Genomic DNA, 60,948 nt, shown 5'->3' with positions numbered 1-60,948 from the left:
TACCGGTAGCATTTCATTCGTAATTGCTAAAAATTCCTGACATTTTAAAGAAAATCGATCAACAAAGGAATATCCATGGGCTATTACCCTGAAGTTCATTCTTGTAGTTTTCATGATTTCTACTGGGTGTTCATTTCAAAGTGTGTCATGACGTCACTGTTGTTGGGTCACCGATTTGAAGCGAGTTTCAGCTTATGTCAGAGAAGTTGCCTATTATTTAAGGCGTTCTTCAATCTGAACTTGAGAATGTGTACGGTATAACTTGAACGTCGTAGCAACAGATGGCGGTCTGTACGGTCTGTGTGCTACCATAACCTCTTTCGAACTGTTTTTTGCGCCAGCAAGTCATATTTGTTATCATCGGTTGCATACGGTAACATTCCAAAACACAAATCAAATGCTCCGTGTCCATGTAGACCGTCGAAGTTAATGTCAACAAATACGTAAGTAATCGTCTTAACCCTCTCCCCATATCCCGACAGTACGTATTTCCAAACAGTTCACATTCCTGCCACTACCGGCGTTACCGTACGTAACGGTATGTACTCTTCAGAATGAACGCCATACCTCCTAGGCAACTTCTCTACCTCACAGGTTATACACCTCTGCGGAAGTGTAGGAAGATTGAATTCTCTAGGCTCATCGGCTAGCCACATGACGGCATACAGCGAGCCAAGACACATTTTGAACTGAACACCCAGTATATGCTTATTCTGATTATAGTAATTTAGGAATTAGGTATCAAAACTTGCAGTATATTAAACATTTCAGTTAATTTTGTTTGAAATTAAATTACTTTGCCTCATTGTGTGAACTCCTTTCTGTAAGATATTACCGTATTTACTCGCGTAATAGACGCACTTTTTTTTTTCGATTTTTATAACAAAAAACTAGGGTGCGTCCTTTATGCGAGGAAAAAGTTTAGTGGGGGGGAGGAAATACGTATTAAAGATGTGCCAACTAGAATACTGAAATAATTGATAGAATATGTAACAATATATGGGCCGCAACTGATTTATATATTGATTGCATCGCACTTAAGACAATCTATAGTTAGCAGCAGTTGTATAAACAGATGATAACTTGTAACAATGAATACAGCGACAATAAGACAAGACACTTTATTGTTATTATTAACTCTAGCCTTACCTCATTCACTATCAGGTTCAGCATCACTGCTATCATTTGTCACAGATTCACATTCCTCTATGCGTCTATTATGCAGGGAACTTCTTTTTTTATTTTAACGTGAAAAATTGGGATGCATCCATTACATGGGTTGGAAGGCTCCGATTGGTATGGCATTTTCATTTTTATGTTTAAAGATATGGTAACCCTATAGAAATGTGATGACTTAAGCCACATCAAAGGATTTAGTATTAAACTTAATTTGTCAACTATGTTCATTATCGGCAAGATGATCTGACGAATGTATGTAGTGAACAGGACATTATTTGCAAGAAATTTTCTGCAGTAGCCTATAATTAAAAAAAAAAGCCATATCTAATGAAAAATGAAACAATCACTGTTACGGGGCAGGGAAACTTATTCACTGAATATGAATTCATCCATCAATTTGGGAAAAAATAAATTTGAAGTATATGAATATACGGAAAGATAAATTACATGCCAAAAGACCACTTTCTTTTAGTATCATACGTGCTGAAAATGAAAACTTTTCTTCAAAACTTCATTTTTTTTTTTGAGATAGGATATTTTCTCTATTGTTTATGTAACAAACTTACCTGTCTATATGTATAATGATATTAAATGTGATGCATATTTCAATTGCATTTTAAGTTGAAAGCAAGAATAATGGCTGTAGCATGTCTATTTAATAAATTAAAATTGAATGAGGTAGAATAAATGAATAACTACACAAATATAACTTACATACCTTTTAATAAAATTGGTGTTATGGTCTGGATAATGATGTTTAAAATATAGTAACAAAAAAAAAAAAAATGAAAGGTTGAGGTAGCAGTGTCGAGTTGATCATGTTCTGGAATAAAGTTACTCCTAAAGTTACCTCTCATTTATATTGATACCTCAACTTGTATTGAGGAATTTACAATTGGCATGATCATAACAATGAACATTCTGCCAACTTCTCATTCTTGAGATTTAACAATGGTAGGTAATCAGACTAAATTTACTCACACGTAAGTTACATCATATTTTCATACACTAAAATTAGAATCACCTGAACATAAGCTACAGTCATCTTTATTATTAGGCAATTCGTCACATTCGCTCACAACCTATTTTATATATTGCATAATAGTAATTTATAGTATAAGAGAGTAAAATTAGATTTTATCCACGAGTGAAAGTTTAGTGCCTAAAGCAAGCCAAGGGTGATAATTTCCACAAGTGCATAAAATCTGTTTAATCTCATGTGCTATACAATATTTTATCCATTACTGGCATCTAAATTTAATTATAATTTATACGGCTTTTCTTTATAATGTTTTGTTTGTGAAGAAGTACATGAAGAAAAGAAGGCCATCTATGAGCCTACAATTCAATACTTTAGGTATTATTGTCATATACAAGGACAGATTGAAGTCTTTGGACTATTATTTGGAGCATGGAGAACAATAATTTCCAAAATTCTCACGTGAATGTTTTAAGTCTTTTGAAATTCCTTTAAAAATTTTGAAATTTACTGCTGTGGACATAATGAAATATTCTGTTCAGATTTTATGTAATCACTTGTACACGTATATTGTATCTGATTATTATTATTATTGAATAAACTAACGTTCACAGTGTTAGCTTCCTTTCTAAAAAATAGTATTGATAATTCAATTTTTTTGTTTATTTATTTAGTATGATGTGTCTTTTGGCAACCCTTACTGAAGGACAGCTACCCTTGTGATGTATATCACAAGCAAAAATAGTTGTGTGGAAATGAAATAATTTTATTCCTCTGTACACCTTATTTATGTGTATTTATCTGTACATCTTATACTGTATTCATCTGATGTTGTTTACGTTGTCTACTTACAGTATTCCATTCAGGGGTGGGGACAGGAAACTACACTAAAGCAATGCAGATAGCGTAATGTGTAACGGACATGGTCGGTCCTGATATGCACGTCTGTAGACAGCAGCGTATGTGTACAAGTTGCAGTGTCCAGTCGATCAGTCCTAGTGAAATGGAGGATTACACGAGAGTGGAATATGCAGACATTTTCGAATATGGATGAGCCAATGGGAACAGTAGACAAGCACACAGATTGTATCCGGTCAAGTACCCATGTAGGAGACATCCAACACATACCATTTTTCCACCAGTGTTCCAAAGGTTAAGGGAAGGAGGGTATGTGGTGCCAAATTAGTTCCATTTCCACACAACTATTTTTGCTTATAACTTTCGACTCAGTCATTTCCGGACCATGGTTCCTTATCTCAAATTGATACATGTGCCCTTCCCCATCATCCCTGAAAGTTTGTAACACTAGCCTGGAAACACACACATATTATATATATATATATATATATATATATATATATATATATATATATATATATATATATATGAAGAGTCCACTGCAAGAATGATGGATGTCATTTGGAATACATTTTGCAGGAGAAGCAATTGAAAGTTTGAAATGCTTAGCGCTCAAAGCTTAACTGTGATTTTCCAATCATTACTGGACAATGACTATCAGTATTAATGCCATATAACTCTCTATGTACATTCTATATGTCTTAAGCTATACATTGACGTCTTGGTTCATTTTCGACAAGAAAGTGAAATCCATAATTCTTGCAGTGGACTCTTCATTTATATATATATATATATATATATATATATATATATATATATATATATGTGTGTGGATTTTATTGTTGCTAATGTGTTGTCCTGGAGAGAGTGATTTAAACATTTTTTTTACGATAGTGCATAAAGTTGCATTTTACCCACTGTTATCAGTGCCTATACCTGGATCTTTCATTACTTAAATATTAGACGTAACACAAATAAGTAATAAATTTAAATTCATATCTACATTTTAGTCATTCTGAATTTACATATAGTGCTCATTGTAACAAGATTGATGATTCAATTGTTTCTAATCACTTTGTAGATTATATGGCCAGTTTAGATGGCCATGAAATTATGAACATGAATAAAACAGGCTGCCATTCCATGGACACTTGCTTCTTAACAGTTCTGAGTATAGACGGCCATGACATTGTGATCTTATAACCTCTCCAATTTGAAATATTTACTTAATGTAAATTTGTGCTATCGTGGAAAAAACATTGTATGTCACACATTTGTAAAGTTATATTTTTGGCCCTCATGTGTTTGTGAAACTCGGCTTCGCCTTGTTCACAAACTTTTTACACTTATGCCAAAAAGAAAACCTTTACGAACTTCTCACATAAATATTAATGTACTGCTGGGAATAAAGTAATTGTTCAGGTTGCTAAGGACTGTGAAATGAAGACCAGTTTAGATATCAGTCATAGATAAAACAATTTTTAACACTTTATAGTTCAATTAGTAAATAGTGCTATGTAGTCTGAATATATAATGAGAATGTTTCCCCATAATTCTCGTCTTTAAGTAAGACTAGCTGCCGCTCGAATTTATAACTATCTGTGAGGAAGAAGTCACTTACATGTAAGTAAATACAGTACCAACTTGTGTAAAAGAACAAAAATATGAAATCTGTATGAAATCCACTAGATGTTCTGATAAATGTATAAATGGAATTCGAGACAGAAAATCATAACATTTACACATATTCTTGACGATACGAACAGTAAGTGGGGAATAGAACTGCATTTCGATATCATTTCTGTTTAAGATAGAGCATATGCTATGTTGATACAACAGCATGTGGAATAAACTTGTGCTTTAAGGATAAATATGTTTCAATTTTATACTAAAAACTCGATCATTAATTTACATACAAAAAATTTAAAAATATAATGTTTGGGAGCATATTTGTGGGAACACTGATTATGACCTGTCAAAATAATATTCTAAATCTTTTACACATTATAAGAGTACACAACAGATCATTACAATGTTATATGTATGAAAGGAAATTTCATTTTCTGCATTTCACATTACATAAAGATTTGACATTAAAAGAGGCACAAATTTTCCACAATTTTTAAGCATTCTTACTGAACATAAATAAAAGCAAGGTCTGTTCAAAAAGTTAAGACACCGAGCATTCATCAAAATCATGATTTTTTAAAAATACGTATGTAAATAGTATTATGACTCTTTCAGGTTTGTATCATTGCAAGTTTATATATAATTTCATAATTCTTGCATAGTTTTCTAAGAACTAAAAATAATTAAAACAATATACATTATTTTGGAAGACAAACTTGAGAAAATAATTACATTTAACATTATAATTAAAACTGTATTTAATGTAAATAACGCACTTGCAATTTGTTTCATGAATTAGTTTTACTTATGACAAGTTTCTTCATGATAACCTACTGTATAAGTATGTACATCACATGTTTTTCCTTATTCTCTATAAATTGTAAGAGATTATGAAAAATCTTTATAAAAAGTCTAGGTATGTTACAGATACATTATTATACTTCATGTTGAATTTTGCTAGATAAGATGCGTATATTTTCTTTTAACAACTTTATTACTTTTTCCTCACCTTGGAGCAACAGTAGCAAATATAAATGACACTCGAGAGGAAATTAAATGCAGAATTAATATAGGAAATGTCTGACATTATTCAGTTGAGAAAATTTTGTCATCCAGTCTTCTTAAAAAAAAGAAAAGAAAAAAAAAAACAAAGTTAGAATTTATGAAACAGTTATATTACCGTTTTGTATGGCTGTGAAACTTGGACTCTCACTTTGAGAGAGGAGCAGAGGTTAGGGTGTTCGAGAATAAGATTCTTAGGAAAATATTTTGGAGCTAAGAAGGATGAAGTTACAGGAGAATGGAGAAAGTTACATAAGGCAGAACTGCATGCATTGTATCTTCACTTAACATAATTATGAACATTAAATCCAGACGTTCGAGATGGGCAGGGCATGTAGCACATATAGGTGAATCCAGAAATGCATATAGAGTGTTAGTTGGAAGATCTGATGGGAAAAGACTTTTGGGGAGGTCGAGATATAGATAGGATAATGTTAAAATGGATTTGAGGGAGGTGGAATATGATGCTAGGGGCTGGATTAATGTTGTTCAGGACAGAGACCGATGCCAGACTTATGTTAGGGTGGCATTGGACCTCCAGGTTCTTTAAAAGCCATTTGTAAATAAGTATTACTCTTTCCCCAAGGGTGGCGGACAAGTGGGAGAGAGAATTGGTTATTATACCACAGTCTAGTAAATACAGTCGCGAAGCTTGGAGTGATTTTTTTGCATTTCTCGCAATAGTTGCTAGCCGCTTGGAGCGCTGTGTGTACTAGGAACAATAGACTGTGTCACTAGCATCGTGATCTAATACAGGCCGTAAGGCAGACCATGTGACTCGCTTAACCCAATCACGAAGGGCGGCGTTTCAACCATATAAATTAATTGGAATGCATAAAAAGTAACATATATTTCTCTAAAATGTAGTATAATTGCATTAATAAAATTTAAAACAATGATTAGGAGACACTTCAGACATAATTCCTTGCGAGTTAAGGTGTAATATTATTTTTGGTGTGAAAATTACGTTGTTCGTATGTGTCATAGACCTACCTGCCTTTATTTCAATTAAATATTGCGAAATTCTTGTATATTCATTTATGTACGGTTCAATAATTTTCAGTACGAATATTTAGATATGTTGAAATTATAGGTTATGTTTACTGTCCCAGTTGCCCCTTTCTGTCTAATTTTAGTGGTCTCCAATGCCCTACCATTCATATGGAAATATTATAAGTTATGTTTACTATATCTTATATTCCTAAATTCGCAATTATACATTATAATTAAGCATAATGTCATGTATGATACTCCGCACAATCAATTTGTCTGTATTTTAATACTACAATTGAGTACTGAATTATTGTATTTTTCTACTACCTAAGAGACGAAGTAACAATCGTATGTACACTAATTTCATAAGAGTGGTATGATAAATTTTCTGTCTTTATCAAGGAAGGTAGATGTGCTATATTAAAATCACAATATAAATTCTTTTTTACTAAACCTCAAAATAGCTTCCATTCTAAACGTCTTAAAATGTTGATGCGAAAAGATTATGTTAACATGTAAAATTCTCTTCACATTAAAATAACACAGTTTTGTAATTATTTCTGAAACATATTATGCAACAAGAAGTAAAGGGAACTTAGGGACACATTACACTAAATAAAACTTAGTTATGATACGCAATAAAGTTATAGATCGAAAAGGCATTGACTGTGCCGTATTTCGCATTGTTGTGAAAAGTTGTGTAAACTGTGAAATGTTCGTTATCGGTTGTAATAACTGTAAATGGCTAAAATACAATAATTTGAGTACTGGTAATAATATTATGGGACAAGGAGACGTTTGTTGCACTCTAAATTCTAAGAAAAAGAGGTCAGAGTTATCTTTCCGAAAGATCCTCCAGGAAGGTGAGTTTATAAAATGTAATATATACTTTATGAAAATAATATATAAACCTTATGTATTTCGTATTTCAATAGTGGAAGGAAGGTGTTAATTTTTCAAAAGAACACGATATCAAAAGTACAATACATTTTATCGTCTGCTTGGGAAAGAGTCTGTGATGAGGCGATAGTAGCGATCCTGGTGGCTAGCAACTATCTATGGATGCATATTTCAACTGTCTATGTTTGCATATTTAGTAAGTATTGGCTTCGCAACTGTATATACTAAACTGTGATTATACTTAACTCACATTTATTCAACTTTCCAAAAATTGTCAATTTATATGCGTTAGAAATATTTGAAACATAGCAACCGCAAATACTTCATCAAGCCCAAGATTTTAAACAGTCCTTCTGTAATAACAACACTGTGACAGCATTGCACTTTGATTCTAGAAATGAGTCTTGTAATTATCGTCTGCCCACTTCCATTGTGCAAACAAACAAAAATTTGAATACATACAGATAATGCACGCTTATCTTTATATTAGTTACATAGTTTTGTTAATTACTATGTGACATTTCCTTATCTGTATTTCTCTTCCTACAATGTCTTGGCTTATTCTTTTACAAAAAACGAAAGTTGTAAATAAAAAGAAGTACGTTAAAATAAAAAGTAATAACCTTATTATACAACATTTTAAAAATACAGTCATTACAGAAGCGGCTATAAAAATTACAAGAATATGAATGGGCTACGAGAATTTTTCTCCTTTTACACACCACATTGTGCAATACATTTTGAACAGACCCAAATGTTTAATATTTGCAGCCAATTTATGCATTCTTTAATTTACAGATCACAGTATCTAAACAGTGTTTTCATGCACTTGAACTTATCACAAGATGCAAATTTGTTATTGCATGCTATGAATACGTACAGTATCATACTGTAGAAATTTTAAAGGCTGAATCTAAATCACCCACTCTCTTCAGAATGTTACATAGATGCAAAACAGTACACTATCTCCAATGTAATGTGATGTGTTGGACCCAAAATTTGGCCTGGCACCCTTGAAGTGATTTTCTTATATATATTCTCATGATAAGGAAAAAAAAACACACACACACACACACACACACACACACACACACCCACGCACGCACGCACGCACGCACACACACGCACACACACACACACACACACACACACACACACACACACACCCGCGCGCGCGCGCGCACGCACTCATTCATTTTTCTCACTCTCTCAGTCATTAAAAATTAACCCCTGGTGGCATTCTAAATCAATGTTTATTTCTAACTGTAACCGAGAATCCCTTTCTAAAATGAATAAACATATTTATAATTTTCGTCCTTAGTTTTTAAGAAGTACTTACACATTTCACAGGTTTCTATAATAATGAAAACACCAACGCACTTCTTTTAAGGGCATTTAATATATAACTACAACATTCCCTGGGGTATTAACCTTTCACTTCTGATACCATGCTCTACTTTACAAAAGCATTTTACATGTTCACAGTGAAAAGGTTAAGAAATGAAAATACCTCAGAATTCACTTCACCAGTGCTTCTTAAAATATATATTGTGCACCCTATTGACATACGAGACTGCGAGAAGTTGTAGCCCATGCTGCATATTATCCTGATAAAAGTCATTGACTAAATAGCAACACAGATGACCTGCATTAACTCAGTGTTTGAGGATTTTAAACTTATGAAAATAAACTTGTCTGCTCCTTCCACTGAAGAGAATCTTGCCACTCATTCACATGCAAACAAGGATCATATCAAAATCACTTGCCAAACCTCTGTACACATTTGCCGTATTTACTTAATACTTTAGTGAAGTCCGTTACTTTAAGGTTGTGGTGAGTATTCAGCTGCCTGCAACAAAGAGATTATTTCTTTTTATTATACAGATTATAATTATGAGTCATTTAAAGTGTTGTCTTTCATGAGTCACAAGTTTGGATCCTATTAAATATCGACCCTCACAAGTACTAACATTTAACTCAATTTCTTACATTTTTCAGGAGATGAAAATGAAGTTTTAAAATGGTCGTGTAAATTAGTGTATACAGATATGTAGAGTAACAATAAGATTTTACATACAATTGGGGAGGTTTAGAGTTACAATGGTAGTACTGGAAGAAAAAGAAACAATTTAAGACCATATTAACTAGGACAACTCAAACCATAAAAAATTGAGTTACAATGTTAGTACTTGGGAGGGTCGATATGTTAATTCTGATCTGAGGAAAACAGTTTGAAACATCACAAATATAGACTTAAGAGCAGAGGAACTCTTTTCTTTATTCATTATTACCAGAGCGCGGATTTTGATGACATGTCAACTTTTTTTTTCTTTACATCCTTTACAACACCTGTAAATATATAAATCCTGAGTACAAGCTGATGGTTTCAGAAATGTAGAGTTTTTACGTCATTGTTTGCTGTTTTAATCTTTTTGATATATCTATTTTTTAATGAATTTAAATACTATTATAGTCACAATCATGCCATGGTATGAAAGAAAAATTTCACAACCTCGAGCGAGATTCGAACCTGCGACTTCCTGTACTCCGGTCAGGCGCTATACCACTGAGCTATCGAGTTTGTCTCACGCAATCCCGCTCGAGGTTGTGAAATTTTTCTTTCATACCATGGCATGATTGTGACTATAATAGTATTTAAATTCATTAATATGTCACATCAATGGACGTATATATGTCACCAACATCGTAAGATGAAGATTATATTTTTTAATTTTGAGGTCATTTTTAGTCATTTTTAAAATCTTAAGGTGATTCTTTTAGCCATTTAAGCTAAAGACTTCAATGACGAACTAAAATTTTCAATATAGGAAAACTCGAAAAAATTAGTACTGACATTACCCCAATCAAATGCGGAATCTGAAAGGATTTTCTCGATACTAAGTGATATCAAAAGGAACAAGAGAAATAAAATAGGAGATGAAGCTCTCGGCTGAGTTGTTGTTGTACTCTATGCCTTCCAAAAAAAGGAACTGTGTTAGAAAAAAAAATCCAGGATAACTTATAAAACTGTGCACAAATTGTTAAAGCACTCACAGGAGAAAGCTTTAAAATAACGCAGACACAAGAAGAATTAACACCCAGTGTTCTGTCACTCTTCAAGTAGCCTATGCTCCTGAGGTCAGTGCGGATGTGAAAAGAAGCTTCAATGTATAAAAATGTCCTCACCGACAATTGTCAGTCGTTCACATTTCAAATCTACAAATGTACACTATCATCTATTGCAAAGGACACAAGAGTTGTTAATTTGACATAGGATTATTACTACTGTCTTCGCACTACGAGTTGGCGCAGGGAGTAGATATGTGGGACGGGGGAACTTTACGCTACACTCTGACCTGAAAACTTCAGTCCACTTACTTGGCTACAAGGGAACGGAGTCAGACATAAAAGATTCCGCATCTTCGGTGTTGTCGCTATGACTATCATTATCACATTTTTCAAAATTTCTGGAGTATCATCTGTTTATATTCCAGCCGTGTATATCATTTCGAATCTCTCAACAAAGCCATTAGCCCCAACGCCCCCAGCCTGATGAACAATGAGTGTTCTGGACACATTTACGGTAGTCAAAACTCCCGTAACATTTTTATCGTGCCAGACCTTGGGAAACGTTAAATTGGTAGGCCTATCTATCCGCATTTCGTCCAGATACAAAATCGGTTTTTCCACTTTCCTAAGCTTTCTTATTTGCTGTTGATATCTTCACGTATTCTAATTTACAGTGTTTTCCTCAATTTTTTTTGCTGCACACTTCTTCTACCTGAAATCCTTTTTCTTCAGTATTCGTCTTAATGTTGTCTTTGATTTCAAATCAATTTTCTCTTGTAAAAGGGTAGACGTTTATTGCAGCTTTTTTTTTACTTGTTATTTAACGACACTGTAATAACTACTAGCTTCTTCAGTGTCGATTGAATTGATGATGGCGAGATGGTATTTGGCGAAATGAAACCAAGGATTCGCCATAGATTACCTGACATTCGCCTTCCGCTTGGGAAAACCTCGGAAAAAACCCAACCAGGTAGTCAGCGCAAACGGGAATCGAACTCACTCCCGAGCACAACTGCAGATCAGCAGGCAAACGCGCTACCTCCTGAGCTACGCCGGTGGCTCTCTTTCTTTTTGAAATAAAAATTCTCAATTACATCTTTTTTTGTCAATCTCCCGTCGAAGTCCTCTGCATTTGCGTTTCGGTAGTCTGGACGTTTACATTTTTTTTCTCCCTCAGGTGTCGACAAAGCACTTTCTTCTGTGCAGTCTTTCATTTCATTCCTTATACGCTGTATTGTTCTTGTGGATAGACTTTTCTACCTTTGCTGTAGGTTTCGTAAGAGGAATGCAAAGGCACTGTTGTTCTTTTTCTTCATCACAGAATTATTTTGCACTTCTAATAATATTCCTTTCTTCGCTATAGATTGTCAATCCTTGATTCCTCTTTGTCGACATATTTACAATAAACAAAAAACTGCTATAAACCTAAATAACAGTATACAATAACATAAATTCTATTAACTATATTATTATCAACACTATTAACACGAAAAGCAAAGGATAACTAAAGCAATACATGATTTGTGGTATACTGAAAACAATTGTCCTATTGAAACTAATAAAACACTACAGTAAAAACCCCACTATTATTTTCACAAAGTCGCAAAGACTCATAGACACGTGCAGTAGATGTTTGTGAAACAGGAATATTGCAGTGAACAGCGCGGTGCGCATGCGCGACTGTGTCCCCTCCACCCCGTCCAAGTACTTCAAGTATTTCTCGTTCTTTGCTTGGTGAAATTGTGTCGCAACATCTTGGCTACCACAAAATCTGTGCCCGCCCGCACACTGCTGCTTCAACTCGAGAATTGCTGGATCAATTCGGTTGGGAAATCTTTGATCATCCGCCCTATAGTCCAGACCTTGCTCCTAGCGATTTTCACCTTTTCACTAAGCTGAAAGACTTTCTGGGTGGTACGCGTTTTGGAAGTGATGAAGAGTTGAAGAAGACAGTGAACACCTGGCTTAATGAACTGGCGGCAGAGGAGTATAACACGGGAATTCTAAAGCTAGTGAACAGATACGACAAATGTTTAAATGTAGGTGGTGATTATGTAGAGAAGTAAAGGAAGCTTCAGTTATGTAACAGACTTTGCTTTTTTGAAATAAATATATTTTTTTAAATTATTACAACAAAACGGTCGTTATTTCCTGGATCTCCCTCGTAACACCCAGTGTTCTGTCACTCTTCAAGTATGCTCCTGCAGTCAGTGCGGATGTGAAAAGAAGCTTCAATGTATAAAAATGTCCTCACCGACAATTGTCAGTCGTTCACATTTCAAATCTACAGATGTACACTATCATCTATTGCAAAGGACAGAAGAGTTGTTAATTTGACATAGGATTATTACTACATATGTATACAATTTACTTACAAATGACTTTTAAGGAACCTGGAGGTTCATTGCCGCCCTAATATAAGCCCACAATCGGTCCCTATCCTGAGCAAGATTAATCCAGTCCCTACCACCGGGTATATACCCATTGCAATGTGAATAAATACATACACATATCCCACCATCCTCAAATCCATTTTTATATTATCCTCCCATCTACATCTCAGTCTCCCCAAAGGCCTTTTTCCCTCCAGCCTCCCAACTAATGATCTATATGTATTCCTGGATTCACCCATACGTGCTACATGCCCTGCCCATCTACTTATGTATAAGATTGTTTATTTTTAGGTCATTTTCTAACATTTTTGGGTCATTTTATAGGTCACTATTAGGGTTTTTTTAGGTCATCAAAATCTGCGTACTGATCATTACAGATTCTCCTTTAGGTTCGAAGCCTTAGGCAATGTGGAAAAAGTGTCTTGTTACATACCGTAATATTCTCTACTCTTTAAGTCTTACACTTGATGTGAAATTTAAACCAAGAAGTACTGTACATAAGCAGACTTACAGAAATTCCGTCACACGTATCTGCCATGGAAGAAAGCCATACATGGAGCATATGTCTCCACAATAAAGTATAAGCTCTGGATCTGGAATTTCCATTTCCTTGTGTAACTTTTCATCAATTACAAATCTATTAACTTCTGATGACTTTGTCTGGCCAGAAAGAACTGACTGACACAGGGTCTTTGTGAGTTCCACCAATGATCCTTTTCCATCGGCCAATGAAAATATATTCAAATGAAGACTGTGTGATGAAGTAACACCTGAAAAATAATTTCTACTTCCAGTACTCGTTACCTCTTTTAATAAATAACACTTGTGTTACAGAGAGGAGCATTTATCGAGACCCGAGGTAGAGGTGTGTTATCTGGCTGAGAGCAGCTGGACACTAGTGCGAGGTGAGGCATGCACACATGGGCATATTACGTAACATATTTGCTATCTACGTGTCTGTTAGCAACAATCAACATTTTCAATTATAAACAGCTGTTTCACAACTTCTCAAACTGTAACATAACGGTATTTTTTTTTTTAATAATTGATTAAATGGCGATCTTACTCGTGTTAATTGTGTAAGCATGTGCGGCTTACAGCTGTTTCGGTGCTTCTTCACACCATCCTCAGAGCCTACTAGATCTCGGCGTCATCTCGAACTTCGCTGCCTGTTGTGTGGATGCGTTCGATTGTTGAAAAGTGTTGAAATGTGGTGTCAAATAGTGTGTGTGTTCTGAAATTGATCTGTGTGTTGAGAATTTGATCAGGGTGTGTTTTAGTGTGTCTGTATATTTCATATTGTTCTAGTGTGTTGAGTTTTTGGGTTGTATGTGTAGGATTTCCATGTCTGTATTTATGTTATTGTATATGTGGTTAGCATTAGTTATATGTTCAGCATATGTAGATGTTTTGTGTCCTCTGGTTATCGCTTTAATGTTTTCTTTGTATTGAGTTTGGAATGATCTGCCTGTCTGTCCAATGTAGAAACTGTCGCAACTATTGCATGTGAGTTTGTATACGCCTGTGTGATTGTATTTATTTGTTTGCGTTGTTTGTGTGTTGAGAAGTATTTGTAGTGTGTTTTCTGTTCTGTATGCTATGTTGTATTTCTGTTTTCTGAATGAGGATGCGATCTTGTGTGTGTTTTTGTTTTCGTATGTTAGTGTGATGTAATTCTTGTGTTCTTGTGTTTGTGTTGTGTTTTTGTTTTGTCTTCCTTATGATGTTGTCTATTACGTTTGGGTTGTAACCATTTTCTTGTGCTATGTATTTGATTGTGTTCACTTCTTCATTGTAGTGTTGTTGGTTCATGGGTATGTTGAGTAATCTGTGTACCATTGTCCTGAATGCAGCATGTTTGTGTTGTGTGGGGTGATTAGATGTGTTGTGTATGTGTGAGGTTGGTTTTCTGTATATTCAAAGATTCAACATGGAGTATTTTTTTTACTGTTGGTTAGGCCTATGTTTTTTATTATTATGCCAAGCATTAGACAACAACAAGTTTATACACGACTCAGTGGGCTAGTGTGTTGAAAAAAAAATCCAGATTTTTCAGTGCTGTGGCATCGAACCAAGTCATGGTTGGAAAAGCGAGGATCTTTGTGAAAGTGAATAGCAATTTCATAAAAAGATGTTCAAGCGAAGGGGGGACATTTTGAGCAATGAATGTGAGCTAGGTGATTACAAATTCCTATTTAGATAGAGTATCAATGCTGAGGATACAGATGCACATCTTGTTAGGCTATAGTTTAACAGGGCCTGGCACCACCTATCTCCGATCATGATAAATGCTCCTCACTATATATAACATCATCCTCTCATCATGTTCTCTCGATGACAAATTTGCCTCCTTATGTCTCTATCATTCCATGTTTCGTTACTGAATTGTAGTATAGCTTATTATAAATTAACACACACAGATTGTCTCAGTACATGCACGCACACACTCGAACACACACACATTAATTTAAGCACTGTAGGAAAAAATATGATTTTGAAGTTATGCTATAATGACGCATTTTAAAAATACTCTTGAATATACGCCTAGATTGTTATTAAAAAAACAACCTATGGTAGCCTACTTAGGCCTAAACAAAGTGTTGTATGAAAATGAAATTATGAAAAATTAATGTAAAATGATTAACATGTGAGTACGTAAGAATATATTGTGGAAGGTAGGCCTGACAAAACTTTTATGGAAAGCATTTATAGAAACATAAGTGCATTCCATAACTCTCCTACTCAAATCACATCTTCGCCTTCCCGTGGTGCAACCTGTTTTAACAAACAAGGCTCTAATTCTTCCAGCTAAGTCATATGGACGCACTAACCAATGGCAGGTGTGGTCTTCCAAACAGTTTGGGGGTTGCTTGCAGATGATATAAACACCATAACACAAAAATATGGTATACCAACATTAAAATGGTTAGATATACTTTTGATATCTCTCTGATATTGGAGAGAAAGAGAGTTAATGGCTTTAATGCCAAACAGAGTTTTAGTTAATATTTAAGGCCTACAAACATAGATAAAATGTTATACATGAGAAATTTCACTTATACAGAGTGAATCGTAACTATGTCATTGATTTCAAAGTTATCCTTTGCGATATTTCAAACGAAAAGGTTTAATACAATTTTTCTCGTTTTTGCTTCCTTTTCGAAAAAAAAATATATATTCTATATGAAAAATTTCATGGTGTATTTTGGGAAAGCTACTGAATTAATTCCCAATATGGTCAGTCAGTTTAAGAGAGCAGTGTATTATGTTAATAAATGACTGAAAGAATTTCAGTTTTGTTCTTTAAATGTGCAGAAATTTGATCTGAACAAATGTAACTTTTCGTTCTGCAAAGGAATTTTTAAATGTTACTTTTGTTCAGATCAAATTTTTGCACATTTACAGGACAAAACTGAAATTCTTTCAATCATTTATTAACATAATACCCTGCTCTCTTAAATCGACTGAGATAATGGAAATTAAATCAAGGCTTTCCCAAAATACACTATGAAATGTTTCATATAAAACAACTATTATCTCGAAAAGGAAGTAAAAACGAGCAAAATTGTATTAAACTTTTTTTGTTTGAAATGCCTCAAAGAATAATCCTGTGAAATTAATGACATTACTTACGGTTCACCATTTATAATAGTCATCTAGTCACAATAGAGTAGTGAAGCAAACCTATTTCAGAAATTCTAAGAATTAATGCTCTTTATGAAGGCCTATATTTTTAAGAAGAAAAGGGATAGAATTCATTCAGTATAACCCAAGTTTCGTTAAGCCAAACAATATATAATCTTACCCTTATTCACCTGAACCATCTCCTCTATGGCAAGATAATATGATTTTCAAATTCTGTAATAGGCTATGCCATCTACGGCTTTAAACATGCAGGGAGTACTTGAAGGATAATGAACATAAAAAGTTATGTCAATAGGCCTACATGAGCTTGATCATTACCAGAGGTCTAATTGCATGTGAAGGAGCTGTCATCATAAGATGGGTAGGCCTACAACCTAAACTAATAAAATATTTATATTTTTTCACTCATGCATGTTATCAATAGCCTGCACGTTTACAGAGTGAATAAAGTGTTTTATGCACTTTATGCACGTATAAATAGTAGTCTGTTAACTAATTCATGCCTGACAATAATTCACACAACGATAAAAGCATGAACTACAAATTGATAGGATACTTGTTCATTCACTTAGGTCTATGTCTGCTTTTGTTTTAAGTAATTTAATACATAAAATTCTGTTATTATTATTTATTTATTTTGTATTTTTTTTTTGTTTTTTTTTTTTGGTTCAGATGCAACGAAGGTAAGTTTTTTCTTAAATTTTTAACCCAAATTGTCAACTAATCAGTAATCTTAAAAAAAAAGTAAATAAAATAAATAAATAAATAAAAAGGCTAAAATAAGAAACGGAATGCACGAGTCCTGGACCAAATAACTTAAAACCCAAGATGCTTTTAAAGTCTTTGGTCCAATGCAATTTATTTCAATGCAATGAAAATATGTCAATTCTTGAATTTGTGCCCTGGGACAAAAGAACAAAATCAACAGAATTTTCTGTAGGTCTACTTACTACTTATTGTTAAAGCAAAACCAGCATACGTACATGGATACGTTTCCCATCAATTAACCATTTTATAGGCTTATTCAAGTCTTAATATAATATGGCTAAACAATATCCACTAATGAACAATAACTTCTTTACTGTGTTAATATTATAAAAATGCTTAGCTGATTAGTTTCGAGGTGGTGTCCCTCACATCTTCTGGTTTCCTGTTGCAGTGGGGAGTCTTCACGATTGTGTCGAAAAGGATATGTTTCTTTGAAATTGAGTTGAGCGTTCAGGATGTGTTTTTGTATTTTGTAGATTTCATATTGTTCTAATGTGTCAAATTTCTGGGTTTTTGGCTGAATGTGTAGTATTTTCATGTCAGTGTCTATGTTGCTGCAGCTGTGATTGGAGTTTGTGGTGTGTTCTGGGTAGGTTGAATTGTTGTGTGATTTGGTCATGGCTGTGATGTGTTCCTTGTAACGTGTTTGAAATTATCTTCCAGTCTGTCCAATGTAGAAGTCGTTGCAACTATTGCATGATAGTTTGTACACACCTTGTTAAGTTGTATTTTTTGTGTGTCTTGTCTGTGTGTTAAGATTTTTGTAGTATGTTTTGTGTTCTGTATGCAATGTTATATTTCAGTTTCTTGAGCGATGAATGCAATCTTGTATGTGTTCTTGTTTTCATATGTTAGTATGATGTATTTGTTTTATTCTTGCATTTGTGTTGCATTTTGTCTTTCTTATACGATGTCTATTATGTTGGGGTTGTAACAATTTTCCTGTGTTATGTATTTGATAGTGTGTATTTCTTCCTTATAGCCTTGTTGGCTCATAGGAATGTTGATGAGTCTATGTATCAACACCACCTGTGAGGGAACCACCTCGAAACTAGTGAGCCAGGTATTTTTATAATATTAACACAGTAAAGAAGTTATTGTTAATCAGTTATTACCATTTTATGTTTGTCTTAATGTAGTGTGGCTAAATAATATTATTCAGATATAGACCTACCATTTTTTGTTCCATTTTTAGTGTTCAATTCACGAGTTTTTGTTTTCTTCCCCCATATTATATTATCGACATTTCCTTTTCTTATTTCTGTAAGTGCTTTGAATAATTCTGCTTCATTCTTCTTCAAAAATCCTGAAACAGTAATATTCATAACATTCATTACACAGAGAAAGAAGCCAATTGTAGGCTACAGGTGTCTGATGAAAAACAATTAGGAAGTGATTGAAAAAGTGGGCCTATTTGACTAAACTCTGCTACAGCATAAGAGCAAAATCATAAAAAATGTTGGACAATATATCATACCTTGGTGGTCATAGAAGCTTATGAAAGAAATTCCTGCTGCTATGCACCAAACAGCTATATTTGCTAGATCCTTGAAGGATATTGTTTCATTACCTACAATTACCACCAAATGAGAAGGAATTTTTTCGAATAACTTCACTTGTTTTGAAATATATCCAAGTTCATCTGCAATATATCCCTTATGAAAAAGGTCTTCTATCTTCCTACGTAAATAAATCCACAGAGATTTTATAAACTGTACAGCCGATAGCAACATATGAAAGAGCGCCCATGTTACATGAAACAAACTGAACGTCATGTTGTCTAATGAATGAAAGTAAATCTACCATAATCGCCAAACATATATACACTTCACCGGTCGAGGTACCACAGTCCAACTCGTCGAACTACAACTTACACAAGCAACGTCCTCGTCCAGTTACATCACTACACATGCTACACGTCCCCCGACCCCCACACTCCTTTCAACTCTTGACACCTTTCGAGCCAACCTGTGAGAGGTTATGGAAACCTTGACAGCGATGTAAGATCAGACGCATATATAATAGAGCAGTTAACTATTATAGGCGATTAATTTATTATTACTCTATCGTCATTTATAATATTTAAATATGTAGCTAGTAATTTTAAAATAATTTAATTAAAAAGTATACATATTTCATTTTTATTTAGTTGACCAGACTGTAACTGTACTCCTGCTGATTACATAAAAAGTCAAAAGAGTTATATCAATTCGAGCAAGAAAACAATATTATGTAAAGATATGTAAGAAAATATTACGTAAAATAGAGCGTGAATAGATGTTTATGTTTTCATTAATGATATGTTTAGGAAGTATTATTTATTAGGAACTTAAAAAAATATACATTCTGACTCATTACGGAGACTTCCTTTCGCATCGTTGTACTGGAAAGTAGAAGGTGAGGTTGTAATTCAAGATCGAAAAGCAGCCTTTATTGTTATTAAAAATTCTGTGGGAGCTCTTTAGTCTCGAAATGTATGTATTATTAATTGATACCAAGTGTATATTGTAATTGTTGCAGTTGTGATTGTTTTGCAACAGGGAGTATTTCGTGACCACGTGTATTGTCACACTCTTGGACGTAGAGCAACATGTTTATAGGTTTTAAGTGAACTAATAGTGTAAAATATGCAAATGCACAATGTTAAAAAAAATTCAAGGCAATAAAGTACTCTAGATTGCTTAGTGATTAGAAATTCTGTAAGTAATAGATGGATAATGGCGACAAAATTATGTATAGACGTAAGTTTGAAACTATTACGGGGGTGAGAGCATATACTAAATCACATTATGCAAATTTTTGGTAGAGAATGAAAGAATCGAGATATGACTAGTTCAGTTTCATTTGTATTTTTGTCTTTTTTTAAATTTGTATTAATATTTTGGCTAGTAACTTGGTGGTACAACATTACAAGACTTTAGAAATTGGTCGGCAGGAAGAGAATGTTATCTTTTCATGTCAAAGCACATCGAATAGCTTTGATACGTAATTTTAGATATGATCAATTCGCTTAAATTAAATATGGAATTGTTACTTGCACCGAACGGATAACTGCTTCGTCTGCTTCCAAGTGCCCAACCTTCTATTAAAATCAGATTAGCCATGAAACAGTTCTAGAATACGGTACCAACATAGCCTACTTGAATTACACGTCCCCGAAAGAGCATGCAGTTTTGTAAATCACGAAAAGCCTTCATTTCTGCGATAAAAACGAGAAAAGGGTATTTGTTTTTAAATTATGTAGAATATAATAGCCTCAAAGGTTGTGTAGACCTAATCAAGGTGTATGAAAGAAATGCAATACCGGTACCTAAAGTAATTTTGAAGATATCAGCGTGAGATTATTATTATTATTATTATTATTATTATTTATATATTTTTTATTTCGCCAGGTATGTTTGAAATACAATGTCATGTACCTATAAGATTAGTTATATTTCTAATTTTATGATGTGTAAAATTATTATTGTGTAGGTTGAGATTGTGTATGAGTGTATGATGGGTTTCACAACTTATAGCAACATAGCTAGCTGAGATCTATGAAACAAATAAAGTACGGTATTATTATTATTATTATTATTATTATTATTATTATTACTGTAATTGGCCTCTGGCTGTTGTACAGCACATTAAATATAAGTAAATAAATAAATAAATTATGAATGGCGGATAAACTCCAGAACACGGACTGCACCCTTTCCCTCTTATTTTAAAATTCCAACCTTGTGCACACAAAATAAATTATTGGCACTGAAAAGTGCCTTTTCGTAAATATAATGATGCGCATTCGACAAACTCAGACAAATCTGCTCTTTTTAGTATTTTAAGACATAATTTGGTAGGTGCAGTATGTCTAGTGTCAACTGCCATTATACTAGGAGCACACTCAGTTGAGTGACTTATTTGGCCAGGATTCCACAGTTATGATGTACTGCTAGCTATGAGAATATTATGGATTTATTAATTTGTCCTACAGAATAATCTCTCTAGTGTTGACAATTAATATTTGAGGAGAAAAATTCGCTCCGGCGCCGGTCAGAGCGCTTGGTACGTAGAACCAGGGACCCGGGTTCGATCCCTGGCGCCGGAGCGAATTTTTCTCCTCAAATATTCTAATCTATATCCTTAGTGTGACTTTGTATTAAAGCATGTTTGTTCAATTGACCTAGTTGTATTCACTGTTGTTTGTACTCTTTCTCTTACAGATTCCAATACAATGCAGTTACACATTAGAGGACAGAAGAGCCATGTTATTGACTGCGAAGGCAGTGAATCCATTGCTGAGATCAGAGTGAGTTGATAATATTAGCTATTAGTTAATAATATTAAGTATGCTGGTGAATGTAGGTCAAAATCTTAGACCTATAATAAACTAATCAATTTTGGAAGAAGTTTTTAACAATATAGCACGATTTTTGTGACGTGCATCTCAAAAAATGTTTGAATTAAAATCTATTTAGAATTTAATTTTTGCAACTGTGTGTTAAGTTACGATTTCTCGGACATTTCAGGATTGCTTACAAATTTCATACCTAAGTTCAATTCGCTCAAGGTCTGAAATGGTCGTTGACACACACTTAAGTAATCAATGGACTAGATAAGCTAGTTGGACCCAACAGCAGGCGACTTTTCCAGATTTTGGGCAATGTAATAGGCATACTGAGGGTTCACAACCCATTCATGGTAAACCTGAAATATCGAACTAAAAACTTTGACAGGTAGGCCCTGTGTATAGAGAATGTTACAAGATGAAAGATATAAATTGTGTGCTCCTATAATTTATAGGTAATTATTACAAACACTTCATGCAATTGGACAGGTCTTGGGAAAACTCCAGAACACGGTACCCCCCTTGACACCCCCACCCCAAGTCACTAGGGGACGGTGGGAACTATGGGTAATATTGGGTGGGGGGGAACGGCGATGTGAGGGAAAAAAATTACCTGCTTGGGAATAAATTCCCTATTCCTTTCCCTCCTTCTCTCTCTCTCTTCCCTCTTTTCTCTCTCTTCATGTGGTGTTATTCTGTTCTTCTATGTCCTTGTTGTAATGTTGTTATTCTTCTTCAGGTTGTTCATCTTCTTTGTTGAATCTTGAATCCTCAGCAGCCGGAATCCTCAGCAGTCTCTCTGGAGAACACATGTTCTTGGTTGAAAAATTTCGGAACTCGTATATATATATGGACCAAGGAGAAAAAATGGCAACATGCGGGATGCAAGTATCAATGATGAAGAATAAATTACTGCGTAGACATGACGGTATTTGATATAAATTATCGTGAAAGTAATATTTCTCCCCTTGTAATAATGTTGAGGGATATATATGTTATCATAAAGCGATTTTATGTTGTATTTCAAGTGCATAAATTAATGTAAATTCATGTGACTACATGGTGGGCGGGGGATTGAAGTAGCGTGGAGTTAACGGTACCTAAGCCACGACTGTCCAATCAGAGAAGGAAGGGGTGGCGAAATTAACAGGTGACGCTGGACATCTTGGCGTGCCTACAGTTTTGTGCCGACGTGCGAAAGGGTTGGATGTGCGACTGTGTTCCTCTATCAGCAACATGGAATCGTTCGTCGATATTTTCGCCGTGCACAGCTTCAGCAGCGTGGTTAATTCATCCCCCGAGCAGGCAGGACCAAGCGAGGAGACTTGCTAATAATTCCCCTGCAAGCAACAATCGTGGTCAAACCGAAAGGTACTTTTCAGTGCCTACAAATAATCAGAAAAGAGCAGAGTCAGCATTTGTCAAATGCGCATCATCATGTTTTCGAAAAGGCACTTTTCAGTGCCCGAAACCCTGCTTTATTTCATCATGTGCAACACGTCGGGTCATCTTCGGGGCTTGCAGCCCCAAAACCCCGCTTTTTTTCATCAGGTCCGCGATGTTCACGGAGATCGTCAGTGGCCGCCATGATGTTTCGAGGTGGCGCGCGTCTCGAATGGAGCGAGATGCAGCGTGAGAACGCGAGAGAGGGAGGAGTCAGCAAGGAAAGTAGCAAGTTGTACGGTAGGTGCGGTGGGGGTAGAGGGGAAGGTAGGGTACCGTGTTCTGGAGTTTATCCCAGGTCTTTCACTGCAAATCCAGCATTCTCTGATTTTACCTATTTTCTGCATTTCTCTTAGACTCCACATACAATCCACGTATCTTAATGTTGTCTATTGTTGGATATCTTCTGCCACAAACTTTCATCTGTTAAGCATTCCTTCCAGTGCATCCTTCAGTAGACAGTTTCTTCTTAGCCAGTGACCCACCCAATTTTTTTCTCTTCCTGATCAGTTTCAGCATTATTCCTTCTTCACCCATTCTTTATAGCACAGTTTCATTTTTTATTTTGTCTCTATTTATTGTTTAGTCAATTGTCTGAAGATAGGTTTGAATCTCATAAGCGATACCAATAAGGTATCACTCATGAGGCAACTAAGCTAGGAGTTAACAAGGTAGGGTAACCAGTTTCTTTCTCCTTCCATTGCATACATTGCTGGCATTACGCATTACACTAGTCAGACTTCATATGTATACAAACAATTATTCTTCCTCTGACACATATTGTCAAGTGAGATGTACTGCCTCATATAGATGTACATATCAGCTAGAAATTCAATAAAGTTATCTCCTCATTTCTAGCTGTAAATTTAAAATTCAGGATACTTAGTTCTTTTCTGGCCATATCATACCAAAGATGTCATAGTCGTAACAGAATTCATGCATGAAACTTAAACATTTTTAAGAGGAGATAGAATTTTTTTGTGAAAATTTGAATAACTAAAAAACCATTTATCTGATCATAATGAAACTTTTATGCAAGATTATTGATAGGAAGGGGCGAAATGTACAAAATATAAAGTCTCTACCTTAAAAACTGTGGAAAATAGAAATTTCACCCATTATATCTCTTACGGGTTTAACTTCATTAAATTCATACTTTAACCCTTAAATTGGCAAAACTTCATTTCTCACACTAGTTTATTAAGCCTTGTCGGACTGTAAAGAAAACAACTATCGTAATGTCCATATTTTATGTTATACAATATTATAGTAGCCTGTTGTGAAATTTTAATTTTCCTACCATTTTTTTTTTCTATTCTATTAAAATTATAGCATATAGCCTATTAACCTGTTGCGCTTTTAAGGATTAAAGCTGGTTAAGAACGTTTTTTGCAGTGCACCATCTCAAACAAGAATTAAAGAGATACGTGAGTGGCATAAGCATTAGGGCCTATACTATTAATTCGTCTGTTTAAAGAAGTTAACTGCCACTATCTATGTACCTTTAGTGAGGCAAGGTGGTAGCACAGTCTAGTATATACAGTCACGAAGCTCAATACGTAGTAAATATGCATCTATAGATAGTTGCCAACCACTAGGATCGCTAATGTCGCCTCATTACAGACAATACAAAATAGTACCGGGACAGTCTATTGTTCCTAGCACCGTCACAACTGTATATACTAGACTGTGGTGGTAGGTAGACATTCATATAACAATAATTGTGAAGGCGATTTCTTGTACTTAATTTACTTGAATCAATTATCCTAATGTCACAAAGCCATTGATATTAACAAGTGACATCTAGAAAATTTGGCAGACGCATTCAGGTTGCCGCTTTGTATCGTGTAGACAAATGTTAATTTTATTTCTATTTCTCTTGTTTTATTTCTATTTCTCTTGTTTGTTTGTAATTATGTTCTTCTGTATATTTAAATGTAAATAAATAAAATAAAATAAATAAACAGTACAAAAAAGATAAATAAATTAAAAAAAATTGAATTTAAAAAAAAAAGTTTAAATTCTTGGGTCCCTCCTGACAAAAGCTCCCCTTTCAACATTAAATAAGAATTGGGAAGATAGCACACACACTATTCCACATCAGTTCCCATATATTGGAGAATTTAAAGCTTCAGCTAGTCGTGACTTCATATCTTTGTTATGGTGCATTAAATTTCACACAACTCCATTTAAACTTCACAGTTGTTCTAGAGGGTTATTTTATATGCTCTATATTTCTATGATAAGAGACTCTTCCACCTTCCCAGCTTTACTTCCTTTTCAAAGGAGACAATATTGAGAGTTATATCATCTTTAAAAAAAAAATCAGTTATTTTGGTCGCAACATGAATTTCCATGAATGTGAAAGGTTGTGATCATTAACGTCGCCAATATCCATTTTTATTTAGATACATTGGTCAGCAAAGACATCTGTTATTTTTCATTTGTCAAAGACTTGCTTATAATACATAACACATTTATTTACGAAAACTTATAGCTGAAACTCGTTAGTTAGCATGACATAAGAGTTATTTAAGTTTATTTACTGCTGGGTAATTTCGAATAGCCAGTAATTTATTGCTCATATACAAGTACATGTAATTAGTAAAAATAGACTTAAAGTAAAATTAGCATTGTCTAGATATTGTTTATTTAATGATCACATTTTTACTATCTGGTAATTCACTTACGTTGAAGTGCAACCTTCAGAATATTCAAATTACGTTTATTACGTATTTTAATAGCAGTCGGTATTATGCAAAAAAAAAAAAAAAAAAAACTGTTACTGCCCACAAATGTTATAACAGAAAACTTTATAGTCAAGATATTGTAGCTTTCTTATGTATTAAATATTGTATTTCGGCGATTAACATGAAAATGATCATATTCTCTGATACTATGAGTATAGTTACCGGTATGTCTTTTAATAAAGGTATGTTTGTGATCTTTTCATGATTGATGGCGCTAGCATATTCTTCATACAAGTTTGTGTAGTTAGAATATTAGAAGTGAGTGCAATATATGAATAGCTGTTTATGTGAATTTTTGCAGAATTCATTCACTAGTACAAAAAGTCAATCGAGAAGCATGTGTCTTCCACCCCCCAAAAAATGTATCGAACAAATTCTTATACTTTTTATTCTTTTTTCCTCTTTCATGGTATTAACACAAACTTGAAGTAAATACATAAGTATATCGCTGTAATTCTAAATTTATTGTACTTATATATGTCAAGATGCGTAATGGAACAGATTCGTAAAATGACTTCTTTTTTTTGCAGGAGCAAGTAGCACAGTTGGAGAGCATTCCTGTGGAAGAAGTTTGTCTCTATTGCAGTGGAACTCCTCTGAGTGAAGATGCTCTTGTTGCTAGCCTTCAATCCTTCAGCATTGATGTCAGCGTTTCGTTGAAGGGAGGCAAGGTTCATGGGTCCTTGGCTCGTGCTGGTAAAGTTAAAGGGCAAACACCCAAGGTAAGAAAAAGTATTCATCATGTAGGCCAAGTCAAAAAAAGATATTTCAGATTTCAGTGATTTGTTATGTGAGTGTTTGCTGTGAGATTGTTCCTTGAAAGGCAATCTCCCAAAAATTTAAATTTCCTGTTTTAATTCCGCACTGGTTCTGCTGGTGTCCATTAGAAGGCTACTCAGATAAGGTTGGCAAGTTTTCAAAACCTAATGTCGGGAAAACTTATATAAACGACATTTTCGACGTTGAAAATGAAAAGATAACCTGAAGTGTGTACTATGTACATTGCACAATATAGGTATATCCTCTTCTGGCTTATGTTATATTAACTTATGTTGCAAATACATAATAAAATAAGCAAACTGGAGTAGAATCTGAGTACCAGTCCTTTATTAATCCAACTTACAGTTATAAAATTATGAATTTAACTTACATTACTACTGCAAATCTAGTCTTTCAGGTAAAGCTCCCTGTAAAGCAGATTTGAATAATTTCAAGGGAAAAATTGTTCCGGGGCCAGGTATCGATCCCGGGACCTCTGGTTGAACGTACCAACGCTCTTACCAACTGAGCTACCCAGGAAGTCCACCTGACACCATCTCAACTTTTCCCTTTATATCCACACAACTCGCGTGGGCTGACGAAATGCCAGAGCCCCACATCGAGTGCACACAATCTCTGTGTGACTTGGAATTGTGGTTTTCTGTTAACGTACACACTGACGTATATATTACGCAAATCTAGTCTTTCAGGTAAAGCTCCCTGTAAAGCAGATTTGAATATTTATATTACTACTATTATTAATTATTTGCCTAATTACTAACATTACACTATAGTAGTAACATGTCACAAAATATTTAATGTTTATCAACAGATTTTGCCTCTTTCAGAAATTTGTTACTTTTTATATGTGTAAAAAATATCCTTGCAATTCGTATTGAAATTAAGTGACCTGAAGCTCTGATTTTATTAATTCTGTTGTACATCTTTTGTACACTCTGGCCATTTAGCTTTAATTAAAGAAAAGACTCTTTCTACGTGAGTGTTAGACCTAGGAATATTAAAAACAAAAGATATTACCCTTGAAATGTTTTTAATGCCCTGAGGCTTGACAGGTTTAAGTACTCCCCCCCCCCCCCATCTGTCAGTCTTGGGCACTGATAGCCAAGCATTTTATAGTTCGCTTACCACGATTTTATTTTGCTCTGTTTGTTTATCTTCAGGCTTTTTTTTTTATTATATTAGCCACAAGACATGAGATGATTAGGTTCTTTTGGATGAATATCGGGAAAACGACCTTCCTGCTGAAACGGCCTGGGTCTGGTTGCTCACATAGTTTGTTAAAAATACTGAATAAACAATATTTTAAAGTATCGAGTTACCCTGCCATAGAACATTACGATCGGGATGGTAATCTGCTTGTCAAGGTAATTGAGGAAAAACACATAATATAAAGTCAAATTCTCACAAAGAAACATTTATTAATAAAGTAACAGTAAAAATGACGGTACTGCGTCATCACACTGAAACTCTAGTCACTGATAATTTACGTTTTAAGTAAATTAGTTGTTACTTTTCATTCATTGACCTGGCGTTCGTCAAAACTAGGGCTAGCAATGCCATCGGTTTTCTCCAACACAAATGAGTAATAGATATTGAAAATCTAACTTGTCTCCCACAGCATAACTTTAAATTACGAATCGCCCTACAATTAATATAGCCCCGTTTGAGGAAGACCACGTACAAACACTCCATGTTGTTGATATCTTACTGTTATGATAATTCACACATAACCAACTCTGTAAACATACACCAAATCTGTTACAATCTGGAAGTGACGCCATCACAGTCAACGCAAAAATGGTTTCTCACTTTCGCTTTCAAATATGGTCTCACACTCCATGTATTACTTCGCAAACAGAGAAGACCGTTATAAACACAAAATAAATGGCCTCGTTCGATTCTCGGTTGGTCTGGTGTCACGTCACAGCTAGAAGCTTAAGACGCACATATCTAATGCCCGCCGGTATTTAGTCAACCGCTTTCCCTACCTTCTCACTTCACTATAACTCCAAGTCGGCTGCACTCCTGCCTGTAAAGATTATCGAACCCAGTTCGATTCCCGTTCAACTTCAATGCTCGTACTTCCCGAACTTTCCACCTTCGCGATCCAATCGCGAATTCCCACAACCAACAACCACAGTTACCACATCGTAACTGCTCGTAGCTCTGCCCGCTACTCTCCAGCTAATTACGTCGTGAACACACCCTGCCTCAACGAGCCATCCCAATAGACTGCACACAACATCGACCCTGCAGCTGACCCTGCTGCGATACGTCCTTCCTCAACGAGTCATACTACCAGACTGACGCTACTACTAAACATTTATGCTCCCCAAAATCAAAAGTGTTATGCTCCCTCGCCAAAATATCCACTCATAAATCCAAGCCAAATCACGTGATACACTACTCGCTCCTTCTACGTGAGGAAAAGTAGAGCTATAATGGAAGGAGAGAAACAAGTTATCTAAAGTAGAAAGTAAGACTGAAAATGGAGAGGAAGTAAGCCATCTATGAAGAGTGTGATGAACTAATACAAAAAGGAAAAGATAATAAGGATATAAAGAAAAGAAAGAAATGGAAAAGAAAAAATAAAAGTAATGTGCCGAAAATAAAATGGCACACTGCTAATGTTTGAGGCATGAAAAGGGAAATACATGATGCTGAAGGAAAGGAGCTAAGCAAAGGCCAGATCAAGAAATTACAGAAAGTTGGAACACCTCAATTCCTGCAGCTTGGAAAAAAGCAATCGTACCAATTCACAAAAAAAGGGAAACCTGCTCATGATGTTAATAGTTATCGACCAATAGCACTATTAAGCATGATAGCAAAAACCATGGAGTCCATGATCTCCAACAGATTAACTTGGTATTTAGAATCCCAAAATCTTTTATCACCAAGACAAGCCGGTTTTCGACAACTACACTCTACCAATGAACAAGTCATACGCCTCGGCCAAGAAATAAAAGACAGTTTTAACAAGAAAGAAGATACCTTAGCAATATTTATTGACTTTCAGTTAGCATATGACTCTGTTTGGAGAAATAAATTATTACTAAAACTCCAGAAATTATTTCACCTTTCATAAACGACATAGAATATGTTCAAAACCAAGCTCTCAGACTCATTACTGGTGGAATCAAAACAACGCCAATAGATTCTATGAGATTCCTCACTAATATTAACAGCATCAAAATGACAATAGAAGAAAAAGCACTGATTCAATATGAAAAACTTATCAGATTACCAGGTAACAATTGGCATTCATACAGTCCTCTTTGTAGATTGAAAACTCAAAAAAGTTTCATATCCATTGTTCAAGAATTAAAACAGAAATTCAATATCCCGAATTTAAAAGAAAACTTACAAATTAAACCAAACCCTTTAACTCTATTAAATATAGAATATAATCAAAATTTAACAGAAGAAATACTGAAATCAGAAGTAAACACTGAAATACTGAAACAATTGTCTTTAGAGACAATTAATATTGGGTACCCTCCACAAAGCTGGCTTCATTTATACATCGACGGATCCTTGATCTCCAGAGAACAAGGTGCCGGTGCAGGTGTTATGTGCTGTCTCTTCTCACTTTATAGATCTCTTGGATATGGAACAACAAGTTTCGATGGAGAAATCATTGCAATAAGTGAAAGTCTCAGGAATCTTCTATGCCACATCAATAAATTTAGGAACGCAGTTATATTGTCAGGCTCCAAAGCAGCTATTCTATCAATTGTCTCTAAACACACACCTTCATCTCAAATAGCAGAAATAACTAAAATGCTGTCTCAATTACTATCACTCAATAAAAGAATTGTATTCCAATGGATACCATCCCATTGTGGAATCCTGGGAAACGAGAATGCCGATGCTTTAGCAAAGAAGGGTAGCACTGCTACTTACAGACCTGTTACTAAATCTACGTATTACTCTGTGAAGAGATTTATTAAATATACATACTTAGACTTCAACAAACAAAATTTGATAACTCAATCCCAAGGGAAAAAATGGAACTCTCTGCATCAAAATCCACAGTTAATTCCCGATTTACCACGAAAATCGTCTGTAGCTGCATTTAGATTGGCAACAGGCCATGATTGTTTGGCCAAACACCTGCATAAAATTGGAATATATCAGTCCCCTAACTGCCCATTGTGCAACTCAAACCAAGAAATGGATTCGGAACACCTCAAAATCTGTGCTTCATTGGCTGGTCATGATAATATCTTTGAAAAATATTGGAATGCAAGAGGTCAAATGACTTTATTGTCAAACGCCTGGCATTAGACAACAACAACAACAGAAATTACAGAAACTTCAATAAAACCAAGAAAAAAAGTATATTAAATATCTCCATTGCAGTGAATGGCATAGGAGATTCCTGATTGAAAAGTATTATTGAAGTAAAATTATGAAAATGGAAAAACAAAACTCCTGTGAGAAGTAAAACCATACGTCTATATATTGTGTACAAATATGAAATGAATTTGATACATAATTTTATAATGTATTATATTATTTTATGATATAATTTATTATATATAAAACATAAAAATTATTATTACAGCTAGTTTATCACTGAGAAATAAGGAAAAGCTGTTAACTTAAATTTATTGGAAGCAAAGCGTTACTGGATTATGCAGCAAGGTAGGCATTGTTTGGGAACTCAAGCACGTGCTCGATTACACTAACCTCTAGTGCTTGAAAGTGGAACTAAGCACCTATGGAGCACATGCGCACAGAAAAACAGAACAGGAAAATTCACTCAGTGTCCATTCTATATAATCCCTATTTGCTGAGGAGACCATATTATAAATACAGCAATACCCCTTTTTTTAATGAATCTCTGAAGCAGCAGTTTCCAACCTTTTTTGTCTTTCGTATCCTTTAACCTTTACTAAAGCTTCCCGTAACTATTCCTACACCATTTTTTTACAACACTACTTATACAAAATGTAATAAAATGATTTTGTATATCTAAAGTCCATCCACTTTTAAAGTGATCCTAACATAAACAAACCCCAATTGTATCCTTCTGCCATTCGCGCCGCAATTACTGTCACATTGATAGGGAGCACGTGTGAAGTGCATAATTATGGCATGTGATATAAGTACGGTACGCAGTATATTAGTGCAATGAACGAAGTAAAATACAAATACATACTCTACATAGAATTAGTTACTATTAATAGTATTAATTAAGTTAGTAAGTTTTAGCAGAACAATCAGTAGCTTAAGCATCAATTATACAGTATATTATATACACGATGAGAGGGCATAACATTGAAAAAAGTGCTATGATTGCATTATGACACTGTTATTGGAAAACTTTCCTTTTTTCCGTTGGCAGACCGTTGATTAAATTTGAAGTGATTGTTGCCATTGTTATTCATATCCCTTTCATTGTGCGTTTAAGTTCATGTACTCTTTTAAAGAGTTATGAATAAAATTTACCGGGAGTTACAACCTTACCAGTTTTTGTTTTTTCTTTCCGAGCACTATTAATGCTTGTACACGACACACCGGTGAACTCAGATGTTAAATTCACTATCTCTCTTATCAGAAGTTCTGGATATTTTTCACTGAACTTGTGAAATACATTTAAAATGACTCTTTTTTGGCCACTAGTCAAAGGTTTGCTGACTTGTGTTTTACAAATTTAATTGGCGACACAGCAACAGAAGACTCAGCACCTTCAGCCATTTTGTTGCATCAGAAGCGACTTAAGTGCTGCCGCCCTCAAATGCGCATGCGTATGTAATAAACTATTTTAAATTGTAATTATTGATCTCAGAGTGATTAGGTACATTTTGTAATCATTTCTATGTCTTGGATATTATTATTTCAATTACGGAAGAATAACAAGTATATTCAGCAGACATATTTTGGATCTACTGGACTCTCACTCTGAGAGAGGAACATAGGTTCAGGGTGTTTGAGAATAAGGTGCTTAGGAAAATATTTGGGGCTAAGCGGGATGAAGTTACAGGAGAATGGAGAAAGTTACACAACACAGAACTGCACGCATTGTATTCTTCACCTGACATAATTAGGAACATTAAATCCAGACGTTTGAGATGGGCAGGGCATGTAGCACGTATGGGCGAATCCAGAAATGCATATAGAGTGTTAGTTGGGAGACCGGAGGGAAAAAGACCTTTAGGGAGGCCGAGACGTAGATGGGAGGATAATATTAAAATGGATTTGAGGGAGGTGGGATATGATGATAGAGACTGGATTAATCTTGCACAGGATAGGGACCGCTGGCGGGCTTATGTGAGGGCGGCAATGAACCTTCGGGTTCCTTAAAAGCCATTTGTAAGTAAGTAAGAAGGGATCTACTTTTTTCGCGTGCTTATTGCTTACACATTGTGCTTCGGTGTCATAACCACTGAAACGCGAGCTGGTCACATGGGTTTGTTTTGACGCGGATCATTTTAAGAGTTTATATGGTATAGGTTAGTTCTTTTGAGTTCAAAATAATAGCGGCAACAAGATGTAATGTCCGCCATTACCAATTATCTTTGTTATACCCCAATAATTTCAGATTTATCTTTACTTGTAACATCAGGTATTGCATGGCACGAGGCAACGAGATGTAATGTCTGCCATTGCCAAGTTACCTTTGGCATACCCCCAAGGGGTACACATATCCCAGGTTGGGAATCACTGATTTGGAGGATTAATTATTTTTTTATGAAGTGGAAACACCTCATTAACAGCTATTTTTCTTATTGCTCATCAGGTTGACAAACAAGAAAAGAAGAAGAAGAAGACTGGCCGTGCCAAGCGACGCATCCAATACAATCGCCGTTTTGTCAACGTTGTACAAGGTTTTGGCCGCAGGAGGGGACCTAATGCAAACTCATAAGTGACGATCTACATGTGAATTGTTTGTCATAATTAATTGAATGTCAAAATTTTGTAAGCTTATGTACATTGATTATATTAAACGATTGGATTTGGTGAATTTTTTGCATGGCATTTCATAATGTTCAGATTTCAAGGAATGCAATTGCAAATATTCTCAGTTAATTTTGGTACAACAATTTATTAATGAAACATGAGACTTGTATATTGGTATTAAAAAAATAAAACATAAAGAATAAGAGAGCATCCATTGTTCAGTTAATTAAAGTCCTGTCTATTCACCACAGTCGTGTTTGTTGTAATGAAAATTTGGTATACAATTTCCTGAACAGATAATAAATAGGACATATAATTTAATCAGTTGTCAAGGTGATGTGTACTTTAATACTGTATATGCATACAATATATCAACATCTCTTCACACATATGGAAAGTAAAGAGGTTTAAGTAGGTTATTTTACGACGCTGTATCAACATCTTAGGTTATTTAGCTTAAAAGGTTTATTTGAGGCAGATACACACATGCTTGAATTAAGATGAACTCTATATTAATTGTGGAGAAAAGTTCATTGTACAGGCAGAGCGGATGGTGACATTTGTAAAGAACTGTTGGAGAAATATAAATTACTAAGCATAGTTTTTGTATATTTTTTTGTGTGGATGAGCTGGCTAAACAGCCGTCTGAGCAAGCTTGACAGAATTTGAGTACAAATGCCACAAATATCAGTAGTATTCTATGAGTTGAGAACCTGAAATTTTCTGTGGTCATTCACTCTCGCTATCCATTCAAAGTATGGTATGTTCTTTTCTGTGGGCCCAGAATTTAACTAAGAATATTAGACAGCACTGTATTTTGTGCTAAACAGTAAAACTTAATATCACAGTGCAGAGAAATGTATTAATATACCGTAAAATGGGGTAACTTTGCACCATTTTCTAGTTAAAAATTTGTTTTCAGTCTGTATGTAGTCTTTAAGGGCCATATTCATAGACATTTTTAGCGCGGGCTTTTGGTGGATGATCAGCGTTTTTCGTATTCATAAACCAGTGTTAGCGATAGGATATGATTTGAATTCTGTACTAGTAACCAGTGGATAGCCGGGGCTAGCTTAGTACGCTTGTAGCGCTTGCTGCGAAATGTCCATGAATAGCACCCCTAAATGTCTAATTTTGAGATGGACATTTATTTTATACGTTCTAGGGGCATGAGGGAATGTATTTAGCTAGTCATATCTTCGAAAATAAATGTCTTTTGAAATTTATAATGTGCCAAAAATTGGTGCAAAGTTACCCATAGTTGGGGGTTACTTTGCACCGGCAGAGTTTTAAAAGGGGTGGTGCAAAGTTTGCCACTGCTGGTGTTACACTGCACCATACACGTGTTAAACAATGAAATATACTGCATCAGGAACAAAAAATGAAAACACAGATTCAAAAAGTGCTATAAAAAGTAACACAAAGAAAACTTTTTTGAAAAAAACTACACACAAGTGGTCACATTCTACTAAAATGTTGTTTCAAAAATATTTTCAGTTCTTTCGAATGACAAATCGAGGCAACAGCATGTGAATAACTGTAAAAAATTATACGTATTATTTTGTGTCAAGTTCTAGAATGGAATATAAGCAAACCTTTTCTTGATACTTTCTTGGATGAATTTAGTCTCCAGTTACATCCTTCCATTCATATTCCATAATATCCTCTCTTTCAGGTCGTTTGCATTTGTATCCTTCTCAGCATTTTCCTTTGGCATATTTGGAGATTGTTACCAAGTTTGGTAGTGAGAGACCATGTATGACTTTAATAGCTATGTAATAAAAAAAAACAAATTCAAGTAACTTAGCTGTAATACAAAGTGTGAATTATAGTAAGCGTTTTTAAACTTCATGGGAGGTCCTCAAAGCAAAATAATCCAATTAAAATTTAAAAAAATCTTTGTGTTATTGTGCAAAGTAACCCCAATTTAGCCTCAAATTCACCTTGATTAGAAAATTATTCTGTAACACCGTTTGCCAACAAAACAGCTGCACACACGAAACTATTGTCGCACCATCGGATCTGTGCCCCTTCAGCGCTGCCGTTGTTCTTGGAAAAGTTAACGCCTCTACTCACCCCATTCCACCCGTTTCTTTCCCACTACGTCAAATAGCAGGCCACGAACCTTGCCGAATAGGGATGTTGCCAAACTTCCGCCAAACAGTGTCATGTCTCTTGAATATTGCTTATAATAATGTAAGGTTAATTATTACTTATTCATAATTTAATTTAAGTAGGTCTAATGACGCTGATTGACTTACGATTGTTTGCAGATAATTATATTATTACAGTGGATATTTCTTGGTTAAATTGAAATTACACCAGAAACGTAATCGCTTTGCGCCAGCATTTTTTAACAGTATAATGTGGATGTATCCATGTTTCGTCTAAATACACAATATACTTTCCTTCTCTGCGAAATTTCGCAATTTTTCTTAAATAACTGACCCTCCATGCTGCAATATCATTTCTTTCAATCAAAATACATCTTGTATTTCTACATTTTTTAAATCTAAATCCCATGTCTCGAATCACTTTCCGTAGCGTTTTTCTCCCTCCTTGGAAATTTATTGCTTCTCTTGCAACCTTCAATAATTTCTCCAATGTTGGAACTTCTTCCTGCATCGTATAAAATTCTTGTATCTTTCTTCTTAAAATACATCTGTCCGTATCATCTACAAGAATTAAAGGTTCCCTTGGTCTGTTCTTCCCTGGTGATTCTAGCTTTTCATCTCCTGCACAGACTCCCTCTCTCCTGATTTTCTTTATTAGGCGCTCTGACCTGCCTATATAAATTACATAAAAAAGTTGTATTATATTAGTATTAGTTAAGTAAGTAATTTTAATACGTAATCAATTGAAATAAAATAAGCCTCACATGTGATCACAGCTGCTCTTTTCTTTGCCTTATTTATAGGAAATAAATATTGACCTGTTTGTTTCTTTTTATCACAAAATGCTATTAGTTGCTTAATAATATTTTTTTTCACCACTCCGTGCTACAGTATTCATGTTGAGTTGACAACACTGGACTGCAAGTGCAAATAAACTGTCCCGCAAGAAGGCTCAAAATTGTGAGTAGTGGGAGACAGAAAGGGAGAGAGATAGGAATGCAGGGAGAGAAATGAATTGCCGAGGCTGAAAAGGAATTAAGGTTCAGTTCGCATATCTTATGGGGGCACAGATCCGATGGTCGGACTATACAAAGTGTAAATGGGTGAATAAGGAACAGATACACGTGTAACTTATCTTGAGATTGTGCACACCATCTGTGATGAAAGATAATTAATTTGATCTATATTTCAATCAATTATGCATACGTTCTGTAGTTAAGGTATAAAAATACCATAAACAAATTCTGTGACCACGAACAGTGGATAAATACTGTACACATATACCATCTATTGGTGGAAGTGGTGAACAGATAAATTTGGTTCACGTAAACACCATAGATCTATATAAAATTTTTTCATAGATGGTGCAAAGTTACCCCATTTTACGGTTTTTTTTTTTTTTTTTTTTTTTTTTTTGAGAAGTTGTATGATTATTTGGATTTCTGATTGAGATCAGCATTTAAATAATTAGAACGTTTATTTTCTTATTAGAAAACTTTGCAGGAGATGTCGAAATTGGCTTTATATATTACCGTATATATGCAAATACTCCATACCCTCGAATAATAATCCATGCATCCTAATTTTAGGAGAGAAAAAAAATTGCTGTAATTAGTGTTTTATTTACAAGAAATTCATCGTACATAATGATGTACTCCAAAACTAAATAAAATATCAATTTACACGTCATGATCTTTACATGCTGTTGTGGAAACAACCAAGATTCTACCTAGTGACTTAAGAACCCTCTAAATATTCCATAAATATTTGTGTCAGTTTCAAGGCAACAAATGCATTTTGGTTTTCAGGATTGAGTTCAGTAGGTAGATTGTGTTTCCTAATCCTAATACAGTTTAATTTATATCATTAAGCAGTGAAATAACATGAGTATCGAACTCAGCTACGTTAAGCAGGATTTATTTTTGAAATCTTTGTCTTTAAGCTTTATGGCAGAGTAGCAGGGTTCATATCATGATGAAATGGTGTTTTCTTCAAGTGTTTTCCTATCTTATGCAAAGCATGTTTGAGCTTCAATCCAGAGTTCCCAGGTTCGAGTCACACCTATGGGATTCTTAAGGTAAGTTAGATATTTTATTTATTTATTCTGGTGGAGTGAAGGCCATCAGGCCTTCTCTTCCATACCACCAGGAATATGTAATGTATGTTCTAAAATTACGTACAGTGATTCATTTTAGGCACTGAAATAGGAAAGTATTATTTTACAACAAAAAACACAACTGTGGAGCAAAATAAAAGCATCATTTCTACAGGTAATTGAAATAAAATAATTTAAAATAGCTTTAAAAAAAAAGCCATATTTTTAGTAGAAAGTATCTTTCATATCACGAGATGACTTCCCACAATCCCTGGGACATGAATCAGCATATTTGAAATGACATTTGGCCTTTCTGTCGGCATTGGAAGCATTCTGAATTATTTGCCATAATCCATCAGCAGACACGAGATGTGCATATGGCCCATTCTTCAAAGGGGTTGTGGAGAATGTGTTTTGATATACACAGTAATTTCAAGGAAATTGTCCTGCCTTTGAAAAGACTATCAATGTAGTTTAGTTCTAGAATTATAAAAGAACTTGTGTTCATGATGTACTATACAACAAAAAAATGGTATAAACTTAGAAACAAATCTATGAGAGCAGAGTTATATCTACACCACAGACTGAATTGCTAAGATCATCTGAATGACGAACATTCAATTGGTCGTAGATTATAAATTGGGAGGCCACATACTGACTTCCTATGAAATATAAAGTGAACTGCACATTACAACATTAATTTTGTCCCGAACAAGAATGTGGCCACTTTTTCTTGTGGTTTTTTATGCATTTCCTCTCGCTCCATTCTCTATTTAGGTTTTCCATGCACAACCAGGAATACAACATCGAGAGCAACCTGAGAAGTGGCAACCAACTATTGTTAGTCTCTCTTATTAAGGGTCCATCCTTGGCTTATTTTATGCCAGAATTACTCATCATATCTCAAGATGAACTGCATTTTGGGTTTCTAAATACACACGAAGGACCTTATTCTTCATTTCCACACATTCTCAAATTCTGAGATAGGTTGACAGGGTTGGACTCGATTTCCAGGCTAGCCCGGCATCTATAGGCCTATTACTGACAAAACTCTGTTGTAGGAGGTTACTAAACTTTACCGCTGTGCTGGAGGCGGAGTCAATTGTCACTACAGATTGAAAAGTCATCTGATGCATTGCTGCTATCAGTACACGTTACTATTGGCTGACAATTAGGAAGGAGGAGGTGAATAGTATATTGTGTCACTCTTTAAGATTGACGCATGCGGAGACCAACGGAGTTTTGTAAGTTGTTCCCCTATAATATGACGGATGACCTATCCCCAACCATTCTCTAAGATAGAAATATGCCTTCAGGATCATATGGCTATATTTTATTAGAGGCACCATAGCCAAGGCAAATGTAGGAATAAACCCTAAAAGATATGGGCTATGGACCTACATACAATTTCGGGATTTCCAAATTATAGCCTTAAAAAATGTGAGCCTTGATTTTTGAGTGTGACCTTGGGTACCGGTACTTCAATCGTGACTTGCCCAATGTAAAAGCTTAGATTCCTTTGTCTAGAGAGGATAGCGACGGCCCTCTTTTACCTTTGCTTTACACAGGCTTTTAACATTTTCGGTGACTGCCCAGCTGCTTAGACGTGCCACGTACCACTGTTGGTGCTTGCGACATTCCTCCACATCACATGATAGCTATTAGGTTACGTACATTTACGGTTTTTCCCATTCAAAATTCTCTTACATTCCTTCACACGAAATGATTAAAAATGGAGTGACTGTGAGCTCCAAGCCAGCCATTAGGATTGGAACTCGCATAGATATTCCTCATAGCTCCAAAAATTTCCTTCCACAAGGACGCGCGATTGCGTATCTTTTAATTGTTTCTCCTCTCATTTCCCTCTTCATTCATTCATTTTCCATAAAATAATAATTATATAGGGGCCTATGGGTTATGTATGATAGTATACTGTATATTACTACAAGAATATCAAATAAATTACACTAAGTCTACAGTGTTAAAGAACATATTGCATTTTATTACTCTAATTTCGATTATAGACGTTTTACGCAATCATTGGGATTTCTTAAATCCTATGTCTATTTTTTATTATATTATTCATCTAAACAACGGAAATCATAGTTCAGTTGTTTTGGTTTCCATTTTCAATGAAAGGAATGGTGATCGACTTTTGCAGTAGGCCACAGTCTAGTGTATAAAGTCACGAAGCTTGAGTTGTTGAGAGTACTAGGAACAAAAAACTGTGCCGGTACTATTTCGCGTTGTCTGTATTGAGGCGATAGTAGCGATCCTAGTGATTAGGAAACTATCTATGGATGCATATTCCCTACGAATTGAGCTTCGTGACTATATACTAGACTGTGAGTAAATCATGGTGGAAGAAGTAGCGCGAATTCCATTAAGGTTGATTTGATCGTTCCAAGTGTGAATAAGTGAAGTTCTTTCTTTTAATGTTCATATCTAAGGAATGCTAATTGACCAAGGTACGATATTTTCCATATTACTTTACCATTTTCATAAAGATGTGCATGATGAACATAAAACTGCTATAACTTGTGTCTGAATCGTTGTTGAGTCCTTGAACTTGAAGGGCACACTACATTTCGTACTTCTTCTCGCAAGTTCTTTTATTTGCGATAGTTTTAACTTTGTGCTTGCTTGAGAGTGATTTGAGGCTAGTGTTACAGAAATGTGTAGCCTCGTATTCTAATCCAGTGGGGTTATTATTATTATTATTATTATTATTATTATTATTATTATTATTATTATTATTATTACAGCATTACTAAGGTACCTTACTGAAATTTCGTTTACTATATCTTTTGTTTGCTTTAACCGACGAGTTAGAATTTCACCTAACTCGTTGGCTTTAACATATGTTTACAGAGCCTCTTCGATAGGAACTAGGAACGGAGTTCAACACGTGAAGGCGAGGATAACATTTGCATATGAGAGGTTATGGGTTTCACTTCTCTACCGCTTAAATTCCTTAAACACTTAAAAAAAACTTAAAAATCGAGAGGAAATAGAAAAATACCAATAAAAATCGAAGAATGGTTACAACACATCGAAAAGATGGACAAAAACAGACTTCTTAAACTTGCATTGTCTTATACAGATAAAGGAAAACGAGACTTCGGGAATCCAAAGTCCAAAGTCAAGATACTGTAAGCTCAGGAACACTTGCATTTGCTGAGTTTGCGGAGACAGGTTGTTAAGACTCCTAAGCCTGATGTGTTCATGTTGATGATGATGATGATGATGATGGTGGTGGTAGGTGGTAACATATATCTAACTTACTCAATAAAATTATTAGTCAGCTCATTTCAACACGTGACGTTAATTGAAGGCAGTGGCGTACGGAAAATTTTGTCGAAGGAGGGGTCATTATTAAAATTGTTTACAATTTACATTATGAGTATTTTAAATGTTGTGTATTATTATTATTATTATTATTATTATTATTATTATTATTATTATTATGTTACTGTATATTTATTAATATTATACTGTACTATGTTCTAGTAGAACATATTCATAAATATTGTTATAAAATCTTTGAAACGTAATTTTCTCACAGCCATTCAATTTTTAACAAACCTGAACTTCTGTTTAATTTTGTATACCGGTAATTAAAAATGCTTGTCATTATTGCACTTATACAATAATCATATACTCGTATATATTTAGTCAACAGTTATTTGTATAATATGATAGATAAGGCAGTTCAATTTATATAGGCTAACAGGAAAATACATAGAAACAATAAAATACCTTGAAATATACGTATTTTTTTAAGTTCAAGGGGAAGATTCAAACCCGGTAACTTCGCTCCTTGCGTACGCCTCTGATTGAAGGACATATTCATTCCCTTCGCTTCCCTCCCATCGTTTCCTATCCACTCTTTTACTCTTAACAGTTTACTCTACACAGGTCAATTTTCCATGTGCCTACGCATGCAATCTGGGGAAAAAATAATGAAAGAATAAATTTTAAAACGCGCTTTCAATTAAGATGCATGAAGATTTTGTGTCTGCATGGTATCATGCCGTTTTGAACGTTAACTTCACTAGGTACAGCATATAAATATGAATTAATATTAAATATCAATCTTGCATGCATTGCTGAATGTGTAAAGTTGAAAGAAAAGTTGAACCATGTAGATGCACCTTAATTCTTTCTTTCTTTTATTCTCTTCTCCTTTCCTTCCTATTTCACACTACTATATTATGTATTCTCTTCATGCTCTAGATCCTAGATTATTTTCATTCTCTTCCATACTTTCTTTCTCGTCTTTCTTTTCTTCCTACATCCATACTTTTCTGTCTCCTTGTACTTCTCTTTCTTTCCAATTATCTCATTTCTTCCCTCCTGCCCTTTGTCCTCAACATCATCATCATTGGCACTACAGCCCGTTATGAGCTCTGGCCTCCCTCAGTAGGCGTTGCCATCTGTCTCTGTCCTGTGCAACATTCCTCCAATTCCTGTATCCCAATCTTACAAGATCCTCCTCCACTCCATCAATCCATCCCAGATGTGGTCGTCCTCGTCTCCTTTGACCTCCGGGGTTAGTGAGAATAATTCTTTTACAAGGTTCTGATGCATCCATTCTCATTACATGTCCCACCCACCTCAATCTATTGGTTTTAATTATATTTATTATATTGGGCTCTTTAGACATGCTATATAATTCCCCATTATATCTTTTTCTCCATAATCCATTTTCAAAAACTGGACCATATATTCTTCGAAGAATCTTCCTTTCAAAAATTTCAAGTCTTCTCTCGTCATTCTTAGAAATGGTCCATGTTTCTGAAGCATATATCAGGATTGATCTCATAAGTGTTTTGTATAAGGTGGTTTTTGTTTCCTGTGTAAGGGCATGTGATTTGAAATATTTCTTTAGTCCGAAATAAGCTCTATTCCCACATACCAACCTGTTCGAGATTTCCTTAGACATGTTATTGTCATTTGTAACCAAGGATCCGAGGTATTTAAATTTGTCGACCCTTTAAAATTTATACTTCTCTATCTGTGTACTGTCTGCTTTACCACCTGAATTTCCACCAGTTGCCACCATGTCCCTTTGTACCTATTCCCCTCATTTTCTTCCTCGTTCCATCTATTCTTCCTACTCTTGTTCAGCCTCTCTCTCTCTCTCTCTCTCTCTCTCTCTGTGCATACCTTTCTTTAACCATTGTTGATTAGTCAACAGTCCGAAGAGAGGTTTCAACCTTATAAGTGACACCAATAAGGCATCACTCATGGGGCCACTAATTGAGGAAATAATGGGATAGGGTAGCTAGTTCCTTTTCCCCTTCTTTAACCACACTATATATGAATCCTGACATACGTCTCAGTTCTAACCAATGCTTCTGTAGTAGCTTTGGAATTGATCTTACATTCATATTTTGAAATTGATCTTCAACTACGCCGTGATTTAGAATAAGAAGGCATATGGGCTCAACCAATTGAATACACAGTCACAGTCCAGCGTTGCCGGAACGCGTGGCAACAGTGAAAGAGTGGGGAGGGGAATCTGTCACATTACATAGGTGGGTGAGTCATCCAGGGTGACACAGCGAGAGAATACCGTACTACTTAACACAGATAACTGTTGCTCGATGTTTTACGTGAATTAAATTAATTAAGCAGGAATTATTCGAACCAGCAATCCTAGTGCCTACATGGAAAATTTGCTCTATGTAGTTAGTTCTAAAGCCTCGTTCACAATTTTCAAGTAACTTGAATTCAAGTCACTTGAAAGACGAACTTGAAAAGTGTGAACTATGTTTCAAGTTGACTTGAAATCAATTAACGGCTTGAATTCAAGTTTCAAGTGAAGTTGGATCCCTTTCTACTTTTTACTTTACTTGAAAAGTGTGAACGTCACTTGATAACTTGAATTCAAGGAGAAAAGAGCGGGAATTTAAATTAACAGCTGTTTTAAGAGCATTAAATTAACAGCTGATTGTTTTTCAGTTCTACTGGGAACGTAAAAATAATAGGAAACAGCAGTAAGTGAAATAATGACCAAATATTTGAGTTTCTGAAGTTGTATAAAATTCACGAAGGCCTGCGGATTATAGAAACTCCAAAGTTTCGTAATAGAAATACAAAGGAAGCTGCAAAGAAAGGAAGAGATCATTGAAGAATTGAACAGCAGAGATTTTAACGTGGACACAGATGAGATAGCCTATGAAAAATAATAAAAAAAAAACCATTAAACTGTAGATAGAAAAGAAGTGAGGAAGATAAGAGGGATTGAGGAGAGAAGAGCGGTGCTTGAAGGGATGATATTTATCGCCGAAACTGGCATGGTTCAATGTGGTTGATAGATTTTTGTTGGGGAACTGTAACAGCTTCAAGATAATCATTTTCATTTATGGTAAATTAGACTCGCTTATATTTTATTACATTTGCGATAAGAATGATTAAATTTGCTTGAAGATTTCACTTATTCTATTTGTAATAGTCAGTGGTCGTGTATTTCTCTTACTAATCTAATTCCTAACCCATACTGAACAACGCGTTTTCCATTTCTTCAATATATTTATCATTTCCCTGGCACGAAGACTTGCTACTACAGAAATTGCTAATTGCACAACATCCATGGACGCCATTTTATCCTACTTGAAAACAAAATAACTTGAATATGTCTGAACGGCGACTTGAATTCAGGTACTTGAAATCACGTGACTTGAATTCAAGTTACTTGAAAAATGTGAACGAGGCTTAAGGCACAGAAACTGCCAGCACCTCGTCTTCCTCCTCGCCTACGTAGTCACTCTCTATGAGGTTTATCTATAGTAATGTCACAAGAGGCCTTAGATTTGCCGATAAATCCACGAGCGAATCGTCTGGATTTGTCATTTGTGCTTTCATTTCGCATTATTTCCTGGCAGATTTAAGTGAAAGCAACTCACTGACAAGCAGATTTTCTTCTTTACACCCTAATGCACACTCACGCCACATGTTTTTTTTTTTACAGAAGTAACTAGGTGTTAGAAAATTGTGTGTTCTTATGCATTTCCCCTATTTTTTTTTATTAAACACTGCTCCTTTACAATCTGTTACCAAAGGAACAACCTTCCCCAGAAGAAAGACACTTCTTGCCTGATTGTGTGTAATTTTACCATTTACAAGCTACACTTGTACTATTATGAAACAATTATAGATTCCTATGAACTCATTAATGAAATACATTAGATTGTTTTGTACATAGTACAATTTAAAATGTATGTCCTTGAACTCAGAGAAGACTGTAAAAACGTCACTTTCGAATATTGATACTGAAAAAGATTGGATTGAATTTCGGAAGAGAAGATCTGTTGCGCTGTCCCCAAGCTAGGCGCATTCCCAACTCACAGCTGTTGACTGTACCCTAGATCATATATCCAGATAGCTCGGCCTTACAGACTTTGGCGGTAACAACTTTTTTCAGGTTTACTCTGCTGCCATCTACTGGGTGTTCATTTCAAAGTGTGTCATGACGTCACTGTTGTTGGGTCACCGATTTGAAGCGAGTTTCAGCTTATATGTTAGAGAAGTTGCCTATTATTTAAGGCGTTCTTCAATCTGAACTTGAGAACGTGTACGGTATAACTTGAACGTCGTAGCAACAGATGGCGGTCTGTACGGTCTGTGTGCTACCATAACCTCTTTCGAACTGTGTTTTGCGCCGGCAAGTCGTACGCAGGGTATTTGTTATCATCGGTTGCGTACGGTAACATTCCACAACACAAATCAAATGCTCCGTGTCCATATTGACCGTCGAAGTTAATGTCAACAAATACGTAAGTAATCGTCTTAACCCTCTCCCCATATCCCGACAGTACGTATTTCCAAACAGTTCACATTCCTGCTACTACCGGCGTTACCGTACGTATCGGTACGTACTCTTCAGAATGAACGCCGTACTTGCTAGGCAACTTCTCCGCCTCTTAGGTTATACACCTCTGCGGAAGTGTATGAAGATTGAATTCTCTAGGCTCATCGGCTAGCCACATGACGGCATACAGCGAGCCATGACACATTTTGAACTGAACACCCAGTAGTTGTTACATAAGGGGTCACGTCATAATTCCCATTATTTTGAATTGCATTAGCGACTGTACTGCCATCTCGTGTTCGTTTACGGTGGACATGTGGCGATCCTGGCGGTTGTTCTCTTCAAAGTGCTGGCGATTTTAACATAGGGATGACCTATCTGTTACATATATGATCTAGGAATATGCTAAAAAGTTCACTACGTACCCAGGTTTCTAGCAGGCAATCTACTGGCCCCTGTATCACTTCCCTCCGTGCGTCGCCAATCGGAGAATGCTATGGATTGGTGACGAAATGATGTATACCTTATTTTATTTCAAGGAGTGCAGTTCGGTGGCTTATTTGAACACCGAACTGCACTCCTTGAAATAAAATAAGGTATACGTACTAAGTGCTTAATACAGGGAAATTGGAGAACCTCGAGAAAAATCCCAACTGCGATCTTGTTCGCCACAAACTCACATAAAAAATCCCAAACCGGAACTAGAACTCGGGCCGCCTGCGTGTCAGGCCGAAGAGAAACTGAGATCCATTGATGTACCCATGAACTGTTTCGTTTGGGCTTCACCTTTACAGTCTGATTCATGATTTTTTGCTGTGTTCAATATCACAACTCCCTTCTCTGTAATGTCTTCAACTAAGTCCGCCTCAGATTCCTTCTTGTTATAATGTTGCAGTAGAACAAAGAATGCACTGCTTCACGATACAGTAAGATTTTCACGCTTTACTGCAAGATCTTATTAATATATCAACACCAATAGGATATAGTTTTGAGAGTTTCAGGAATAAGAATTGGATTCTCACTGTTTGAATATATATATATATATTTTTTTTTTTGTAGACGTTTACGTATAACTTATCTGTATGCTAAATTGTCATATATGAGTCCGCGGGGTCTGTGGCTCGACGCTAGCGTGTTGGTCTTCCATCCAGGTTCGATCCTCTGCCAGGTCGTGATGAAATTTGTGGTGGACAAAGTAAAAGTTCCGTAAAGGGTTTTTCCGTTACCCTCCACCATTCCACCAACACTTCCCACCTTCCCCTTTTTTCATCTTTAATTTGAAATATTATTATTATTATTATTATTATTATTATTATTATTATTATTATTATTATTATTGTATATCCAATGGGGGGTAGCCCTATTTTACATATGTATGCTAGGGCTATAGTTTTACACAAAAAAAATAGGCCTAAGCATAAAACAAATTGAAAAGAAAAATAAATTAGCTTACACAATGGAAATAAAACATAAACAATCCGTAATTTAAACATTGCGATTGCAAAACAAACATCAGGCAGCAATTTGAGACATACAGGAAACTGTTACAACACATAAACATAACATTTCTTACAGCTTTTCTCTATAACACAATTATGGAACTTTCCGTAACAAACATAATAAATTAATACACAATAGTCACACAGACACAATCAAGCATTCCATAACTATGACTCACATACACAACAAATCAAGCGTCCTCTACAACACATACACTTCAACATGATAGCCATACTTTTAAAAGTTACAAATTTGGCTCTAAAAAGAATAAATAGGACACTGTTATTAAATACTGTTATTTTCTACAAGGTCTTAATGACTGTAATAAATCTGTGAAATTCCTTTATGCAACATTGCTTCAGATGAACTTTTGTTATTGGTGGTGAGAAAGCTGTATTGCACATGCTAAGGTGGGTTTCTAGCCGATATCTCTTGCGTTCTTGTAGTGGGCACTCAAATAACAGGTGGTCGACTGTTTGTGTGGGGTGTTCACAGGGACATGAAGAGCCGTTTGAAATAGTAAAAACAGGCTGGAATGAATTCACAATTACGCACATGACAAGAAAACCGATGGGGCTAAGCGATTGGCTGAAACAGCACCGCGTGAGCTCATGTACAAAAACGTTTAAAATGGACCTAATCTCAGCGTAATATATGTTATATAATATAACTCTCATTAAAAATTTATAATCTAGATCCAAATACAAGTGCCGGTACCACGAGATTAAAAACCGTGCATGCAGTTGAAGTCCATATATAGCGAATCTAACTGTTTGAACCCCATATATAGCGAATTCAGCTATATGACTACCTAGGTGTAGTATCATTGCAAGTTTTGCTGTCAGACGCCTTCATGATTCACGGGTGACTGCTGCAGTCGATCCCGAACGTCCACAACAACTTCCGGCAGTGTAGGCGAACGATGCTTATACAGGGACATCATTTTATTTTTACTAACATTTCTAATATTAACCTGGCAATACCTTTGGATTAACTTTTGAGAACCGGAAACACCGTTTGCTACCTCCTTCCACGACTGGAGTTCGATGATACTGGCGTAAAATACAAAGAAATCACTTTACTAGGTATAGGAGGGAAGAAAAGTAGTTCATCCATTTACGTAAACTAGGAAATATCGCGATTTTGAGTTTGATAATTTTCATGAGGTTTTTGTTTAATCAAAATACAGTACTGTATTAACAGTAAGTGTTTTTACTCACGAACTGAGCTATCCATTCATACGTATTCATTATGCAGTGTATATTATACTGTCTACAGCATATTAGCGTACAATTTAGAGAATGAAGTTAAATTGAAAAATAATCATAATGTGGATATTTAAACACATTTTTGAAAATGGTGGCCTTTCATTTCGATACAGGCTTCAGTTCTTTTGTGCATATTATCGCACTGTAGACTAATTCCAATTAGTAGTTTCGTCCTTCGTACTAGTAACTCATGTGAAATAATTCTGTACCTACTCTATAAAAGAGTACCTTATGTACTGTAAATTTAATCTTCACTTCTGCCCGATCCGAAAAGATAAAATTACTCAGAAATGCTATCTACTGTCCGTTCAAGTGGTTTTGTCGCAGGGTCGTAGAAAAGGGGGGAAATCACGTGACAGGTAATTACTTAACGAGGCCCTTTTATTTAAGTTATTTTAAACAGTTGTATAATATTACGTAGACGTCCAATTCCTAACAGAAATTAATGTTTTCAGAAAAGAGCTAAGACAGCCCAGCTACTAGACTTTACAGAGGGGCGAACAGAAGCAGGTGGAGGGAAACCGGGATGCGACGTAGGCAAACGGACGACAGTACCTGTGCGAAAATATGATTCAATATTGAAAGCTCTTTCGTGACTGGAAAATGCGAACATATTTCTGGAACGTACTATACTCACTAACTCAGTATACGCGGCCTTGGTTCTGTGTGGAGGACGATTGGAAGTTTACTAGTAGAAGGGGTGGGAGTGAAGTACATTAAAAAACTCAGGTACAATAAAAATTGAAGTAAAAATAAAATGATGTCCCTGTAGATTTCACTCGCAGAATGTCAACTATTTTCAACTTGAAATTTTGTATGATATGCCCTTCACATCGTTACGTCATCTCATGATACACATTCTTAAAGTTTCCACATTGACACATGGATGAATTTCCCAAGACCTCCCGCGTAATTTTAAAGGAAACATGAAACATTGCCGATGAATGCATGAAGAAAAGTATGAGTTTCTTATGAATCACCACTTTGTATTTTTTTTTGTGGAACTCATGACTTACCACTTCGCGGTGAGAATTCTGCCTCTCGTAGTATTTTCCAGATATTCTCCAATTTAGAATCGATGCTGGAGGCACTGCCTAAAACACACTTTGAAACAAACTCGAAAACGTTGAATATACATAAATCTGAATTCAAAATGTATGCCTATTCTAGCAGTCTGTGGTCACATTACTCTGAAGGAGTTAATTTCATCAGTGAATGAAAACACTGCCTTTTTAGTGCCAATTAACGACTTCACATATGGGGCGCGCAGAATAATGACACATCCCAACCGACATCGAATTTTGAGATAGATGTACGACTGTGTACTCCTGACATTTATCTTTTATATGGTGAACTATCAAATTAATTTGAATATGCCATATTCCACATTAAAAATTAGTTCTTAGTGGAAAAGAAAGCTTTTTCAGTGAATAAATGGCACAGCACAACTGTGTGGGCTATTGTTTGCTTCCAGTATAAGTTCATGGGGTTGTAGTCAATATGAATGCATCCACTATAGTGCGTTTCACGAATAGAGAGGGTTGATCTCAATAGCCTAGCGTATTCCGAATCTCACCGGACCGGTGGACAACAATGACGTCACGCTGCAGCGAAATAGGAACAAAACTGCTGGAAGGATCGATGGCTGTCATGACGACTGTGTAAGTTGTTATCTGTGCTACGCTAGCAAAATTTTGCGAAATTTCCGTACTGCCATCTCGTTCAAGGAAAAGAGAGCATAAACAATTTATTTCTTGAACCGGTAGTAATAACTGGTCCGTTGACATGTTCGCTCATAAGCCATTAACATATTGTTTTTACGTTGTGCTCATTACAAACAATACAGCAGAACACACCGCCATGACACAACAGTGCACGATGTCATTCGTCTGCTAATTCCCGCCCTATACAAGAACCAATCAGATTCACTGATGGCGGCTGATGGAGACTGCCACTACCGCTGCAAGCTGATGGCACCGGTGCGACACCGGTGGAGCATCAGTGACGCCATCGGTGAAATTCGGAACACCGTGATGCCATCAGATTGCTCAGGGCTGAGATTCGGAATACGCTCTTGGAGGCTACTTGACCATTTTCCTGGAAAACCTGAACGTTACTGTTTCTGGTGCAGGTAGAGAGAGGGTTAACCGAGCGAGTTGGCTCATGAGTATCGCATGGGACTCGCATTCGGGAGGTCCGTGGTTCGATTCCTGGTCCGACCAACCTGGCGACTGTGGTTTTTCCGTGGTTTTCCACAGTTACTTAGGAAAATGCCGGTTTGGAATTTTCATTGCTACGGTTCATTTTCCCTCCCTCTCCCGTATAGAAAAAAGAATTTAGATTATCATATCATTCATATTTCTCTCTCTTTTTTTAGTAGGTTATTTTATGACGCTTTATCAATTTCTTAGGTTATTTAGCGTCTGAATGAGATGAAGATGATAATGGCGGTGAAATGAGTCCGGGATCCAGCACCAGCATTTGCTCATATTGGGTTGAGGGAAAACCCCGGAAAAAACTTCAACCAGGTAACTTCCCCCGACCAGGAATCGAACCCAGACCAGCTGGTTTCGCCAGACGCGCTAACCGTTACTCCACAGGTGTGGACTCATCTTTCTCATCTCATTCAATAGCCATATTCAGGTCAATACGCATTCTTCATCCGCTTACGGGAGGGGGCGTCCTCTCTATAACCGTTCCTGAATTCCCAGGCTTTCGCAATATCTCTGCCAGGATTAATTCCTTAAGAGCACTTCCAAGGGCGCTTCGACACCTTGGAAGGGCCGTTGGAATGGGTCTTTTGCTGCTTGCTCACCTTGTCGGTATGAACTTAGAGCGGGGGAGGGTAGAAGGCCTCCATTGGGTGAGCGGATGAGGGGTCACATGCGGCCGCCGGTGGGCTGGTACACTCTCATCCTCATTCATCTATACATTCTTTGCCGAAGTGCAAAGGATCGTCCTAACCCGCCCGTAGCCATCGTGAGCTAACCTAACCCTAACCTAGGGAGGGTTGAAATAAAGTCGCTAATGTTTCTGTAGTTCCTATTGCATACAGATGCTAATCATAACCAGTTTGATATTTCAAGCAGCTTCGTGTGGATCGTGGTCTTGTGAACTTTGAACAATGGCAATCTTAAGTGTATATTTTATCTTATGCTTAATTGTAGTGTCTTACTTGATTGGTGGAAGAGGGAAACATATTCGTTTCGAAAATAAAGAGCTTACATGCCGGGTTCATGAGTATTTTCAGAAAGAATACTACGATGTGACGTGCGGTAAACCTATGATATCCGTCAGTAAGTGTATGAAAGAACTATTAAAACGACTGGAATCAGTGAAAAGTTGAATTCTTAAGGATAAACAGGCGAATTGAAAAGTCAAACGAAAAAAACGGCCGCGAGATTATTCTGAAAATAATATATCTAATTTCGGCAGTGATGCACTAAGAAGGAATATCTTAAGTTTGTGGGGAATAACACATTAGAAAGAGACAAAGAGAAGTTGTGTTTCCCCGCGTCTCTACTATCTCTCTGGCGGATAATGAGAAACATTGGGTTCCGCTATAAGAAGAATAACATAGCGCGGAAATATCTGATGGAACGTGAAGACATAGTTGAGTTGCGTAATCAGTTTCTTTATGCAAATAAAGATATACGATCAACCAAACATCCTATATTCTTTCTCGACGAAACATGGATAAATGTGAACATGACAAAGATAAACTATGGACAGTTCCGCGTACACCGATTGGTAAAGGTTCCAAGATTATAGTACTCCATGCCGATAGTGAAGAGGGGTTTATAGAAAATAGGTTAGGCCTACTAGTGTTCAAATCGCGTTCAACTAAGGATTATCACGAAGAAATGGAGAGCGACTGTTAAAAAATGGTTTCAGGAGCAGCTTTTACCTAACGTTCACCTAATTCTGTGATTGTTATGGATAACGCAATACATGATACATACAAGAGTGTTCTACCAGGATTATGAAGTTTCTTTTGAAACGTTCGGTAGGCCTATCGCCATCCTGCTAAACTGACCTGCTACTGGATTTAAAATCTGGAGAGATAACCCTCTCTATTCGTAAAACGCACTATAATAGTTTTACTGGACATTCATATTGTTCCTCTTTGGATTTACTTAGTAAAAATGAAAATTTTCGAATCAGTCATATATACTAGGGCTGGATAAAAAGTAATGGCAACAGTTCGATATTTCTGACATGGCTTTATTCACAGGGATACAACATTTACGTACCTTCAATATAGTCGCCCCCCTTATTTATTACTTTTTGCCAAATGTTTGGAAGGCGTCGTAAACCATCAGCGCGTCCATCTTTGTTGATGTTCCGTATTGACCGCCCTATAGCACGGATATGTTCATCTCTAGTATTGTACCGGGTCCCTCGCAGTGGTTCTTTCACTTTGGCGAATCGCATGGACTCATATCGGGTGAGTATGGTGGATGTTACAGAATCTTCCATTGCCAGTGACGCAAGAGGTCCTTGACAGCAGCAGCGGTGTGACTCCTTGCATTGTCATGAAGAATGATGGTGTTCTGTACCACCAAGTGTCGTCGTTTTCTCCTGAGGGCTGGACGAAGGTGGTGCTGCAGGACCCTGCAGTAGTAGTCCGCGTTTACCGTATGCCTTGGAGGTACAGCGTGGTGCAGTATTACCCCATCAATGTCATACGCCACAATGAACATCACCTTCACAGCATTTTGTGTAGGGCGCACTTTCTTCGGACGAGAAGAACCTGGATGCTTCCGTTCATTTGCTTGACGTTTCAAGTTTGGTTGGTTCGTATGAGCGAGGCCAGGTTTCGTCCATAGCGACGATTCGTCGAAGAAAGTCGTCATCTTTCCTTTGGTACCGGTCCAACAAGGCCTGTGCGACTGCATAGCAGTGCCATTGTTAAACTTCGGAAATTTCATAGGGTATCCAACGCCCTGTAATTTTGTGGTAACCCAGAATGTCTTGCAGAATGTGGAGCACAGTTTTGTGACATACTTCGACTTCCACTGCTAACTCTCGGGCAGTGCATCGGCGATCAGCATCCATCAGGTAAGCAAGGAGTTGAACTGTGTTGTCCTCCACGCGGGGTCGTCCTGTACGGAGGTTGCCCTGAACGGCATCCCTGCCTTCCCGGAACGCTTTAACCCATCGTGCACTGTGCGATATGGCAACGCTGCATCGGCACATGCTTCACGCAGTTCCTGAAAACATTCTTGTGCACTACGACCTCGTGTCACTTCCATTTTGATCCAGGAACGTTGCTCTAGTTTTGTAAACGTGGTCTAAGGGCGCTCGCATTATCCCTATGAAAGTCAACGTTCTATACACTGGAGTAGAGTGACAGAGTACTGTCGCCGCTGGCTGCACTAACTCATCTAACAGTCCTTGTTCATGTCCACACAGCTGGCAGCTCTCGAATGCACCATCGTCACGTGACAGCAGTGTTGCCATTAATTTTTATTCAACCTATGTAGATTATTCGTACCAGGACATATAAATGAAAAATTGTGTCAAGTGAATGAGAGCAGTAATATAGACGTTTGTGGTGTCAGCGGAAGAAATAAAGGTAATGTGAGTCAACAGCTGGGAAAGGTTAAGGTGCACAAGAAAGACGATAGGGAAAAGAAAGAGGGGTTAGGAATAAGAAGTGAAAGTATTGAGAAGGTAAATAGAGCAGATAGAGGAAATAGGGCGGGGAGCAGCAAGGACAAACCATCATATAATCTAAGGAAATGGTATGTTAATGGATTAATTAAGTGTGCAGTGAATATGGATGAATAGTGTTTAAGTATGAGGAGAAGGGTCATGGTGAGTTTATTTAATTAGTGGGAATGAGTAGGACGTACTGTAAGGATAGTAAGAATAGAGGAGTTAAAAGTAAAAGTGGATAAGAAATCACAAAGGTCTAACCCTCTCGGAATGGATAGATGCCCTTAAAATGGTAGGCTATGTCGCTGTGGTCCGAGATGTACCGGCTAGAAGTCGGGATGGTATCCGCTGTAGGTGCTGTCTCAGCGAGATTGAAACTCTTCCCCATATCCTTGGCTTCTGCCCCTATAGTGAGGCCCTTCGCAACATCCATCACCATGCTGTCCGTTCTATGCTGGCCGAGGCACTGAAGGAAGTAGGGTTTACAGTCCATCAAGAGGTGCAGGGACTAGCCACACAAGGAAGTGTTCGGCGAATTAATATCATTGCCATTAAGAACAACTCGGCATACATTCTCGATCCCACCATGAGATTTGAGACACATGCAGATCAATCGCATGAGGTGGACAGTGAAAAGAAACGGATCTATGAACCAACAATCCCGTTCTATAAAGATAAATATAGCCTGTCCCACATTGATGTAATAGGTCTGATGGTGGAAGCACGAGGTACTATACCCTCCTTCTTTGCCAACAAATGTAAAAACCTGAGGCTAACACACAGCATTGTGAAGGAAATAGCTATTAGTACCATCTAAGGATCGGTTCAGATATTGAGAGATTACTTGTATGGGAGTGATAATGGAAATTTCAAGTTATCTTAACCGATGGCTGTTGATTGGTTTAGATATCAATGCCAATAAATTCGTACTATTATTTTTCTCGCGGTATATGGCATTCAAATCATTCTAACCTATCTGATGATATTTTCCCCCCCTTTTCTTAACTGTAAATGAGCACAAACGCTACTTAGGTGTAAATTTTTCTGACATTTTGTATATTCGATTCCCTAACCGTTTCAAATGTATATTATTTTACCTTTTAGGTGTGTTTCCAAATTATATGTAATACGCTTTGTCAAATCTGGTAACCTTTTCATAAGGGAAGCTAAATTTATTATTATATAGGCTAGATAGGTATCAGTAGGACAAAGAAGTAATATAGATAGATGTAAAGTAAATAATAGGGTGTAGCCTAGCTAAGACTATAATACAGTAAAATGATTGTAGTGTAATTGTAAATAAGTAGGGTCTGTGAGAACGCGGAGTAGTAAAAGAAATTATGTTTTTATTATGAAATAGGAATTAGTAGAAGGTAGGATTAGAAGGAAAGAAGGAATAGTTAATAAATGTAGAAATGTAGTAAGTGTGGTGAACGAACATGAAAGGCAGTGGATTAACAATGGAATGATGAATAGGTGTCGGTCATTAACATCGGGTAGTGTATAAGTTGTAAATAGTGTATGAACGGGACTGCTGGCCCGAATACTGAAATGTGAAGGGCTAGCAGGCCAGAGTTTAGAGCGAGAATAAACCATATATATCATATATAAATGAAAAAAACTCATCATTATCCCATTTTTTAAATTTCCATTTACTCTGTTTAACTAAACAGCAGAAAAACAGACGAACTACTAACGACAAACCTCAAGAATTTGCAGGTAAATTTTAAGCACCATATTTAAGAAATCCTGAAAAAAATGAAGTCTTAATGTTAAAAATTCGCAGAGCTTTAAAAAGGAGAACATAAAATGTCATTCTTATAAAATTGAACTTTGGTTTGGCTCTCATTATTCTGAGCGCCTCAAATGTAGGTGGACAAGAGCAGTTGTCGATAAGTGTGTGCTTTGTTGATAATCGCGGTAGTGAAGTGTTCGAGAATAATATTTTGAATTTACGCCCTTTCAAGAGCTGAGTGCTTTCAGTATAGCAAAAATGATTATTCTCAACTCTTTTGTTCGACAACGATATGACGGTTGTTCAGTTATTCCTAGTAGGAAACTTGGAGTCCAAGAGCTTATTATAAACCAGTATTCAAAAGCTCTGTTACTTCATTGCAATGTTCATAATTTAGATTTTATACCTATTTAATGATCTTAACATCGTTGCAGAAATTTAATGCTAGTAACTATTTTGGTATCGTAAAAGAAATACAGGGTGATCCGTTTGGGTATGGATAAAATAAAAACAACGTAACACATTTACTACTGAACTTCATTTGTTGAAACTTTGTGCATACAACACTGAAAGATGGGAGATTCCTCAGAGCTCAACATGACCCCCATTGCGCATCCTGCACAACTCATAACGGTGATGCAATTCAGCCCATGTCCGTTGTAACATAAGAGAGGTGATTTGTTGAAAAGCTTGAATAATTTTTACTCTCAGATCATCAATTTTCCTGGGTTTCTATGAATAAACAATGTCTTTAACAAAACCCCACACGAAGAAGTCATGAGGGGTTAGATCTGGGGAGTTTGGGAACCAAGCCAAGAGATAGCTGCTTCACGTACTGGGTTTCCCCTGTGACCTCTTGCATGTTTTTTAAACACAGAACCTGTTTCTACAAATGTTCGATACCACAACATTATGGAATCGTATTTAGGTACATTACGCACACCATACTCACGTCGAAATTCCCTTTGAACTCTTTTAACACTCTCAAATTTAGCATACCAAAGAACACATTGTAGACTACCCGCTGTTGATTTGTAGTAGCAATTTTAATAAAATCATCTACGATTTTCATTTGTCCTTTCAGATTATGCATTATTGATTGTCATATAATGGAAACTCCCATCTTTAAATCATAATATAACCAACAAGTCGACCTGGTTGGCGAGTTGGTATAGCGCTGTCCTTCTTTGCCCAAGGTTGCGGGTTCGATCCCGGGCCAGGTCGATGGCATTTAAGTGTGCTTAAATGCGACAGGCTCATGTCAGTAGATTTACTGGCATGTAAAAGAACTCCTGCGGGACAAAATTCCGGCATATCCGGCGACGCTGATATAACCTCTGCAGTTGCGAGCGTCGTTAAATAAAACATAACATTTATAACCAACAAGAAATTTTTCCTACTATCATAGTAGCCTTGTAATAATAAATTAATATTATTCATACCCAAATGGATCAGACTGTAGTTAAAAGTGTCAAAGCCCACTTAGAAGAATATTGATTCATAATGCATCTTTGTTCTGTGGAAATAGGTGGATTGCAAAGTATACTGTAACTCCACTCTTTTATTTTCTGAGAACAGCAAGCAAAGTTCTCCAGACCCTGACATTTGGTGGCGACACTTTATCAGTGCGCGTTATCTTCTACAGGGACATCATTTTATTTTTACTAACATTTCTAATATTAACCTGGCTATACCTTTGAATTAACTTTTGAGAATCGGAAACACCGTTTGCTACGCCCTTCCACGACTGGAGTTCGATGATACTGGCGTAAAATACAATTAATCACTTTACTAGGTATAGGAGGGAAGAAAAGTAGTTCATCCATTTACGTAAACTAGAAAATATCGCGATTTTGAGTTTGATAATTTTCATTAGGTTTTTGTTTAATCAAAATACAGTACTGTGTTAACAGTAAGTGTTTTTACTCACGAACTGAGCTATCCATTCGGTCGTATTCATTATGCAGTGTATATTACACTGTCTACAGCACATTAGCGTACAATTTAGAGAATGAAGTTAAATTGAAAAATAATCATAATGTGGATATTTAAACAGATTTTTGAAAATGGTGGCCGTTCATTTCGATACAGGCTTCAGTTCTTTTGTGCATATTATCGCACTGTAGACTAATTCCAATTACCAGTTTCGTCCTTCGTACTAGTAACTCATGTGAAATAATTCTGTACCTACTCTGTAAAAGAGTGCCTTACGTATTGTAAATTCAATCTTCACTTCTGCCCGATCCAAAAATATAAAATTACTCAGACATGCTATCTACTATCCATCCAAGTGGTGTTGTTGCAGGGTCGTAGAAAGGGGGGAAATCACGTGACAGTTAATTGCTTAACGAGACCCTTTTATTTAAGTTATTTTAAACAGTTTTATAATATTACGTAGATGTCCAATTCCTAACATAAATTTATGTTTTCAGAAAAGAGCTAAGACAGCCCAGCCACTGGCCTTTACAGAGGGGAACAGAAGCGGGGGGGGGGGACCGGGATGCGAAATAGGCAAACGTACGCGACAGTACCTGTGCGAAAAGATGATTTAATAATGAAAGCTCTTTCGTGACTGGAAAACGCGAACATATTTCTGGAACATGTGTCATATATAGAGGTATAACCTGATATGATTACCTATCTATCGAATTAATATTGTATTTAGAATTAATATTATATATTATTAATCTGTATTATGTTCATGGAACAAGCTGAGTCTAGTTGTATCAATATCACGAGGAAATGAAGTCGCCCGCATGAGTAGTCTGTAGTGCACGTGTATAAACAATCTTAAATCACGCACAGAGGGCCACAATAGCATTAACTCTCTCATCACAAGTAAGATGGTCAGAGTAAGCAGCACTCATGTGGTAAAATTAAAAGATGTTATCCATACATGCCTACTATTGGCTATTGATGACCTCATGGTTAAAAATACATCTACCCCTAATTGGATGCTAATGACCTCATAGGGTGGAGTTTTTCATTTCCTCGGATAATATAAGCATGAAATTCATTACCAGAGGGGCCTTTTGCTACTGGGAGCTCTACAGTTGAGTTCAGTGTTTGTATTTTGTATATGTTATAATAAATATACTCTACAATTTCTTCGAGTCATCATTTCGGGACTTAGGTTCCGAACGAACCCTAACATTTATAGTTTATGTGACTACATCACACATGCTATACTCACTAACTCAGTATTCGCGGCCTTGATTCTGTGTGGAGGACGATTGGAAGTTTACTAGTAGGGTGGGAGTGAAGTACATTCAAAAACTCAGGTACAATAAAAATTGAAGTAAAAATAAAATGATGTCCCTGTATTTTGTTCAGCCATAACATCTATGTTTTTCATGTCATTACAGATTATTGTCAAGTATTCCGTCCAATTGGAGCCAGTGGATGAAACTTTCTTCAGACCGTTCAAGTGGAACTTTACACGTTCAAGATGCAGTTGGTGGCTTTATTCGAATATTATGGAAAATGCACAGTCGAAATCTTCAATAATTTCGTTCTATATATTTCGAGTGACCTTAATATCGAACTAAGTATTCAGCGAAAAGTGTCCAGACAAGTGTCTCCATCTAATTATCCAGTAGGTTTTCAGAAACAGTTCAGATGTTCCATATTCATTCCCTATTTAGACTTCTTAATTACATAATTGAAGAGCATGCTACAGCATGAATCGTGGGACGGTCATTCAGCACTCTCCGTCGTGTTAAATCTTGGCTCCAACAGAGTGATGCACTTACTCTGAATTCGCTTGTGACCGCTGTGCGTTCGCTGTGAAAGACTGAACACTACGAAATAACATCTGTGGGTGAAGTCGTCAGTATGTCTTCTTTGCAGCCTCACCGACTTCAGCTAGTTTAAAAAAGGGAAGAGAATGAACACCGAGGTAAGTAATTTATTATAAAATTATTTTAATAGGTATCATCAGTATATTTTTGTGTGGCTTTACTTTGTTTATAATGTGATTTTTCTTTTTATTTTTATTATTGTATTTGTATTTGTACACCATAATTATATATAGCCTATATAGGGTGAAAGAGAAGGCCTCATGGCCTTAACTACGCCAGAATAAATGAGTAGATTTTATTTTAGTTGGTTATTTAACGACGCTGTATCAACTACTAGGTTTTTTTTAGCGTCGATGAAATTGGTGATAGCGAGATGGTATTTGGCGAGATGAGGCCGATGATTCGCCATAGATTACCTGGCATTCACCTTACGGTTGGGGGAAATCCCGGAAAAAACCCAACCAGGTAATCAGCCCAAGCGGGGATCGAACCCGCGCCCGAACGCAACTTCAGGCCGGCAGGCAAGCGACTTAACCGACTGAGCCACGCCGGTGGCATAGATAGATAGATAGATAGATAGATAGATAGATAGATAGATAGATAGATAGATAGATAGATAGATAGATAGATAGATAGATAGATAGATAGATAGATAGATTACAAAAGTAGATACATTAGATAGGTAGATAGATAGATAGATTAGAAAGGTAGATAGATTAGATAGGTAGAGAGATTAGACAGATAGATAGATAGATAGATAGATAGATAGATAGATAGATAGATAGATAGATAGATAGATAGATAGATAGATAGATAGATAGATAGATAGATGGGTGGGTGGGTGAGTGGCTGGATGGATGGATGGATGGATGAATGGATGGATAGATAGATAGATAGATAGATAGATAGATAGATAGATAGATAGATAGATAGATAGATAGATAGATAGATAGATAGATAGATTAGAAAAGTAGATACATTAGATAGCTAGATAGATAGATAGATAGATAGATAGATAGTAGATAGATAGATAGATTAGAAAATAGATAGATTAGATAGTAGATTAGATAGATAGAGAGATTAAACAGACAGACAGATATATAGATTAGAAAGGTAGATACATTAGATAGTAGATTAGATAGGTAGAGAGATTAGACAGACAAACAGACAGACAGATAGATAGATAGATAGATAGATAGATAGATAGATAGATAGATAGATAGATAGATAGATAGATAGATAGATAGATAGATAGATAGATAGATAGATAGATAG

General features: G+C 36.1%; 3 protein-coding genes across 6 annotated transcripts in view; 2 read left to right on the top strand and 1 right to left on the bottom strand.

Moving 5' to 3' along the window:
- Positions 1-1,885: 1,885 nt before the first annotated feature.
- Positions 1,886-19,470, bottom strand: Tango14 (transport and golgi organization 14). 2 transcript variants are annotated; one of them, XM_069820195.1, is made up of 4 exons: positions 18,953-19,466; positions 18,650-18,781; positions 13,574-13,832; positions 1,886-9,449 (listed from the first exon to the last, which is right to left on the bottom strand). In XM_069820195.1, exons 1-4 carry the CDS (start codon positions 19,248-19,250, stop codon positions 9,359-9,361), a joined length of 780 nt encoding a protein of 259 aa, XP_069676296.1. In that variant the 5' UTR covers positions 19,251-19,466; the 3' UTR covers positions 1,886-9,358. The 2 variants fall into 2 exon arrangements, with proteins under 2 accessions (XP_069676296.1, XP_069676297.1); XM_069820196.1 differs by lacking the exon at positions 18,650-18,781 and having other exon boundaries at positions 18,953-19,470.
- A 326-nt stretch (positions 19,471-19,796) lies between these two features.
- RpS30 (ribosomal protein S30) lies at positions 19,797-33,894 on the top strand. 2 transcript variants are annotated; one of them, XM_069820198.1, is made up of 4 exons: positions 19,797-19,872; positions 21,681-21,766; positions 26,529-26,720; positions 33,524-33,894. In XM_069820198.1, the coding sequence occupies exons 2-4, from the start codon at positions 21,692-21,694 to the stop codon at positions 33,647-33,649; spliced, it is 393 nt and encodes a 130-aa protein (XP_069676299.1). In that variant the 5' UTR covers positions 19,797-19,872; positions 21,681-21,691; the 3' UTR covers positions 33,650-33,894. The 2 variants fall into 2 exon arrangements, with proteins under 2 accessions (XP_069676299.1, XP_069676298.1); XM_069820197.1 differs by having other exon boundaries at positions 19,819-19,949.
- A 25,367-nt stretch (positions 33,895-59,261) lies between these two features.
- The window catches only part of LOC138695868 (metabotropic glutamate receptor 1-like), a 1,249,477-nt gene continuing 1,247,790 nt past the window's right edge, over positions 59,262-60,948 (top strand). For both annotated transcript variants that reach the window (XM_069820185.1, XM_069820186.1), the window contains exon 1: positions 59,262-59,771. The gene's annotated coding sequence lies outside the window, so the exon portion shown is untranslated. The remainder of the gene's footprint in view (positions 59,772-60,948) is intronic.

The sequence above is a fragment of the Periplaneta americana genome, chromosome 3 (assembly GCF_040183065.1).
Source record: "Periplaneta americana isolate PAMFEO1 chromosome 3, P.americana_PAMFEO1_priV1, whole genome shotgun sequence".
NCBI classification, from domain to species: domain Eukaryota; kingdom Metazoa; phylum Arthropoda; class Insecta; order Blattodea; family Blattidae; genus Periplaneta; species Periplaneta americana.
Note: the sequence above shows the minus strand (reverse complement) of the source record. Positions and strands in the feature narration are given on the sequence as shown.

Coding starts and splice junctions, on each gene's coding strand:
- RpS30 (XM_069820198.1), top strand. CDS start 21,692: ATGCAGTTACACATTAGAGGACAGAAGAGCCATGTTATTGACTGCGAA. Junction 21,767..26,528: donor AATCCATTGCTGAGATCAGA/GTGAGTTGATAA, acceptor TTTTTTTTGCAG/GAGCAAGTAGCACAGTTGGA. Junction 26,721..33,523: donor TTAAAGGGCAAACACCCAAG/GTAAGAAAAAGT, acceptor ATTGCTCATCAG/GTTGACAAACAAGAAAAGAA.
- Tango14 (XM_069820195.1), bottom strand. CDS start 19,250: ATGACGTTCAGTTTGTTTCATGTAACATGGGCGCTCTTTCATATGTTG. Junction 13,833..18,649: donor TAAAAATGGAACAAAAAATG/GTAGGTCTATAT, acceptor ATTATTTTTCAG/GTGTTACTTCATCACACAGT. Junction 9,450..13,573: donor ATACGTGTGACGGAATTTCT/GTAAGTCTGCTT, acceptor TCTTTGTTGCAG/GCAGCTGAATACTCACCACA.